Here is a 72,089-nt window from a genome sequence, read left to right on the forward strand (position 1 = left end):
AAATGACTTTGTTTTTCTAAACTTATTTGCCTTACATGTTCACTGGATTTATGTCCTCACGGACCTTTGTGGTGAGAATCACATTGCATAATACCTGTAAAACACCTGTTTGAGAGCCTGATATGGACTAAGCCTCCATAACACAGTTCTTGGTAGCACCCCTTAGCTGTTTGTGCTGGTCAGGCTGATTACATTTGAAAAGCAGGAATGTCCTTAAGGATCTAGCCAGGTATCACCTTCCAGTCTGCCTCTTCCTTCTGGCTGATTCTGTCTTGGCTGTAAGGGGGTCATGCTGTCCCCGGGTGGCCTGTCTCATCATCCTGCTCTAATTTAGGTAGAGAACAAGGTGGGGGGACTCTCTTCTTTAAATCAGGGAAGGAAATCATTCTCAAAAAGCCTGTGCAAGATTCCTCTGTAGGGGGACACCCAACTAGCTCAGTCGGTTAATCATCTGCCTTCAGCTCAGGTCACAATCTCAGGGTCCTGGGATCAAGGCCTGCGTTGGGCTCCCCACTGAATGGTGAATCTGTGTCTCCCTCTCCCTCAGACTCTCCCCCTGCTTGCTCACTCTCTGTCTCTCTCAAGTAAATAAATAAAATCTTAAAAAAAATAAAAATTCCCTTGTAGGTCCCGTTAGCTAAAAACTAGGGTCACATGCCTATAGGTTAGAATTACAGAAGAGGAAACAGAGGCATACAGACACCTGACACAGTGGAAGATAGCAGTTAATCGAATATGGTAACCCCGGATGGTCTCTTTGGCCTTTGAGCAACTATCATACTCATGTTTGTACTTTGCAATCTGCAATTGATCCTGCTCCGTTTCATGATGTCTCTTTTATTGCTGTCTTCAGCTGAAATACAGATCTTGTGTTCTTCTGCTTTCCCTTTTATTTTCCTTCCTAGCCCCGTAACTTTTACCATCCTTTGCAATCTGCAGTATTTCTCTGTGTTAATCCTTCCCCGTGACCCAAGCAAATTTTGCAAAACCTAATCAGGTCCCTCTCCAGCCCCCTGCCCACACTAGGCTCTAGTATTTCAGTGCAGGACCCTTAAACACAAGGAGAGACGTGGGGCCAGCCATGTGGCTTCGTGGCAACATCGTAATCTCTCTAAACTTCACGTATTCTTCGTGACTTTTAATTATGCATTTTATACACTTATCTTTTTAATGCTTAATCTGTTTCAGTAGATTACATTGTAGGAGGCTGGAGATGTAGTTTAGAGCCCCCAAACCGGCATCAACCCCGAATCAATGCCTGGCCTCCAAGAAGTAATTAAGGCCCCGATACCCTCTGTTTCAGAGTGGTGGGGATGAAATGTGGTGATTCGTACAGAGCGTTTAATGTGCATAGTGTGTGACCAAGGGTGAGCTTTCCATTTGCCATTTTTTTTTTTTTTAATAAAAGTAATGAAAATTCACATGCCGTAGTACGGCATTCAGGTTCCCATCTTCCAAGCCTCACCCCTGCTGCTATCTGTTTGATGCAACACCTCACATTCAGACCACAGCACTACCAGCCAGTGTTCCCCCAGATAAGCCAGGAATGTGGACTTTTCCGCCCTGAGCAGGAGGTGTTGTTCCCTTCTGCCTTCCTCCCCAGATTCAGACTCTCATTCTTTCAGGCTTGTCTTGGATGCTTTCCCCACCCAGGGCCCCCACTGCCTGATGAATAGCTTGTGTTTGTGGTTGCCCCGTGGACAGATGGGAGGGTTGCACTTTTTCCGTCTGGAGGTCAGTGTGGCCGTGTGACTTGCTGTGCACAGGGAAAGTGAGGGCAAGTGATGAGCGTCGCATCTGGCTCCATTTTCTCTTCCCTCTGGCTTGGTGATGGGCGCTATTTGAGACAGCAGGTGTTCTATCTTTCCAGGTCTCAGAGAGACGTCAATAAGCAGAGGCCTGCCACCAGCCCCTGTGGGACAGGCAGCCAGGGGAGGAGGCACTGCTTGGGGAGGGGGTGTTTATCTGTCTTAGCCTTACGTGGCCCAAGTAAAGCCCCGCCTTATTGTTGTCACAGAGTGTGCCTTCCCACACAGGTGACATTGGTGTAATGATGTGCCAGGTCAGGAAATGGCTTCCCCGGAGAGCAGGACAGAAGATGGCTTCTGAAGCAGAGAAAATATCCACTGTCCTCTGTAGAATGCTCACCATGGCTGTGTGCCCCATAGCCTCCCCTAGCCTCCCCGAACCCCCCATTCCAAGGACATCTTTACACCTTCAGTCTTGAAGGTTGGGCCTACCTTGCTGGCTTGTGATCCCTGGCTACCTTTCCTTCGCCTGCCCAGATTCCAGCAGAAGCAGCAGAAGGGCTGTGGGTTGGCATGGAGCCTCCTGTTAGGATCCTGGTTACAAAGGCCGCAGGCCGTGTTGATTTCAGCTAGCCCATGTGTTCACAAGTGCCTTCACCTGCTACCTTTTCTCACTTGAATCGTGCTTTATAGCCCTCTGCTAAAGATGGCACAAAGGCTAATTATCTCATAATAGTTGTCCTTTAAAAACATTTCACGAAGAGCCACTTTGTGCTTTGAATCCTGGCTTTTTCTTAGCATCTGCATCTCTCTGTATAGCTATCCGCACGGCAGAATTTTCTGCTTTCACCGAAGAACTCTTTTTTCCTGATGTGCCAGTTGGGGGAATGCTGCAGTTCTTTCTTAGGACAACTATTTAAGCATCCTAGTTGTTCTAAGACCTAAATCGTTGCTGTTTGTGCCCTTCCGTTCTTCTCTCCAAGCTAATGTCATCTGACTACTGTTGGTTGAGCAAATACTATTGAGGTCTAGGCATTAAGGATCAACCTGTCCTGTGTCAGGTAGGCTAGATTTTTTGTTTGCTTGTTTGTTTTTCCTGTGATTTTTAATTCTTATAGCCACTCAAGGTGGTAGGAAAACCATTCCCTTTCTTTTGTTGGGGAAACTGAGGCCCAGAGAGGAAAGTAACTTTTCCATGGGCAAATGACTAAGGCAGGGGCTAAATCCCAGTAGATCTGAACTCCCTTGACTTGATCTTCCCTCATGATTCATTCATTTCCCTCTGTCCCTGTTCCTATGCTTTATACTGGACTTCGGTTAAAAGCACTGAACTTGGTTTTTGCCTCACCTCAGAATGCTTCTCAGGGGTCTTTTCCATGAAGCATGTCCCAAACTACCCTCTTCTTGGCTGATTTTTAAGTTGCTAAAATAGCATCTGTCCCATAGCCGTCCATGTCTCAGGGGGCTGGAAGTATTTGTCTCCTTGCATTTCCCCCTACACAGTGGGTCCCTTTGGGGGGTTAGAAGGGACCTGTCTTCTTCCTCTGTCCCTGGACAATGCCAGGGAGAGGGCTAGCACACAGGAGGCCTGGTATCTGTGTCCTGAGCGGGTGACCTACACTCCTGGGTAGCATCTGAGGGAAGAAGGAGGTTAGCAGCGGTAAAAGGAAATCCTCTTGGAATCCAGTTTGATGACTTACATAATTCAATATCTTTGTCTCTAGGACTCTAAGCATTTGAAGACAAATTACAGAAATCCAAAACCAGAAATCTCAGCATGATCTTCAAAGCCTTATTTAACTGGAACCATTGTTCCTTGTCAAATGTACTCCTTTTCCATGGCATGTCAGACACTAGTTTAGGTTTGGTACCAGCGTGGAGTAAAAAGACCCGCTGCGTGTTCAGACCAGTGGGTGTGGGAGGTGATGGTGGTTGTCAAAGTCAAAGGACAGTGTGGTTTCAGTCAGTTTTGTTCTTTTGACACCTCTGGAAACTCATGGCCATAGAAGCGTCCCATGGGTTGACAGATTGCGGGGCCTCGAGGAGTGTTTTGGCTTCATTAATGCAGTTAATGGCCTTGAAGGGGTGTTAGAGTAGCAGGGAGCCTCAAAACCGTTCATTATCGGAGCTCTCACACAGGTGCCTACACACACGTGTACAAACATGAACACACAAGCACTTGCAGACACTCATACAGATTTGGGGCAATGGATTCCTTTTGGGAGGAATTGCATGGGGTGCCACATGAGTGAACCCTGTTTGGGTCCCTGCAAATCCAGCTGACATAGCTCCATGCACTCCTCCCCCACCAACGCCTTTGCTTTTTCTTTTGGTTCACTAAGAGTTAGAGGGAAAAATACAGTCAATGGGACATGGTCGTGCATTCCCACATCGTTTTTCATTGTTCTTGAAGCACAAACATGAACTATTTCTAAATGTAGTTCTGTTACATTTCTTATCTCATGACACATGAATGTGGCCACATGATTTCATGTATGATGCATGTATGTGCATTATTCTGTTGCCCATGCTTCTTTCGGCCCTGCTAACAAGCAGCCTGGAAGCTCCCTTCCAGCCCTAAGCCCAGTGCCTCCTTCACACTCTTGGTGCCTCCTGCCCCTCGATTTCTGCCCTACCCCTGCACTCTGACATGTACCTGAGGTGTCTGAAGGAAGGGACAGGATGTCAGTTTTGTCTGCCATTCCAGTGCCTGGTACACAACAAGTCTGTTTAGGTCTTGACTCTGAATTGTGGGTATTCTGGGCAGACTGATGCTTTGGTTTTCTCACACCCCACTATTCTTCGAAGGGTACTTCATTTATTTAGAGAGAGGCTGTTTGTTATATGTTAAGAGAGCAAGTTATGTGACCCTGTGGGCCTTGTTTGGTCCCCTGAAATAGAAGGTTGGTAACAGCAAACAGACCCCTGAGGCAGCTCTCGCCTCTCCTCTGCTGTCCTAAGCAATTGTGTTCACCCCCAAACTTCCATACCTCACTTAAGTAAGCAAAAGCCCTAGAGTAAACTGCCTCCATCCAGCCTGGAAGGTCATTAAGCTGACCTTTGGGGGCAGGTAAAGAGAAACCTTAGCTCACTACATGCAACCCCTCTGTACCCACCCCAGGCTGAAGGGCTTCTTCTGATTGTATATTTTATCATCCCTAAGAAACTTTTCATATAATATTCGTTTCCTCATCTGGTTTTGTTCCAGTGATGCCTAAGCATACCTTATAGATCGTCCCCAAATCTAGCTGATCCACCTTTTAGTCAGACCTTAGGCTCAATTAATATTCATCGAAGGGACACTGAACATGATCTGAGCAGGAGCAACGGCAGCAGGTCCCGTTAGGGAGATCTGACCCACGGGAACAGTCTCTTCCTGCTGGAAGCTCTCTTAGTTCCCATTATCCAAAAGACCTCAGCAGTGTAGAAACTTAATATATGTCACCACCTTTAGCCTAACTAACATTTCTAACATGAAGTGACGCATGGCACAAAGATGGCACAAGTGACAAAATTATATGGTTTACTTTCCATAGTAATCGTTTTGTTTGGAATTTCGTATAATAGTATCTTGCCGTGACAAACAATTGTGTTTCTCGATTTCTCTAAAGCCTCCCCAGGTCAGATAGATACAAGAGGGCAGAGGATCGTTGGATTTATGACCCTGTTATTCCCCGATGTAAGTATTTCTGCATCCTCACCAAGGTCACTCAGAAGTCAGGGCAGAACGTGGGGCTAGACCTCAGCTCCCAAAGCCCCAGCTCAGCATCCTGTTCACATGCGTGTATCATTGGCCCTTTTGAGCAAAGAAGACTTTATGGAGATGCATTTTATGTGCCAGGAACAGTTTCTGTTAGCGGTATTGACTACCTGAGTAGGACCTTTCTCAGCTAGAACAATGGAGGCTAGAGATCAGTGAGAATAATGGCATTTGGTAGGGGTTTTCTTCTTAGCACATCATGTGCTAAATTTTCTTGAATCCCCATGACAATCTACAAAGTTGTTGCTGTTGTCAACTTTATATTTCAGGGGACCAAACGAGGCCCACAGGGTCACATAACTTGCTCTCGGTCACCCAGAGGGAATAAGGGATGAGCTAGAATTCAAACCCACCCTCTTAACCACCAGCCTCCCCCATCTGAGCTCTTGTAATTTATTGTGATGATTCCTGAATGTCTTCGCCTAATGCCACGTTGTTTTATATGCTTTAAGTCATAAGAAATGAATAATATTTTAAAAGCATAAGCTATAAATCATTTTGCATCAACTTTCCGAAAGAATAAATGATCAGGCTGGTGATGACTTAACCCTAGTATGATATTGAATCTGAAAATACTGGAACAAGATAACAAAAGATCACAGAGAAGGTTGTGCCCAGTGTGAGGTCTTGGTGCTCTTCTGGGTAGATTGCTTGGCCCCTTAGGAGCAAGATAATTAGACTGGTCCTACTTGTTTAAGTAAACTCCTTGTAGAGAAAGTAAAGCGACAGAGTCAGAGGAGATACAGACTCATTTTGTAGAGCCCAGAGCTTCAGAATAAAGGAATATTCAGCTTGATTGGTGTTTAATTTAAAGTTTATCAAGTGCGGGATAGAAAGAAATCATAGTCGTGTGTGTATGTGTGTGCAGTAGAGGAAAAAAACCATGTGTTTTCACTTTATCCCATGCCATCACATGAAGAGCAATGATTTAATTCAGGACGGGAGGAAACATGGGAGAAATAAAATCAAAACCAGGCAAGGCAGCCTGCTCTAATTGTCCCCATTGCCCGTTTCCCCCTCAGCGCCTCCCAGACAAGGCCAGCTTGCTCACTGATCAGCTGGTGCATTTCCCGGTCCCTGTCAACACTAAGTGCTCACTTAAATGTCTGTTTTTATTTTTTTTATTTTTTTTTTTTAGATTTTTTTTTTTTTTTTTTTAATTTGTCAGGGAGAGAGAGCGAGCGAGCACAGGCAGACAGAATGGCAGGCAGAGGCAGAGGGAGAAGCAGGCTCCCCGCCGAGCAAGGAGCCCGATGTGGGACTCGATCCCAGGACGCTAGGATCATGACCTGAGCCGAAGGCAGCTGCTTAACCAACTGAGCCACCCAGGCGTCCCAAATGTCTGTTTTTAAATGATCCCGTTAAACCAAGAACAGACATATTCAAAAGGAAAGACAAAATCCTGGGCCAAACATGAATAGTACTTTCCAAGATTTTCCATTAACTCGCCCCAGCTTGGAGCATGTAAGATGTTGCTGGGATTCAGGCTTAGGTCTTGATGCCTCCTTCCATCTCTACTGCTCTTTCCCCTCCCTGTCTTTCTAAATCCCTGAGCCCGAAGCCTCCCAGACACCACACCTGCTGGCTGGTGTAGTCCTACCTCTGCCACTGTGTCCTGCAGAGGGCACCTCCAAACCAGACCCAGCACAAGAGCAGACCTCCAGTCTCCTCCCAGATGGGTGCCCAGACATCGGGGGCCTTTCCCAGGGGGACCGTACGGGGAGTTCCCTTCTCTTCCTCCAGCTCAGTGTCACCCCTGGGCTGTCTCAGAGCTGTGCCCGGATCTATGCTCACATTGAACATGGTGACCACTCTCCTTCCAAATGTGTCTTCTTTACAGGGTGCTTTGAGGACAGTGGCTGGATTCTTGTTCTATCCCCCATAACTCAGAACAGTTATAGACACACTGTGGGTGCCTTGCAGAAGCGATCACCTCTGGGCAGAGTCTGGACCTCAGGCATCACCAGTGTCTGCAGGCTTACCCATCAGTCTTCCCCACCCCCCCACCTTCACCTTACTTGGCAACTAATACCTGTCTGAGACCTTCATAAAAATCAGGAGTTATCACGTAAATATCCAGTGGTGAACCTTAACAACTTCAAAGATCGGACCACCCTGGTCCTTCATCTCCACATCTGGGGAGTGACAGCAGCTGCATCCTTAAGATAAATCCGTACATGGCTGCTTGCTGTGGTCCTCTCCCCGCAACCAGCCAGCTCTGTCCCTAGATGTCACCTGTTATCCCAGGAAATACACAGTAGTCCCAAGAAAACCCCTTGTCTTTGCTTTTACCTGTGAGGGCTGTGTATTCGTTAGCCTGGGCAACTGTAATGAATAGCACAGACCACGTGGCTGAATCAATAACACATTTTTTCCCACAGTTGTGGTGGTGTCTGGGAAGTGGAAGATCAAGGAGCCCCCAGGTTCAGCTCCTGTCGAGAGCTCTATTCCTGGCTTCCAGGCTGTGTCCTCACATGGCAGAGAGAGCCCTGGTCTCTTCTTCTTATCACTAATCCTGTCCTGGGTCCTTCCCTTATGACCTCATCTAACCCCAATTATCTCCCAGTATCCCTACCTCCAAATACCACCCCATTGTGGATTAAAGCTTTATCATACGAATTTTGAAGGAACACTGATATTCAGTGCATAGAAGCAGGCTCAAGAAATGAGATAAACCCTCCCTCCACTTTGCTTGTCTAGGGGAAGAATTTCTGGTTTGTTCATATTTACTTCCAGCAGCAAATTATCCTAATGTTCTCTATCCTCACACTAGAGAAACACAGATTTCCATGTGCCTCGAGTCCAGTGGGGGTGGGAATCAGGTGACCTGGATTTCCAATTCACTTTAGCCCCTGTGTGCTTGACCTTGGGGTTCCCATGCTCCTGCTATCTCACACCTTCCTCCTGCAGGGATAAGGACCGGACAAGATTATGGCACGTGGCTCTTGAGCTTCTGATAGCCTGTGTTTTTTGTTAGCTAATTCTGGAGAAATGCTAGGGATTCGTGGCTGCTGGCCACCTGCAGGGTAATGATGACTGTCTGCCCAACCGTGGAAGTACCCACAGTCACGTGGCCCGCGAGGGGAGGTTGGGTCACACCCAAAGCAGGGACCGAAGCTGTACACCCCCAGGTACCCCAAGGCGGCGGGTCTCTGGTCGTCTTTCAGCCAACACAGTCTGCTTTCCAGCCAGCTGCACCAAGTAATAAGAGAGGCCCGTCCGCCCTCCTGTCACAGAGCTCCGCTGTGCCCAGTGTGTCTGCTTCTAATGAAGGATTTATTTAGGTCACCGCTGCCTTCTGTGCACACCATGCAGATTAAATATGTCAAGGAGCTCCTCCTCCTCCTCTTCCTCCCTCACTGGGCCTTGCCGGGGCTGCACACCTGGCCACTGCTCATTCATGCAGGGGGCACTTGTGGGGGACACACCGTGTGGCCCTCCACAGAGAGCCTGCATCCTTTCTCCAAGTCACTGTCCTTTCTTCCTCGAGCCTGTCTGGTTGAGTCACTGCAGTACTCTGGATCATGAACAAATGTGTTTGACTAATTATCATCCCCAGATCCCATTTATACCACACAGCCTGCTTTTTTTTTTTTTTTTTCTTCTAGGGACAAAAATAGCTACCAGGATTTGAGGGCTTACCATGGGCCAGGCAATATGGCAATATCCTCAGCTTCCACACAGACCGTTTTAGTTTTCCTTGCAATTAGTATATAGAGCCAGTGCACTCTGTCTCAGGCTCCAAGTTTCAATGCCGTCGTGTGGATGTGAAATTATAGAGCTGAGATTTGAGCCGGCGTTTTTGGCTCTAAATCCTCTGTTCATTCCAGTATGTCCCCTCCACCCCCCCTCTGCAGCTAATTCCACCTCTGTGGCCAGGCCGATCCCTCTCTATTTTGTCTACCACAATGGTTACCAATCCTGGAACTAAAAACAAACTGCCCCAACAATAGGAAGGAACAAAAACCAAAGAACACTGGCTTCCCTCGGCCGCAGGCCAAGGGGATCAGAGTCTGTACCCGAATGGGGCCAGGGATTTGGAACCCTTGCCCTTCTAAGGGCTGAGGGTGGGCAGGCCAGTTCCCCAGGGAGCTTGTTAGAAACGCAGATGCGTGGGCCTCTCTCCAGACCTCCTGGATTAGAATCTGCGTTTTGAACTAGATCTCCTGGGGATTGGTTTGGAAAGCACCGTGCTAGGCGATGGCAATGTGGCATCCAGATCTCCTAGGAAGGGCGCTGACCTCACCCACAACCTGCAGCTTCTCATCCAGATCCTTTGGCCCTAACCTCTCATCTCGTCTGGAGAAGAATGCTGTATGGGTTGGCTTCAGACGTCCTATGGGACAGGTTACATTTAAAAACCTCATGGGATCATGGAGTTCTCAGAGGCTCAGAAATCTTCTGGCCCGAAGCCCCTGCCATGCCACGCTGCCCTCTCTGGCGTGCCCAAGTACCTCCTTCCTTCAGTCCTACGGTGTTCTCTCCATTACCCAGGTGGACTTTTGTAAATATGGAAACGCCCTTCACTGGTGTGGAATGCTAGGCAGTGCAGAAAGGCTAGAGGAGTCAGTGTTGGAAAAGTCCTCTTCTTTCTCAAGGGGAAAACGGGGCCAATTACGCTTCCTTTCCCCCAGGGAAACTTATTTACATGATGTGGGCTGACCTTGGGTCTTTTCTGCCCTGCTCCCTTTCCACCCCATGTGAGGTAGGCCTCACAGCAATTACCATAAGTCAATCCAAACAAAAGCGGGCATCAACATTTGTTGACGAGTGTCATGTGCGGGCAGTTTCAAGAAAATAAATATTTATGGAAGTCTTGCGATATCACTGTCCTTTCATAGACTGACAGGCACAAGCTGAATCTGTTTCCTCTTTCTTGGTTTCCAAGATGACCTGCCAAGGATGGAAATTTGACACCACTGCAATGTGCCCTTAAGTAGTTGCTTAAAGGTGAAAGTGAAGATGTTTTTGACTCCTGGAGATGAACAAAAACAACAGAAGAAACCATACACTGTTGATTGCTCAGAAATTTGGTTGGATATGGAAATGACAGTTCTGTTGTGCTTACTGAGGTTTCAGTACATTCCAGAAAATTAAATCACTCAGCACCCTTGGATGCTTGTTTCTGTCTGGCAATATAATAGCTCTCATCTTTCTCCTCTTCTCATCTTCCTGGGTAGGCTCTGTCCTGTGCCTGGAGTACACTCCCCACTGCCCACAGGGAGGCATCGCCATTCAAAGGAAAAGAAGCACAGATGGCCCATGGGATGCTCCTTCTCTCATTTCTTAGGTCTGTGACCTTGAGAAGGTCATTGGACATGATACCATGTTTGCATATCTGTCATGGGAGGAAAGGCACACCATTCCGAACATTTGTTGAATGTCTGCTTTTGGCAAGTCCTATGCTATATATTTGGCAAGGGTAGTATTACTTAATATTGATGGCATCCATGTGAAAGTAGGTTTTGCCCATTTTGCAGGATGACATGTTGAGTCTCAGACAAGGAAGATACTTATCTGAGTTCAGAGAGCTAGGAGATACTAGCCGGCATCTGCTCAATTGCAAAAGCGCCTTAGCTTTGCCACTACTACAGGTTACCTTTTCATTGCTTCAAAAAAGGAAGATAAAATGAGAATAACCACCACTTAGTTTTGTTGTGGGTATTAGAAGAGATAATTTACGCACTCGTGCTCACCACCTGGGTGCATTGGGTGCCCAGTTGGTAATCTCCTTTCCACCCCTTTTGTTAAATCCCTTAAATGACTTGTGGCTGAGTGTTTTGAGCATCCCTGTTATCCTAGAGGATCTTCCAGTCTGTGCCAGCTGTGCCACTAGTTTTTGTTGAGGGGCTGGAAGGGTGTCCTGCAGACAGAGGGATTATAGGCAGTGCTATTTCTGATGCATTAAATTTACCGCTCGTGGAATATTCTAGTTATTTCACTTTATGCACGAATATGTTGCAGTGGTGGGACTGAGGGAATATATTGTAGTTAATTACATTTGAAATCTAGGTCATGATGTGAATTATGTAATAAGAAGATTTAAGGAGAAAATTAAAATATTTTGAAGTCTTATTTCATGGTTTCCCCTCCTTTTTAAATTAAAATATTTTCCAGACTCTCAGGTGATCTTGTCCAGTCACCACTAGAAATCTTGACATCTGGTTTCTGCCGGATTCTCTCAGGATGAAGAACTCACTACCGTTTGATATAGTCTTTTTCGTAGACAAACTGTTGAGGATGTCTTTCTATTGAATTAAAAGCCTTCCTTGGTACCTTGGGCCATTTGCTTAACCTTCCACCAAATTCGGCATGTTCATTCAGCAAGTAGGATCTCTAGCCCCTGCTATGCACAGAAATCATGCCAGACCCTGGGGGATGCAGCAGAGAGAGAGTCAGAACACTGTCTGGAGGCTCTGAAATTGGCGTTGTCGGGCGGAGGGGCAGACCACAAACAAGTGTATATAGTTTTGGATAGTACATGAGGAATATATAATGGGATGATGGGAAAGCATGTGGTTAAAAGAGAGTGCGTCGGCCCATGTTGTGGGGAAAGCCAGTATTTGAAATAAAATCTGAATGACAGGAAAGAGCCAGCCCCCAAAAGCCTCAGACCCAGCATCCTGGAAAGAGGGAGCAGGAAAGGCCAGGGCCCAGAGCTGGCATGAGCTCAAGGTGTTCAAAGAAACAGAAAGGTCAGTGAGGTGGGAGCTTGGCTTGTAAGAGCAGATTGAGGCCAGAGGGATAAGCAGTTCTCATCCTGGGGGATCCCTGGGTCTGGAAAGGAATTTGGATTTAATTTTAGGTGCAAGGGAACCTCCATCTAAAAAATGCTGTGCGTGTCTCTGGGTCACCCAGGCCTGGCATGCAGTCAGCACCTTCAGCGGGGCCCGAGGAAGCCTGGTGTTGCTAATGGGGAAGTCTCTTGCCTTTTGAGTTTTTGCAACTCAGGGCTTGGTTTAGCACTGCAGGATCAAGAAAACAGCATCTTTGATAAAGGGAAGTGAACTGAGAGGGAGCTAGATCTCTCTTTGGGAAGTCTTAACCCATCTACAAAGGAAAGGGGAGTTTGTTTTGCTTATCCTTCCAAGAAATCCTGTCCCTCTTTGAAGGATGTTTACCAGGTATGAATGTCTAACAGGACCAGAGAAGCTCCTGTGAGTCCCAGGAACTACTTGTACCCTAAGTCCAGGCATTGTCAAGGGGCGAAGTGGCAGTGACATCCCTGGCTTTGCCTGCTCAGACTGAGTTTGGATACTAGTTCAGTCTCTACCTTTCTGGACAAACTGCTGAATTTCCCTGAGCCTCACTTTCCTGTAGTGAGATCACTTCTCTTGAGGGCTTGCAGTGAGCATCCCAGGGGCCCCCTATGCAAAGTTGCCAGCCCGGCGCCTGCTCAGTTACACATGGTGCGGATGGGAGCTGCCACCACTGCTTCTGGTGTGGCAGGTGGCCAGGATTCCAGGTGCTATTGATCCTTCTCGCCCAACCCATGCGAGCTCAGGGCTCCAAGCTTCCAGAAGGTTCCAGTTGGGGTCCTGGCTCACAGGTTCACCTGAGCTTGAGGGTCATCTCTTTTCTGAGAGTCTTACCAAAAGGTCCAGAAATTCTGGCTGTGCCACTGAGGTCAAATTAGCCAACTACCACAGGAGGAATTTGGCCACAGTGGCCACTCTGTGTGTGTGATATGTATTATATGTATATAGCATATATATATATGCTATATATATATATATATATAGCTCATACATATCCCTACTTCTCTCTATATGTGTAGTATGTGTGTATGAGACTTTAGCTTAGTTTTTTTTTTTTCCTATATACTTCAAGTATTTTTGAAATGTAGAAGGCTTTAGACATTTAATACATTTTTAGGGAGTATTAAAGTAGAGATGAGGAGACTTTAAATTACTAATGGCCCCCTTTTTGTTTGTTTCAGTAAAAAGTATGTGTGTGTGTGTGTGTGTGTGTGTGTGTGTATGTATATATATATATATATATAGTTTCTTCTCTGCTCCCTGTTGGTAATTCTCCTTTATAAAAAGAAAAAAGAAAAAGAAAGAAAAAGAAAAGAAAAAAACTCGAATGTGCACTATACTATTCAGGATGCCTCATAATAGAGTAGAAGTGTAATAGTTAGACCAGATGAATTTCAGATCTGGCCTCCGGTTCTGTCCCTAAGGTGTTGAAGGGTTGGGATCTGTGGCTGTTTTCTGAGTCTGAATATGAAACTGAGATATGGGGTCAGCAACACTCATCACTGAGAGTAGAGTGATCTAGGGATGCATGGGGGACTTAGTCAGTTAAGCACCTGACTCTTACTTCAGCTCAAGTCATGATCTCAGGGTCATGAGATCAAGCCCCACATCTAGTTGGAGCCTGCTTGGTATTCTCTCTCTCCCTCTCCCTCTGCCCCCCTCACCTCAGTCTCTCTCTCCCTACGTTAAAAAAAAAAAAAAAAAAAAGAATAGAGCAGTCTAGTGTGGAGTGGTTACTCTGTCCTGCACGTCATGCGGCTCACCCCCACGATGTGCACACACATACAAGAGCATACACACAGGCGCAGACATACACAGGCATGCATAAGCACATGCATGCATACCCCAAACATGTAAAAGGTAAGCACAGTGGATCCATTTTGTCAATACATACGGGGCAAACCCTCACTGAGAAGGAAATGAAATTTGATTGAAATACGTCAAAGCATTCAATCGAGTAAGGAAAAGTTCATTAAATTGAGCTCATTCCAGTAGAAAACTTGGGACCACATCTTGATCAGTCATACCTCCTTAAACGTTTTTTTCTTTTTCTTTTTTTTTTTTTTCCCTAAATAGTTATGTCAGCTGATCTTGCAGATCCCTTCTCCAGTTCTGTGATTCTCTAAAAATGTCCAGTTTTTAATTGCTTTTCTCAGTTAAGACATTTTAATGTGCATTTTTCAAAGCTGCTAATATAGTTGCTATCTGAGGTAGGCCGTGCAATTGGTTTGATTATAAAAAATGGAAGACCATAAAAATTCCTCATTTATACATTCTAGACAACTTTTAAACTAATAAAGTGAATTTTAAACCTGGCATATAGAAGACGATGGGTTCTCTTAATGGAGAACATTTTTACTGGCTCTCTAAAGCCCATGGTCCCCAAGGCAGGCCTGTCACTCACCCTTTCCTGTGTTTGGACAGAGACAACTTACAAGAACTTTCAATGCTCTCTTCCTGGGAGACAGTCAAACATGTCCTGATGATGATAGTTTATCAGTTCCCTGAAACATGGATGTGGCTCCTCTGTCCTTGGGGACCCCACTGCCATCTGGCCCAGCAGTGGCTGTGTCCTTGTGGGACTCCAATGCCTAAGTGATACGAAGTTCAGATATAGAGCTGAACTTTATAAAGAGGAAAAGGTATAAAGGAAGCAGTTTGTGGAAAGAGCCCTGCATCCAGAGTTCTGAATTTGGGCTCTGAATTTTGAAGTGGATTAAATTCTCGTGTCCTTGGGCAAGACTCCTATCTATACTGTCCCGCTTGCTACCTTGCTCTATTTGGTCACAGTGCCAATGGACTGAGCAGACTGCGAAACCACTTCATGAGCAGTATGGCTTTGCACACGGGAAGGAGTTTTGCTCGTTTTAGCCACCTCCCCTGTTTGTCCCTCTAGGCTGACTTCAGACACTTTCTCTACCATCCCAATTTGTTCCAGGTGAAATGAGTGAATGTGTGTCCTCATATTACCCTGCCTAAACTATAATCAGAACGTATATAGCGCTGATGACTGCAGTCAAGTGATATCAATTAACCTTGGCCACATTTATTCTGCAATACCAACTATCCCAAAATTCAAAGCCACAATGGTGCATTCTCACTAACGAGCCAGTATGGCTGTGATGGACACAGTGGACTTGCATGGTGCTCTGCTGTACATGTCTCTCACCTTTCTCTGGAGCCCAGGGCTGGGCAGGGCCCATTCTGCTCACGGTCATTGCAGAAGCGCAAGACGGCAAGTGCAAACACACAAGGCTCAAGGCCGAGGCTAGGGACTGCCATTTTGCAGGCCATTGGCCAAACCCGAATAAAATCGCTGGGGAGCACACTAGCCCCACCATGAGGCCACAGCAAGAATTGGATGCAGGGAGGAGTAAAGAAGGGTGGGCTAAGCATTCAGTGTTTCATAAGGCTTCACCTGTCCTTTTAGATCAGGAGCCCCTGGTGGGCAATGAGGGACATGAACAAAGTCTGTTTCTATATCCCCAGCCCCTCTGCCTGGGGCTGGCAGGTAGATATTTCAGTGATGTTTGCTGAGGTCCAGAAGACCTTTCCCACCCTTCCCTTAACAGCCGATGTTGGCAAACTGACCACAGGGCCAAATCTGTCCGTTTTTGTGCATAGAGAGCTGAACATATAAATTGTTGAAAAAAATCAAAAGGAAATCGTATTTAATGATGCATGAAAATTTTATGACATTCAAATTTCAGTATCCAGTAAGTAAAGTTTTATTGGAATGCAGTTGCATCCATTCCTCTGTGTACTGTCTGTGGCTACTTGAGCAAACAGCACACTTGGGAGTTGCCATAGGGACTGTGTCCCACAAAGCTGAGAACTTTTCCTATCTGGCCTTGTATGGAAAATGTTTGCCACCCCCTGCGCCACAGGATAAAGAAATGGAGAGAGCCCCAGGGAGATGACTGCGGTGCCCAAGACTAGAGTTGCAAGCTTCCAGTAAGCCCTGTATGCATTTGGAGTTAATATCTCCCCCTTTCTTTGTTTCCTAGTAATTGGCAGCCTGCGACACCCATGTGTCACTGATCAGAAGGCATTCCCCACGGCAGTGCTTCATGACCCAGCGGCGCTGGGCCCAGTGAAGCCACCATGGTGACCAGCACGGCTGCACTGCTCCTGGGCGCGGTGCTGCTGGTGGCCCAACTCCAGCTAGTGCCTTCCCGCCCCGCCACGCCCGGGGCCGAGTCGGGCCAGCTGGAGCTTGCACGCAGAGGGGCCACCCTCCAGGGCGAGGGCCAGGAAGGTGCGGCCCCCAACGGCTCCGCCCAGCAGCTGCCTCAGACCATCATCATCGGTGTGCGCAAGGGCGGCACGCGCGCATTGTTGGAGATGCTCAGCCTGCACCCCGATGTGGCAGCCGCCGAGAACGAGGTCCACTTCTTTGACTGGGAGGAGCACTACAGCCAAGGCCTAGGCTGGTACCTGGGCCAGATGCCCTTCTCGTCCCTGCACCAGCTCACAGTGGAGAAGACCCCCGCGTACTTCACGTCGCCCAAAGTGCCTGAGCGCGTCCACAGCATGAACCCGGGCATCCGGCTGCTGCTCATCCTGCGAGACCCGTCCGAGCGCGTGCTGTCGGACTACACCCAAGTGTTCTACAACCACGTGCAGAAGCGCAAGCCCTACCCGTCCATCGAGGAGTTCCTGGTGCGTGACGGCCGGCTCAACGTGGGCTACAAGGCGCTCAACCGCAGCCTCTACCACGTGCACTTGCAGAACTGGCTGCGCTTCTTCCCGCTGCGCCGCATTCACATCGTCGATGGTGACCGCCTCATCAGGGACCCTTTCCCGGAGATCCAGAAGGTTGAGCGGTTCCTGAAGCTGTCGCCGCAGATCAACGCCTCGAACTTTTACTTTAACAAAACCAAGGGCTTCTACTGCCTGCGGGACGGGGGCCGGGACCGCTGCTTGCACGAGTCCAAAGGCCGGGCACACCCCCAAGTCGACCCCAGACTCCTCAATAAACTGCACGAATATTTTCATGAGCCAAATAAGAAATTCTTCGAGCTTGTGGGCAGGACATTTGACTGGCACTGATTTGCAGTAAGCTAGGCCCGGAACCTTTCCTATTGTAAGTTCTGGTATACGTCTGGGGGAAGAAAAAGAAAGGAATTTTAAAAGGGCATTTAAGCTATAATTTATTTGTAAAATCCATAAATTACTTCTGTACAGTATTAGATTCACAATTGCCATATATACTAGTTATATTTTTCTACTTGGTAAATCGAGGGCATTTTGTATTGTTTTTCATGGTTGTTAACATTGTGTAATATGTCTCTATATGAAGGAACTAAAATATTTCACTTCAAAAAAAAAAAAAAAAGTCCTGGAGACCCTGTCTTTTTTGAATATAATTAACTTGCCCCCAACTCAGAATAGCTGTCTGTGTTGTACTCATTGCAGAATCTATATTCCTTTGTTGCTTTAAAAAGAAATGTTTTTCATGGCTATTATGCTTCTCTCTCGCCCTCTCCTTTCTTCACTGTTCATTTTAATTTTTAATGTCTCTCTGTGGTCATCAGATTTATTTTTTACTTGCATTGTGAGATTTGTCTTCACTCAGATCCCCTATTATTCTGGAGGTGGCAGGTTCACCTACTCCTGACTTCAGCTGGTCCCTGAGCGTGGATTTTAACCCCCTGTTATTAACCCTGAGTGGAAAAAGCAATATTAAGACTGGAGAAGTAGTGAATACTAGCAAGAAGTTCCCTTGTCGCACGTCTTTGCCTCGAAGAGTGCTTGCATACATTTCTGATCTCAGCAATGGGCAAAACCTACAATAAAGGGAATGAAACCATTGGCCTTCAGAATGGTCTTGGGGCTGTGTGCTTTGCCCGAGGTGGCAGTGGGTCTCTGGAAACCTGTTTCTCTTAGAAAAAAGTAGTTGCGAATTGTATGTGTTCCCATCTTGTAGATTTTGTGGAAAGCTGACTCATGGTGTAGACAGACTTTTGCTTAGGTTGCGAGTCTGTTTATCTATTTCCTGAAAGATCAATATGCATTTATAGACACATATTCTGTATGCATTGAGACATAAATATGTGTGTGTTTTAAAATCAACTCTGAATGTGTAGTCCTCAAATGGAAAGGACATTTAAGCTCCCAGGGGTCAAAACTGCAAAGAGAAAAACACAAAGTGGAGGTAGAGCCTAAGGCAGCCCTTTCATCTGCACCTGGGGGCAGAGGCCTGATTGCAGTTTCACTTCTGCTCTAACAGCTGGCTTCTTGGAGTGGTCATGCAAGCCCCTTGCGTCTTGGTTTTCTCAGGCGTTCTCATTCAGTCAGCCTTTTACAGAATTATATTCACTGGATGGGTTTTCTTTTTATGAAAGCAAAACATAATCATTATGTAGGCAAAAAAAAAAAAAAAAAAAAAAAAGAAATACAAAGAAGCAAAATAAACCCATTTCCTGACAGTTTATATTTAAGGCAGAGGAGTGAAATGGACAATATATATAAGAACTCATTGAAAATGCCCCCAAACAACCTCAGGAAGTAGGAATTATTATGGCGAGTTCAAGGAGGAAGAAATAGGCACGGAGGAGATAAGGAACTTGCCAAGGTCACACTGACTCCAAGCCAAGGCTAGGAGTCCACTTAGAGCCGAAGCATAGATTTGCGGTGTTTTGGTTTTATCCTGCCCTACACCTTCTGAACTCAAAAGGAAAGGCCCAGACTCAGAGACCGTTCTTCTGACGTAACCTGTGACAAGATTCCTTCCCTGGTGCCAAATGTCTTCCACCTCAAGAGGTGTGCCGGAGCCAAAGGAGAAGGGCAAGAAAGAGCCGGCGCTTCTCTCAGCGGTGCTATCAGGGAAGTGAGTCACCTTGGTTAGAGGCCGCAACTGCGGCCTGGCCTGACCTTGGCATGGCCCAGGCCCCACCCCTGGCCTTGCAAAGGCAGCAGGAAGAACGCCTCTCACCTCTGAAGATGTTAAGGTTGTCATTACACAACCAACTCCCTAGAGGGTGTGGCCAAAATATTTATAGCATACTTCCCCTGTGGACATGGCGCTTTGCAGTCTGGAGAGAGCGTCCCTCCACAGCACAGGGTTTGAGGTTGGATCTTGCTTCATCACACTCATTAAGAGCTGAAGAGAGGAGAGGCCTGGAGAGGGCCCAGTCAATTGCCAGGATTGCCTAGGAGTTTGGTGTGGAGACTTGAAACTGAGTCTTCTGACTTTTCCAAAGGATTTTTCTTTTCTTTTCTTTTCTTTTTTTTTTTTTTTTTTTTTTTTTTTTTGGTAAAATACCCATGGATGCCTGTGCCCTAAGGGGGATGCCACACTTGAAGCATGCAGTGTTGGCATCAGAGGTGGTGGGCAGGAATGGAGGAAGGAAGGACTGAGCACTGGGGACATGACCTGGTGCCTGGGGCTAACACGGTTCCCCGTAGGAGTGGTCCAGTGTAAAATGACAAGTTGGTGTAAATTCAGTAATTGTTGATTTGGAGTAAGGGGTCTTGATTGAGGATGTGTTCATGGGAGTCTACATGGGCAAAAGGGTCGGGGTCCTAGGGGTTCTCTATTATTCCATTTATGGCAAAAGTCCAGCCAGTCCTTGGGAAATACAAGGAGTACAGTACTCCAGTAGCCCAGGCATTTCAATCTCATCTGAGCACTCCCAGATTCAGAGAAGGCCCTGCAGGGGACCCAGGCCTGCCTTCCCAGGGGCACAAATGCAGGGACTTGGAGCCAGATGGGCACCTGATCCCTCTGCAAACACCATATCAGTTCTATTACAGAGAGATGCCAACTAGAGGGAGTGAAGTTCCTCCCTGACCAGCCCGGGGCCAGCAGCTGCATGGGAGCCTCCAGGTGGGGCGGCCCAGAGAGGTAGCTAGGAACAGTTGAGAGCAGAGCCTCAGCCATTGTGTTCAGAATATTCCCTGCACTTGATGCTTCTGCATCTGGACAGCCCCTGCCCCCTCCCTTCCTCCAGGAATCAGGTAGTGTTGAAATCCTACAGACACTATTTACTTATCAGCTCACAGTTCTAAACTGTGCTAGTTTAGCACCAATGACGATGCATCTCTGAGGACAGGGTGGCTTGCTCTTTCAATCTGGGAGACTGCTATTTAGCTAAAGAGAGATGTAGGGCAGAAGAGCCCCAATGCGCAGGGTGACTGCTACTTAAAGAGGTGGAATCTGAGATCACCACCCACCGAGAGTTCAGGTGTTCACTGTAATTCTATTTTTCCTTTGAGCCCTACTATGTGTTTAGCATGGTGTTAAGCCCTCAGGAGTATAAAAGAAAATATAATAGGAGTTAATAGTCACTAACTCTTCTGAGTTTAAACAAAAAGCATGGAGGGTCCAGGAAGGCAAGGGGATGATGCTTAACTATGTCTGGACTGGCCAGTGCAATATGTTCTATACTTTCTCATGTCATTTCGGAACATCCCTGGGAGGAGTCCACTAGCCCCACGGAGAGAAGGAAACTGAGATGGAAGAAATGGACCTGCCCTCATTGTTCAAGAAGAAAGAGGAATATCACTCAGCCCAGAGTGATAGTTGTCTCCGAAATGGGGAATGTGGTACTGAGGGTCATAAACAGAAGGTGAGAGATGGTAGAGGTGTCTCTCAAAATGCCACTACTCAGAAGTAGGAAGAGAAGAAGGATCTTCCCAAAGGGCATGATCACTTAACTCCTGGGCCATAGGACCATGTTCTTCCCATGGAAAAGTTTCTTGGAGGAATTGCCATGATGCTGGGGAATGGAAGGCAAAGGATGTAACCAAAGGACACCTTGAGGAATCAAGAGAGTGGTGATGGGGAGGGGAAAAGAGGAAGGGGATGTGGGCAACAGACTTTAAAACACATTGAGAGGGGAGCCTGGGTGGCTCAGAGGGTTGGGCCTCTGCCTTCGGCTCAGGTCCTGATCTCAGGGTCCTGGGATCAAGCCCCGAGTTGAGCTCTCTGCTTGGCAGGGAGCCTGCTTCCCCCTCTCTCTTTGCCTGCCTCTCTGCCTACTTGTGATCTCTCTGTCAAATAAATAAATAAAATATTAAAAAAAAAACACACATTGAGAGATCACTATGCAACAGACACTTGTGGCCTCGTCATCTGCTTCCCAAGTGGTGGAAGCTTTCTTAGCAAGCAACCATGTATCTCTGTCTCCTGTGCAGGTGTGTCTGTCACAGAAAAATAACTATCGTTTATTGCACACCCACTATGTGCTTTGTGTTTTAAGTATGTTGCTTCCAGTCCATGTGATAATTCTGAGAAGTAGGAAATGCCATGGTGCTGATTTTGCAGAGGAAGAAACTCAAACTCAGATCATAAAGGGCTTGTCCAGGATGCCAGAGACAGTGATTTGTTACAGTTGGAACTTAGTCTCTGGATGTCCTCGCTCTGCTACTCTGTGGTCCCTGCAATCTTGGAGTGAGGGGAGGGAGAAGTAAAGCATAAGCATCTATTACGCAGAGCACAGCATGGAAGAGAAATGATGGGCAAACATAACAGATATGGTTATACCAGACGGTCTTCAAGTGAAAGAGTGGCTGGGGACTTGACACAACAGAAACATGGTAAAGCAGGCTCCTTCCTGGCAGACCTTCATTTAGGAAGTCTGCACTTGGGCTAGCATGGAGCAACATGGTGGAGCTCTCCAAATAGCAAACAAGGAGTGAGGACCACAGCTACAAACACTCAGCAGAACTTTGAGCTGCTTGGCTGAAATATGTAGATGTAGGAAATGGCCCTGGTTCTTTTTCAGTTCCTTCTCATATCAGCATCTTTACTCCTTTTCTTCCAAACTCCCCTGTTAGGTCACCTGAGAGCAAAAGCATTTAGAGCCAAGAGTCCTGGGTGTGTATCCCAACTTTGCCAATTATTGGGCAAGTGGAATAGGGTTCAAATTCTCAGAACCTCAACATCTATCTCAATATAAGTGGGCTGAGATTTACTTAATTTTGTTTTGGGGGAATTCAATGAGACAAAGTAGATTAAAAAAAAAAAGAAAGTAAAACCTCTGTGAGGATATGGTGTAGTGGTTAAAAGCATTTAGGATTTTAGGAAACAGACAAAAACTGATTTTGAACCTGTCTGCAGGCACCCACAGCCTTGTCCTCCCTATTTACTTCCACTAAGGGACTGTAGCCACTGCTGTTAGCACCACATCCAGATCCCATTACTACAAAGTGTCCCACCTCCACCTACCAAAAGAATTGGCTGCTCGGGGCTCACCCTATATTGCTTTCTGGAGGACTTCCTGAGTTGAAGGAGTTGACTTACCTGAAGGTGCTTGGGGAGTTGAGCTCACTCAGCTTCCTTGCTGTGGGTTGCCTGTGACGAATGATTGGTGGATGTGGAGAGGCAGAGGGTTGAGGGATAGCAGCTCAGCCTGCTGGTCCTGGGGAAGAATGACCTCTGTGGTACAATTCATGCTCCAAAACTCCTTGAATTATCAAGCTGATGCCAGACTTCTGAAACCACACTTTTCTTAGCTTCTTTCCCTACTTTGTCCTGTGTCCTTCATTGCCTTATGCATTTCTTTTGTAATCCCATTCTTAATAGGTGACTTGCCCAAGAATACAGGAATCCCCATCTTAGGTTTTGCTTCTGGGCATCCAATCCAAGATAGTCAACTTGCAGAATTTTTTTAGTCTCTCTGCACTTCATGTAGAAAATATGACCAACACACAGGATTATGATAATTCTTCTAGTTAAATTAAAGATGAGAGGGAATGAGTCTATTTTATTGACTGATACAGAAAAATGGTGAATATAATAGTAGAGGCAATCATTACCAAGTAATGGGTCTCTTTTTTGGCTTATCACACTGTCAAAATAATGTTAATACATCAATACCAAACAAACTCCCCCTTCCTGAAAATTTCCTTGTTTTCACAAATATGAAGGCATCGTTCCAACTTACTTATGTTATAGGACATTGTATCTCTACTATTTGTTGACTATTTCATGTGGAGCTTGTTCATAGATGTCCCTTCCTCTTGATTGCAACACCCTGGGACCTAACACAGTGCCTGGCACCTGGTATGTCCTGGAGGCAATCTGATGTGAAAACCTCCTCTACCATATCCTAGCTTTGTGGTCTGGCTGCCTCCTGGAAACACCTTCTCTAACACTTCTCAATATACTGCCTCATTTAATCCTGATAAATCTCTGAGCAAAGAATCAATCCAAGCTCCGTGCTTTTGCTGACCATAATATTCCCAGCAAATAGGGCAATGCTTGACATAGAAGGTACAAATATTTACCAACTAAATGACTCATGGAGGTGCCCAGGCTCTTTCCACTATGCCATCTATACAACATGTTCTAAATATTGCACTAATGGAGAACCTAGTATGTTCCAAGGCAACCCATCTCATTTCCAAACTGGCTATTAAAATTCACACTTCCTGTGCCTAATCTTCTGTTCCCTAGCTTCCTCCTGTGAATATGAGTTCTACTACAGGTTATCATGAAGGACAAGCTTCATACTACTTTCTCATGTTGGCACACTGGAAAGAAAGAACACTAGACTTGGATTCTAAAGACCTGAATTTGTTGTTTTGGCTTGGCCTTTTCCATAGCTATGTGATGTTGGGTGGTTCTCCTCTCTGAATTTTTGATACTTACCTATTAACAGGATAAATGATACCTTCTTTGAGGAGAGTCTATGAGTATTACATGGCCTGTGGATAATGTGAAAATAAAAGAGATCCTAATTCTATAAACACTCTTTTCATATTGCAAAGTAATTCAGCTCTCATGATAGGTGTCATCCGCTCTAGAGAGTAATAAGATAATAGTTGAGTGTTTACCAAATACTAAGCAGGTATTATCTCATTTAATCTTTGTGTCAGCCTAAGAGACAGGCACTACTATTAACTTTTAATGGCTGGGGAGTCCAAGGCACATAGCTATTAAATGTTGCACAGGTAGTAAATGGTAGAGCCAGGTTTGTTCCCTGGGTAGTCTGTCTTCATGGCTAGTGTACTTCACCTCCAGGCTACTTTCCCTTTCAATGCAAAAGAGACCTTCTTCAACATATCTGACCATGGAAAGGGCTACAGCACAAAGGTGGCAAAAATAGAAATCAGGATCTTAAGACAAATACCAGCAAAACACTATAGTAGGCAGAATTCATGAACAGTTCCCCTATGCTCCCAGCCCTGGCTGAACACAACCTGTCTAGTCCTCACCCCTTGAAAGATCACGGGACTTGCAAATAAGATGGGATATCTACTCTCTTAATTAGGTTACTTAGTATGTCAAAGACAATAGGGTGTGACTGTATATGATATATGAGACTAACAGTGGGCTGGAGAGAGAGTCTCTTGCTGGCTTTGAGGAAGTCACCTACCATGATGTGAGAGTCCTAGGAGGGAGTCAGTGTAGCCAGGGACTGTAGGGGCCAGTAATGCTGAGAGTGGTCCACCCCCTATACTCTGCCATCCTCCCCACCAGCCAATATCCAGCAAGAAAAACAAAGCCTGAAGCCCCACCTTTGCAAAGAACTCCATATTCCAACAGTCTGTTGGAGGAGGGCCCCAAGCTCCAGATGACAAAACAGCCTGGCTGAAACATTAGGAGCTGCCTGGTGAGATGGAAGCAAAGCTAACTAGGGCTTGTTCAAACTCCTGTCCTTTGGAAAGCGAGGTGCTACCTGCATGTTCGTTTACACGGCTATGTTTGCAGACATTTGTTATGTGTAGATAACTAATGCAAAGACAAGTTTACTCTCTTGCCATTCATCTTGGCTTAAGCTCACATTTTTTATGACTTTGCTTGTAAATAAACCCAACCCAGGGTTGTTACCCAAGGAATATGTGTCTATTGTATGACAATCAGATCCTTCAAGTGAGACTATTCAGAGATAATCATTGTCAACATCTTGGTTTGTATGGCTCCAGTTTTTTTCCAGCTCATGAATGTGTGTGTATCTGTGCATGAATATTAAAATCAAGTCACATCTTTTTGATAATTCACCCAAAAACTGAAGGGGAAAAAAAAAAAAAAAAAAGTTACTCTCTGTTGATGCAGTTCAAAGGGCTCTTAGAAGTCATTTAAGCCAATTTTCTTGTTTTATGGATGAAGAATGTGAGGGTGTGGAGAAGTAGTCACTGGTCACACTCACAGAGGTAATAGCAAAAACCAGACGGACACTCAGGACCACTTTCTGGTGCCTGTCCGATCACTTGTCTAACTCCCAACCTGACCGTTTGCACCCCAGGTGGAAAATAGTGCCTCACATGGTCATTTGCATAAAGCAGATATCTAGTTAATAGTGGTCTAGGGAAGTTACATTCCTCATTTAGTCATGTGTTTGGTACAGTGGGAAAAGTAACAAAAGCTAAAGAGACTTGGTGCTCTAGTTATCAACGGCTGTGTAAGAAACTACCCCAAAATGTAGTAGTTTGATGCAACAATCAATAGATAGAGATTTATCTCTCCTAGTCCTGGGGGTGCTTTGGGAACACTTGGGCAAGTCTTGCTTGGGTGTTCCCCTATAGTCAGGCAGTCGCTAGGACAGATGGTGTCTGAAGACTGGCCTGGCTTGTATGTCCAAGAGGCTTCTTTCATTGCACATTTGATGTCTCAGTTTGGATGACTGCAGCACCTGGGGCTGCTTAGGCACCACCGTCTCACTCTCTTCACGTGGGCAGCTTGGACTTCCTTGCAGCATAGCAGACTTAGGGTCATTGGTGGGACTTCTTACAAAGCAGGTGGCTGTCCCAGGAGTGAATGTCCAAAAGACCATAGCCAAAGTTGCAAGGGTTCTGTATCAAATGATTGCCATATCCTATTGTTTCAATAGGGCCAGCCCAGATTCAGTATGGGAAAGGACTACATAAGGAGCTAAATAATAGGGGGTGTGGTTCTAGGGGGGCCCTCTTTAGACACTAGTTGCCATACTTGGCTGTTCCTTGACAATCAGATAGACAGAACACCTACCTAATGGATCTTTGGTCATTCTTAAAAGGGAGATTAATATAGGTATAAGCTTTCATGAACCTCAAAGTCCATTATACTAATGTAAGGTGTCATTATCCTAAGTCCTTGGGCCTGCTATGTAATTTTAACTATTCTGACCTAAGGCATTTGACTATTTTCAGCCCAATCTTTTGATCATATGTGATGGAGATTAAGTGATTTTGCATAAGTCACTCATTCCATGAGTAGGACACAGGCATGCACACTGTGTTGCTTTCGCTGTATTTTGATAGAGCCCAACCAAACCATTTGAGAAAAAAGGATCTTCTCAGAACAAACTGGGGACTGAGGTCAGCATGGAAAACTTTGTCTTATGTGGGTGGAAACCCTGGCAGACCTACACACTTCTTAGATAATTTGTGAAACACAAGAGAATGTTGCTGAGACATTTAACACTGTGTGTTAAAAGCTGTACACAGCATTAAAAAAGAATGCATAACAGACTCCATTTCCACTTTCCTTAATTTGGAACTTCTATCTTTAGTAGCAATTTGCATTTTCCACACAATTAAAGACTGTACCTAGTTCTGATTTGCACTTCAAGTATCCAATTCAGCCGTGATTTACATTTTTTCCCTCTATTTATCTGTTTATCTGCTTCCCAGTAAGAATGCTGGGGTTTCTCAATTTTGCCATAATCATTTAAAATGTGAGTAACTCTGGACAAATTTGATTAACCATCTCAGAGGGTCAGTTTTCTCATATATTAAATGGGAATAAGATTTTATTTAAGGAATTGCTTATTTATTATTTATTTATTTATTTATTTATTTATTTATTCCTTAAATGTCTACTCCAGAAACAGAGTAGACTTTTGATACATGCACATTCACGGTTCTTTAAATTCACCCTTTGCAGACCTGTCCAAAGGATCTGTGAATGAAAACTCACTGTTGATAGTAGAATCATCCATCAACTATCACCTTCCATCATGAACATCAAAACCGACACATCCAAAGTCAGTGAGTTTTTCTGTGCCTTTATACATAAACAATCAGGTAAATCCAAGCCATGATAAATAAACACAATGTTTGAGATGATTACCTGGATAGGTCTGTTCATTTTCTTTAAATGTTCTGATAATGAAGAAGAAAAGTTTGAATGGTCTCTTTGTTTCTTTCTTCTCTATACATGACAGATGCAGATTAGAGGTAATTTAAAAATAACATTTCTTCTACTGAATAGTTTGGAAATTTACCCTTCTGGTGGAGAAGGTTCTTAACTGTTTCCCAAAGACACAAAGTGACTACTTTGCAATGAGTTCCCATATCACTCATTTTTGCCCAAATTGCTCTTTAAAATCAGTTTCTCCACTTTCCTGTTGTACAATGTCCTACCTGATTAATACCCCCCCTGCCTTGGTGGGGGTGGGTATGGCAACTTTGGAAAATAAACCTAAAGAGTTCTGGTGTTCAAGGGGTATCCTAGCTGTGTCCATTTATTTGTTAGATTCCGATCTTATTCACAATCACCAAAAGGCAAAGGCAATTCAAGTGTTCGTCGGTAGATAGCTGGATTAAGGAATGTGATCTGACCATACAATGAAACAGTATTCAGCCATGAGAAGGCAGGGAGGAGTGTCTGGGTGGCTCAGTCAGCTAAGTGTCCAGCTCTTGATTTGGCCCAGGTCATGATCTCAGGGTCATGGGAAGGAGTCAAGCCCTAGGTAAGGCTTAGCATTCTCTCCCTCCCCTCTCTCCACCCCTCCTTCCATTTGTGCTCTCTCTCTCTCTCAAATAAATACATAAATAAATAAAAATCTTTAAATAAAAGTTCTGATCTGTGCTAGGACATGGACAGACCTGGAAAACATGCTAATTGACATGAACCAGACAGAATAGGACACATATTGTATGTTTCTAATTATATGGCAGGTCTAGAATGGGCATGTTCTTAGAAACCAAAAGTAAAGCAAAGGCGCTCAGGAGCTGGCAAGGGAGGAAGCAATGAGAGCCATTGCTTAATAAGTGCACAGTTCCTGATCAGGTTATGACAAAATTTTGGAAATGGCAATAGTGACAGATACACATTTTTGAATGCAATTGATGATCCCGAATTGCACACTTATATATATATATGAAAATACTTATGAATATATATATTATATATATATACATGAAATATTAATATATATTTCAAAAAAGGAGAATGAAAATCAAATCTTAGGCTGTATTTAATTGCAAGCAGCTCAACCCTGTCCTTGATTCATTGGCAGTGTATGGAGAAGGACTTCCGCAAAGTGCTAACTCTACGCACCATCATTGCATGACAATTCCAGTTTCCAACTGTTGCATTATTTGACAGTTTATAGATGGGAAATAAACATAATAATGTGAAGCAGACCTAATTACACCCACTTTTCATGTGCCTAACTTGTGGCTTAGCTTCAAACCAAACAAATCATTTATAGTCGTTGTTTAAGCTACTGTACACAGTTTTCAAGTTCTTGCATCCTGAGAAGGACATTATTGTCTATCTAGATAATATTGTTCCCTATATACCTGGGAAGTGTTCAACATCACAACTGCAAGGTATACACATCATCAATCAAATATTTCCACAGTGAAAATTAACCCATGGCCTTGTCAGTTCTGTTTTTTTTTTTTTTAATTTTTTAATTTATTTTCAGCATAACAGTGTTCATTGTTTTTGCACCACACCCAGTGCTCCATGCAATCCGTGCCCTCTCCAATACCCACCACCTGGTTCCCCCAACCTCCCACCCCTCGCCCCTTCAAACCCCTCAGATTGTTTTTCAAAGTCCATAGTCTCTCATTGTTCACCTCCCCTTCCAATTTCCCTCAACTCCCTTTTCCTCTCTAACTCCCCTTGTCCTCCATGCTATTTGTTATGCTCCACAAATAAGTGAAACCATATGATAATTGACTCTCTCTGCTTGACTTATTTCACTCAGCATCATCTCTTCCAGTCCCGTCCATGTTGCTACAAAAGTTGGGTATTCATCCTTTCTGATGGAGGCATAATACTCCATAGTGTATATGGACCACATCTTCCTTATCCCTTCATCCATTGAAGGGCATCTTGGTTCTTTCCACAGTTTGGCAACTGTGGCCATTGCTGCTATAAACACTGGGGTACAGATGGCCCTTCTTTTCACTACATCTGTATCTTTGGGGGTAAATACCCAGTAGTGCAATTGCAGGGTCATAGGGAAGCTCTATTTTTAATTTCTTGAGGAATCACCACACTGTTCTCCAAAGAGGCTGCACCAACTTGCATTCCCACCAACAGTGTAAGAGGGTTCCCCTTTCTCCACATCCCCTCCAACACATGTTGTTTCCTGTCTTGCTAATTTTTGTCATTCTAACTGGTGTAAGGTGGTATCTCAATGTGGTTTTAATTTGAATCTCCCTGATGGCTAGTGATGATGAACATTTTTTCATGGGTCTGATAGCAATTTGTATGTCTTTATTGGAGAAGTGTCTGTTCATATCTTCTGCCCATTTTTTTATTTGATTGTCTGTTTTGTGTGTGTTGAGTTTGAGGAGTTCTTTATAGATTCTGGATATCAACCTTTTGTCGGTACTGTCATTTGCAAATATCTTCTCCCATTCCGTGGGTTGCCTCTTTGTTTTGTTGACTGTTTCCTTTGCTGTGAGGAAGCTTTTGATTTTGATGAAGTCCCAAAAGTTCATTTTTGCTTTTGTTTCCTTTACCTTTGGAGACATATCTTGAAAGAAGTTGCTGTCGCTGATATCGAAGAGGTTACTGCCTATATTCTCCTCTAGGATTCTGATGGATTCCCGTCTCACGTTGAGGTCTTTTATCCACTTTGAGTTTATCTTTGTGTATGGTGTAAGAGAATGGTCGAATTTCATTCTTCTACATATAGCTGTCCAGTTTTCCCAGCACCATTTATTGAAGAGACTGTCTTTTTTCCACTGTATATTTTTTCCTGTTTTGTCAAAGATTATTTGACCATAGAGTTGAGGGTCTATATCTGGCTCTCTACTCTGTTCCACTGGTCTATGTGTCTGTTTTTATGCCAGTACCATGCTGTCTTGGTGATCACAGCTTTGTAGTAAAGCTTGAAATCAGGTAACGTGATGCCGCCAGTTTTATTTTTGTTTTTCAACATTTCCTTAGCGATTCAGGGTCTCTTCTGATTCCATATAAATTTTTAGATTATTTGCTCCAGCTCTTTGAAAAATACTGGTGGAATTTTGATCAGAATGGCATTAAAAGTATAGATTGCTCTAGGCAGTATAGACATTTTAACAATATTTATTCTTCCGATCCAAGAGCATGGAATGGCCTTCCATCTTTTTGTGTCTTCTTCAATTTCTTTCATGAGTGTTCTGCAGTTCCTCGAGTACAGATCCTTTCTGTTTGACAAAAATTCACCATTGTAGATTGAGCCTAGCTGACCAAACTGTTTGAAATAAATGCTAAAACAATGAGATCCTTAGTAATGAAAGACAGATAATGTGCTTAACCTCTATTAAAAGTAACTGAGGGAAAATGAAGAAAAAAATAAAGTAACTGAAAGAACAAATTAACGGTGGAAGGCACATTAAAATACCAGTTTTTTGTTTGTTTGTTTGTTTGTTTGGTTTCATTTTTATCCATCAGTCATGGGCAAAGTGATTGAAGAGGTATCATTATGTCTCATATACCAAATTCCTAGATATTGAGTGTGAAAAGGTTATAGAACTAGAAATAGGATGCCTCTATATTTAACTTCATAGAGAGCTAATTGTGCAAATATGCATAGTCTTATAGAGAGAGAATTTGACACCTTAGAGTTTATAGTGTGATTTCTACAATAGTTCAGTAATTCAAAAGAAGTCCTGGGCATGGGGGCATTTCTCCTAAGAGGGGTTTCTAGGTGTAAAGGGTTCAAGGGATTTGGGGCTGGTCAAGGGAAAAGATTGTTTGCCAAGTGGCACTTGTACAGGGTAGTGTGGGGGGGACTGCATACAGCATAAGCAAGGGGCTCACCATCCAGATGGGGAGGAGGGCCGGGAAACCTTGGGGGAGAGGGGGTCTGAATGGGGCTTAAAAGTCTAGGGGATGTCACTCAATAGCATGGCCAGGAGTCTCTGAGTCCGAGAACTCTGATGGGCAACATGCCTGGGAACTTGTAACTATAAGGCTGTCTCTTATCAAGGGCTAACAGTTGCTCGGTATATTTTCCGGGGTACACAAAGCAGGCAGTGTCCACATGGCTGAAAATCTGCTTGTTTGGGTTATGTTAAAAATAACTGGATGTGTAAAAATTTGAGTTAGGGGCCCGTGGGCTTTTGAGCTAACAGGTCTCAGCCTGCCATGAAGTAAACAATGTAGGTGCCAGAGCACACAGGCCATCTTTGAGTCATTTTTTTTTTTTTTTATTTTTAATAGTGGTAAGGTTCCAGAGTGTCTGTCTTGTGTAGGAATGGGTTTTTCTCCTACAAGTGGGCTTCTGTGAATCCAGAAGATACAGTAAGGCACCTGTACTAATTTCCTATCAACACAAACAGGTTACCATACACTTGACTAATGGTGTAAGACAACACACATTTATTACCTTATGTTTCTGGAACTTCTAAGTCCAAAGTCAGTCTCAGTGAGCTCAAGTCAAAGTGTGGCAAGGGAGTTGTCCCTTCTGGAAATTCTAGGGGACAACCTTTTCTATTGTCCTTTCTAGCTGCTGGAGGCAGTTCTCATTCCTTGGCCAGTTGGGCTCCCATCACCGCTCTTCTTCAGACCCCTGCTTCCCTCTTACAAGGACACTTGTGATTACACTGGGCTCACTCAGATAACCCAAGATGATCTCCCTACCTCAAAATTCTTACCTTGATCACATCAGCCAAGTCCCTGTGCCATCTAAGGTGCCATATTCACAGGTTCTGGAGGATTAAGGTGTGGACATCTTTGGAGCCATTATTCAGCCTCTCACAGGGCTTTAGACACAACTCTGATGTGCCCCAACATGCAGACTCTAGATCTCTGAGGGGGTCTAAGGTTTAGAACACAAGCTAAAAGGAGGCTGAATGGACTCCTTTCAAGGACACCCCATAGCCACACCCAGGGGCCTCTGGAAGGGAAAGCAGCTGTTTTGCAAATGGAGGTGGTGAGAATAGAATTTATGGTTTTAAGGAGTTCTTCCAGCTTGGGACTTTTTTTCAGATTCTCAGCCCTGGGGCCGTTTGAGAAATGGGAGCTGGAAAAGTCAGGCTAGTGTTCGCTCAGTTTCTTTCCTTCCCAGACCATCCTGCCTTGTCTTCCCCTTTTAGTTTGGGTCTCTCTGTCTGTACCCTGAAATCCTACTGTAGGATCTTATTGAAGGACTTCTGGACATTCTTTCAACACATCTCATGAGGCTTCTGATGTGTGCAAAATGGAAACAAATGGCTGAGACAGTCTGACAAGTGGCAGGAGACAGAGATGGAGGAAGACCACAGTTCAACCTGCAAACCCTGCTGGAGTAGGGGACAGAGGACAGGGTCCAAAGGGAGCATGAAGGTCACCTGGACTGGGGAAGGTAGCACAGGATAGGGGATATTTGACCCAAGATTTAACAGATGGTCCTGGGTTTGCCTCCATCCCACCAAGGGCCACAGCCCCCATTTTTCAGTAGATTCCTAAAGGTTGTCTTAAATTCCTTCTGTTCCTGCATCAGTGTTCTAATGATGGCTTATACATACAAGGCACCAGAGAGCTTTTTAAAAAGTTTAACTATGGAGCCACCTGGGTGGGTTAGTTGGTTAAGCATCTGCCTTGGGCTCACATCATGATCCCAGAGTCCTGGAATCAAGCCCTCCACCTGGCTCCCAGGGGCTCATGGAGAGTCTGCTTCTCTCTCTCCTCCCCACTATGCTTCTTCTCACTACGTCTCTCTCTTTCTCTCAAATAAATAAATAAAATATTTTTTTTAAAAAGTTTAACTAAGGAGATTTTACTTCCAATAGATTCTGAGTCACAGGGATAGGCCTGGGCTTTGGGAATCTGATTTTTTTTTTTTTTTAAGAACCACAGGTTTTTTTCTGAAACATGTCAAAAGATTCAATGTCATTCTGTGATTTGGATCTGAGGAGTGATACTTGAGAGTGCCTTCCTGCTTAATGGAGTTTGAGGCAATGTCCCATGATGGTGGAATCACGGCCTGAGTCAGACTGCTGGGTTCAAATCTCTAGGTTCAAATTCTGTGTTTTCTGTTCATTCTTGAATCCTTGGGCCTACCCCAGTGTCTGGTCTATGCTGTCGCTACTTAATGAATGAATAAATGAATCATCTCTTTCATCTGGCACACAGAAACAGACACCAGAGAGAACAGGAAGGCAAACTCCAAAGATCAGCAAGAGAACTTAAGTGATGAGAAGCATCTCATGTTTCACGCTCATGATACCCTGTGGTGTGTGCTTTGTCCTTGTGGTCAGCTGTGGAAAGTGAGACTCCGAGACAGGGAACGACTTCCCCAAGGACACACAGCCAGACAGAGATAGAGTTGGAATTGTAATCCAGATCTCTGTGACCAACAAGTAGCTCCATGCTTTAGCTACTGCATCTGTTCAGAATGACATAAACTTGGCGTGCCCAAGTGGCTCCATCAATTAAGCATCCAACTTTTGATATCAGCCCAGGTCATGATCTCAGGGTCATGAGATCCAGCTCCAAATCTGACTCTGCCCTGAGCGTGGAGTATGCTTAAGATTTTGTCTCTCACCCTCTTCCTCTGCTCCTTCCAAACCCCACTTAAAAAAAAAAAAAAAAGGAATGGCACAAATGTACTCATTAGTGAGGGGAAGTAATAGTGAAGGATTGACAAAGACACACACAAAATCTCTACAATATGGGCACCACCACACACTCCATGGTAAATTGATAAATGCCGGGATTTCTAAACAGCTAGGGTTTAGATATCTGAAGAGATAAATCACCTCGGGGTTTATGGAAGGAGAAAAAAGATGGGAAGACGGGAGAGAAGTGGTAGAGGACGTGAAAGAGAAAGGACAGGAGGGAAGGAGAAAGAGAAAAGAAAGTAACGAAGTAGTGCATTTAATTGACTTTGTTCACTTCAGTATTTCATCCTCTGCCAGCAGTTACGCACTTGGAGTTGTTTACTATCCTGGAGGATTTCTCAATAGTTCCCTGTGAAGGATTCCTCTGTGCTCCTCAGTAGAGAGCCAAGACTCCTCTCAGTTGGGAGGCTCCCTCCCTTTCCCCTTGGTCCCCTTGAGCCCTTTCCAAGAACCCTGCTTCTCTGGCCCTTGGCCAGGGGCTCTGACAAGCTCTGTTCTCTCGGCACTGTGGCTGCAATCTCTGTTGCAAATCTGGGAAAGATACTCATTGGAGCTGGTGTTTCTCTAGACAACACGGGGCTGTGCAGAGTGAGGCACCAATTTTTAGCTCATCTATTCACTGGCTTTGTGATTTGAGACAAATACCTCCACCTCTCCAAGGTTCAGATATCCTTCCCTGGAAAAGGTCATAGAATTAGATGTCTTGAAGGTCCTGGCAAGTTCTACAATATCGTAACCAACCGTAGGTGAAATAAGGAGGGGAGTTTTGTCTGTTCCTCATCCTGTTTTTCTTTCCCTCCCTTCCTTCTTTCTTGTTTCTCTCTTTTTCATTTTTTTTTCATTTTTCGTCATGTGCCAAGATTTTAAGTAACAGGCTGCCTTAGATTTTTTTTTTTTAAATAATCCTGGATGGGAGCCAGAAAAATGATCTCTCAGAAGCTGTGGCCATTTTGTGATGCTCTTGGATGAGGAAACTGGAGGACTCCTTCCCAGTCGCTCCCTCTGTCCTGAGAGCCATTCACACACCTCGCTCCCTCTGTCCCGAGAGCTATTCACACATCTCATTCTCAGAAAGTCACTCCCACCATCCAGGAGGTTTAAGTGGAGGCTCAGCAATGGTTTGGGAGTGCTTGCTATTTTTCATTTCACTGGGGACTTCTGTCAGTTATTTCACAGTGGGAGTGGCTAAGTCAGCACCGTCTGGGTCTCCAGTGGGGCCTTGGCAAGGACTGGCAAGAGGAAATGCATGTAGGATGTGTGCAAACTGCACTGTATCACTGGGGAAAGGGAGCTATTGCTTAAAAGTCTTTTTTTCTAGAGATTTGTATGCAGGAAAGTGTACATGGAGGACAGCAGCTCAACGAACTGGTTTCATGAGAGATTTTGTGGGATTATGGGAGGATCGGAGTTTCTTCAGGGTCCAGTGGAATAGTAACTCCTGGTGCACTGTCCAGCCCCTATCTTCCCTAGCCGTATATACAGTAGGGACAAGTGGCACGAGGACAATTGTGCTGAAGTCATTGGATGCTCTTTGGATTTCATGTGAGCTAGAAACGAATTTTTGCACACAAAGCCTTTGAGATTCAGGAATGCTGCTATTGTAGAAACCTCAGGTTGTATGATACAGCCTGAGCTTCAGCGGACAGACAACCCACAAGGCAGTGACAGCGGGTGATATGCATGTGATATGCTCCTGCCGGGGGTAGAAGAGAGAGTTGGAAGTCATTGACGAGAGGAACCGAGAACCTGCAATCACACTAGGGTTTCAATGTCACTATTGCTTTGGACCAAATGGAAATGTGAGCTTGCTTGGACACAGAATTGACGTCTTTGGTGTGTTCTGTTTCTGTGAACCTTGACAATGACTGTTTGGAGGAGAAGAAGTTGAAGCTGGGGTTTGAGTCCAGGACCATCTCCTGCTACAACAGATTATCCTTGTCACACAACACTGAATCTGTCCTCAGTTTCTCTCTGTTCTGCTCCTTGTGCCTGCACGTGCATCATTTTCATATATGCATCTAATAGATGCATAATCATAGCGTATTACATATTTTACTACCACTGTACTAGAGACAATGGACCTTTCCTGCCAAAGACCCTGGCATATTCATGGCATCCGAAGTACCAATTAATATTTGGAGTATCTCAAGCTTGGGTTCCCTTCTTTTGGAAAATGCTTGGAGTTTGAAAACCCTGAGCTCTTGTTCCGAAGCCATAGAGCTGGTGGGATTGAGAGGGTTTCAAATGTGGAGAAATTTGTTTTTCCTTGGCAATCTTATCATTCAAACAACCTCCAGTTTTTAAATACCGCACTTCTGTGATGTACTCTAGACTGTCATTAATAAACATGAATGGGTTTTTTTAAAGACTTTTTTTTTTTTTTTTTTGAGAGAGAGAGCACGATGGGGAGGGGCAGAGGGAAAGATTCTTCAAGTCGACTCCCTGATGAGCCTGGAGCCCTACCCAGGGCTGTGTCCCAGAACTCATGAGAATATGACCTGAGCAGATTCCAAGAGCAGGACGCTCCCCCGATTGAGCTAACCAGGGGCCCCCATGAATGGGTTTTTGATATTTAATAAATGGCAGCGAATAAGGGATGGGAGCAGGAATGCAGAAAGCAGGTGGACGTGTCCGGAGTTCCACTTCTGTGGCTGGCTGCCATTTGCATGGCATTCAGCTTATCTACATTGGCTGTGATCTTCACAGGGCAACCACGCCCCTTACCGGCTGATCATTGATGGAAGGGCTGTTTGCTCTTTGTTTTTTGGTTTTTGAAAGTAGCATTGAAGGCATTTTGCAAGCTTGGCCTGACTTTACCTGCCTGTCCCCTTTCTCTACTCCACTATGTACTCAGCCATATTTCAAGTCACGAGAATGTCAGGCACACTAGCCAGGAATCCCAAACAGACCGTAAGTTTTCACATCTCTATGCCTTCTTTGCTCAAAGCATTTTCCTCTTCTTGCTATAGTGGCCCATGAGACTTTCAGAGCCCAGCTGAGACACACCTTTTGGATTTAACTTCATAGGTAGAGGGACAACACCTTCACGATATGTCCAAAGCGGTTTTTAAGTGTGGGCCTGTGGAGTAGACTTAAATTCCATTCTGTGTCATGGTCACTTCTGGCCAGAGTCCCCAGCCAGACAAAGTCCAGCACTCTGCCCATGTCTCTCTTTTACTTCACACAGCACTGGTCTCATAGCAGAGAATCAACAAATATTTACTGAATAGCTAATAGAGAGTGTTGGTGTTCCTCCACTTGCCTACATGTAATAGTTCTTTCTCCACACTAGAAGAGGACTTGCTTCTGAATCTAGTGGTACAATGGCAGGCAGAGGGAGCTGTCTGCCCCAGGTGCTGACATTGAGGAGCACAATGTCTGCAGAGTTTAAAAACAATAGTGAAAGAGCCCAGATGTGTGGATAAAGAAGATGTGGTGCATATGTGTGTACACACATACACACATATGTATGTACACACACACACACACACACACACACACACACACACACACACACACATATGGTGGAATATTATGCAGACATCAAAAAGGATGAAATTTTACCATTTGCAATGATGTGGATTGAACTGGTGGTTATTACGCTAAGTGAAATAAGTTAATTATAGAAAGATAATTATATGATTTCACTCATATGTGGAATTTAAGAAACAAAACAGAAGAGCACAGAGGAAGGGAAGGAATAATAAAACAAGACATAATCAGAGAGGGAGAAAAACCACAAGAGAATCTTAAATCTAGGGAACAACTGAAGGTTGCAGGAAGGGAGACAGGTGGGGGGATGGTGTAACTGAGTGATGGGCATTAAGGATGGCACGTGATATAATGAGCACTGGGTGTTATATGCAACTGATAAATCAATGAACTCTACCTCTGAAACTAATAGTACACTACATGTTAATTAATTGAATTTAAATTAGAAAAATAATGAAAGCAAGTAAAAATGGGTCTGCTTTTTATCACTGGCATACACAGGTAATGCTACCCCTGCCAGCGATAACATATTCCTTCATATAGACCAGTCTTACCCCTCCCCCATTCTATAGGCCACTGTCTGGATTACTCATGAATTTTTCCTCTCGCAGAGTGCTTCAGTCCTGCATCCTGTTTCTGCAGGGCTTTCTCCTTCAGTTCATCCATCAATTCATAATTTATTCACTTGACAAATATTTATACAGTTGCTAATACATGGGAGGTGTTGGCACACAGTGATGAACAGCAAAGAGGCATTCCAGATCTCTTGGGGCTTGTTCTAGTTGGGGGCCCAGAAAAGAAAGTGAGCATGCATGCTCACACATTTGAGGGGTGACCACTGCTTCAAGGACAACATCCTAGGACAATGTCATCACAGTGCAGGAGAGGGGCCTTTACATAGGGTTATCAGTGCCAGTGACAGCATCAGGGGCAGAGTAAGATGTGGGGCTGAGGTCTGAGTGCAAAGAAGGAGCCAGAGACTGGAGTGCAAAGTTCTGAGGTGAGAAAAGGTGCTGTAGGATAAGACCCACAGGAAGCATCTGGAAGAGGCTGTGGACTTGCTCTGTCTGCTAAACCCCACACCCAGGCCCTTCTCTTCAGCTCAGCTGTGCTCTGCACACACTTCTGATCTTTCATCTGGGTGCAGAGCAAAGACTGGCAAAGACTGGCAATGAAATCAACTGTGTTCTGTCCCAGTGCTGTTTCTCCGCAGCTCGTTCTTATAGGTGGTAGAACTGGGAGAACCAGGCATAGGAGCACTTACAGAGGGTTTAATGTCTTCCCTCTCAAGCATCATCACTTGTTCTTCATCATAAGACCCAGATGAACAAAGGATGTGGGTCGAATAGCTCCCCATCACATCTAGAACTCTGGCTCATAGATTTTGACTCCATTCAGATATTGCTTGAATATTTTGCAAACATCAGACCCACCGACATCATATCTGGTCTAGTGGGCTACATTTCAAAACTTGATACCCTGAAACTTTGGGTCAGTAACCATGTGTGTAACTGGTTCAGCATCAGCCAAAACCACAAACCACAGCAGAGAGGGTGAAATGGGTACATTAGAACCAATAACTACCACCCAGTTGCAAGTTGACTATTCTCCTTCTGTGCCTCCCATGCTAATCTATTCTCTTCAATATGAACACTGGGAACCTGAAGGGTGGTGTGGCCAACTGTAGGAGGAAGAGTAGGGATACTTGTCATCAGGGGCTGTAGTTCTAGGAGCAGGAGGGAAAAATGTATGCTTCCCAAAGGTAAAATAATTACTATGCAAATATATATATAATTGTTCAGATGCTCTGGGAATATTTTTAAGTTAATTGTAATAAAAGTGAATGACTATTCCACCTATCTAATTACTAAATATTTAAATTATACAACACATGTAATTGGTATGTGTACGTATTTATATATGCAATTTATATTACTGCAATGTATATTGTATGTATTCAAGGTATATATGTAAATGTATGTGTACATGTATGTATAATTGATAAATAGTAAATGTAATTATTGGATATTTAGATCATATATGATTAACTTATATATACTTTATAAGTAAACATATATGTGTAATTTATATGTATGTAATGTTTAACAATGATACAGATCTCTTGATAGATTAAGATGAGTTCATACAAATTCAAATGGTACAAACATTCCGGAAAGCAACTGAACAATATGTATTAAGGTCCTTAACAATGATCAGAATCTTTTGCTGGCTAATTCTGCAGCAATGAATCTCTCTCTCTTTTTTTTTTAAAGATTTATTGATTTATTTTATTGAGAGAGAGAGAGAGAGAGAGAGCATGCACACGTGCACTCATGCATGCACAGCAGGGAGGGGCAGAGAGTGAGGGAGAGAAAATCCAAGCAGAGTCAGTGGTGACCACAGAGCCCATTGCCTGCCTTGATCCCATGACCTTGAGATTACCACCTAAGCTGAAACCAAGTTAGATGCTCAACTGACTGGACCACCCAGGTTCCCCTCAATGAATCCCTTTTAAAGAAACAATACCCAAAACAAAGACTTATGAACAAAAACATCATTAAAGCAGTGTGGTAATAATGATACTGAAAACAACAGAACTGTCTATTAAAACACATTTTGCTATATTTTTAGTATATAAAATAAAAATGTTATTGATCATAAAATACATAAAATGAGAGATCTCATTTAAAAAATTCATAAACATCAGCCCATCTGGCACAGAGTCTGGCACAAATTCTGGTCTGCAAAATACACTCTCTAAACCATTAACTTTCTCAGCCTTGGGTCAGTAATAGTTTGTATAACTTATTCAACATCATCCAAGGCCACAAACAAGGCCAGAAAGGCTAGAATTGGAACGTTAGCAGGATTTGCATTGATGACAGCATCTCTCTGGCCATGATGTGGATTTTGCAGAAATTCTTATACTTTCCATGGTGCTAGAGATGGATGATTGTTTAAATGTTTTGGTAGCTTAGGTTAATTCAGAAAAAAAGAAAAAAAAACAGAATAGAAAAGCAAAGAAAGAACAACAAAGGGCAACGATGGAACATCTTCCAAAGACATTCAGGGTAGTTTTGTTTCCAATAGTCTGAGCTTAACACGAACAACCTCCATATCAAATGGCAGGGTCTGGTTATGTAGCTTGTGGCAGAGACATCCCATGCTGTATCAGGTCATCTGCATGGAGGATTTTTCAGAAAGCAACATAAAAATATGGGGAGATGCTTATAATGTTAATCGGAAGATGCACATAAAAGTGAGTATATAATTGCAATAAGTAAAAAAAAATACTTTTCTGTACACGAAGAAGACTATAAATCACTCAGAAAACTGGTAACTAGGTGATATGTGAGGGAAGGGTGACTGTAGATTTCTGTCTTTCCTTTTCCCTGTTTTCTCCTTTCCCTGCACTCCCCTCCCTGGCTTTCTTACTAGTCGTTTAAAATGAAAAATTTAATCACATTAAAGATGTATAATTCATCTTCAGAGGAAGCTTGAGCACAGTCAACTGAGGACAAAGTAAAGGCTATTGTGCTTCCTACGACACACTCAGGGAGAATGTGTAGCCTCACAAGGGTACACACACATGAACTGTGTTTTCTCAAAAAGTGGTGAGGACCAAAAACGTAAGTAGGTTGTTAAAAGACATGGATGATTTTTTTGAATGGAAGGCCTACAAAGGATGTTGAGCCCAGCAATGTATTTGGGAAAACACTTAGTTCAAATATGATTTTTCACAAAAATGCCTCTCAAAATATTTGTTGCAAAATCTGCAGTGAGAAAGTGACAGTGTCCAAATTTTTTGGTCTTCATTGAGATCTAGTCTGTGTGGACTTGAAGAGCTACCATTTGGAAAGATATGTGAGACCCTTTCCATCTAACAGCAAAGGATGGAAGAAGTCCATCACCTGGATAAAAAGGAACTTTTTATTAAGTTAGGAACAGTGTATGGCAGTCAGGGTACCAGTAAGTGACAGCAAACTTAAGTTGGGATAACTTGAGATAGGCTTCTCCATGAAACTAACTACCCAGGAATGGGTAGCTTGTGGGGGAAACACAAAGAACAATGTGATAATTTGAACCAATAAGGGCAGGATAAGATAGTTACAAGCACCCACTGTCTTGAGAGGATCAGTGACTTCTATCAGGGACCTGTCTGTCCTATATCACTCTTATGGTAGGACCCAAAGAAGTAAGTAGTCTGACTTCTCTCCTCCTGCCCACCAAAATCCTACTGGATGTTGTCTAAATCTAATGGCTAAATCCAATGAGAAGGAGGAATACATTCCACAGAGATCAGCCTCATGGAGAGAAGCACTGGGTGGAGAAGAACGGGGAGTAGATCTAGAGCTAGACAGAAGATAGACTGAATACAGTCCAAGAAAAGAAAGGCCAACTTTGTGAAACACTTTGTTTTTCATCATTGCTGCTTGTGAAGAGAGGCTGAAGGGCCATTTCTTTGGGAAATCTAAGCATGGTGTTTGACCAGATGGCTTAGAATTTTCCATTTAATTCTCAGACTTGGTAATGCTAAGGTACCTCAACTGAACTGGAAACACATAAATAACCAATACAAGTGCAATTGCATAATATGGTCACTAGCCTCAAGTCAGAAAAATTGAGTTCTTTTTTTTCCCTTTTAGAGAGCAATAGCCTTTTCTAGCATCCATGCTGATTTTTCTTGGAAGATTTTTACAAAGCAATAAAATCAATGGTATATTTAATTGAAGTGTAAAGTGATGCTGATGATCAACAAGCCCAACCTGGGGTGAATATGTAATTAGAGTCAGGGTCACCCAAAGACCACAGTGCATGATAAGTACATTTTAATAAGAGCTAACATTTATTAAGTGCTCACCATGTGCCAGGCACTGAGCCATACACTTTATATTAAATCAGTTAATCCTGGCAAGGGTCTTTTGAGGTATGCACTATTGTTAGTTTCTCCTTCTTCTCTATGCACAGAGCAGCCAGGGAAAGGTACTCCCACTGTAGGATGCACAATTTGCTCATAGTCCCAGTTGCTGCCCCTCTGAATCCACCACTATGTCTGATAAAACCACACTTCCCCTGAACTAGTTCCAACCCTATGACCAAGAATGGCAGAGCATTCCACTTCCATTCCAATGAGATGCAAAACTCCTCCACTGGTGACTGACCCAAGAATACCTATTAGCCCAGCCAAACTTTCCCTGAAACTGTGTTGCAAATATCCATCCTTTTTTCTTCGTCTCTTCTCATCTTTCACAGATACCAGCCCCCTGGACTTCAGCAGGTTCTCCTTATTTCCTCCTACTCCTTCCCTGCTGTGGACTGAACTGGGACCTCCTCCACAATTCATATGTTGAATTGCAATGTGACTGTATCTGGAAATAGACTCTTTAGGAGGTAATTAATATTTAATGAAGTCACAAGGGTGGATCCCTCATCCAATAGGACTGTGTCCCTGTATGAAGAGGAAGAGAGAAGAGGAATAAAAGTGAGGAGGAGGAGGACAAAGAGAAGAAAGGAAAGAGGAAGAGGAAGAAGAAGAGGAAGTAAGAGGAGGACTAGAGAGATCACACTCTCTCTGCCATGTAAATATACAGCAAGAAGGTGGCCATCTGAGAACCAAGAAAGGTGTTCTCCCCAGAAACCTGAATGCCCAGCACATTGATCTTGAATATAGCTATCTCCAGAAATTGTAAGAAAATGGATTTCTGTTGCCTAAGCTAACTACTCTGTGGTAGTTGATCATGGCAACCCCAGCCTGACACTAATACTCTCCCCCGATAAATGTCTTAACACATCTAATATCATATTGACACCAGGTCCTCAGTGGACCCAAACAGACACATGTACCACTAGGAATTTCAGCAGTTTACCTCAGTTCATAGACCCAGGGCTTGGCAAAGCTGGGGGTCAATCCCAGGAAGCTGGACTCAAGGCTCTATCTGCTTGCTCACTGAATTACCCCACCTTGAGTGAGTGACTGGCTTGACTCGCTGCGGGGCATTTTTGGGGGAACAGCTTCTATCCTCTTTTAATTAAAGCATTTCTGCTGTTACCTTTTTTGTCTAACTTGAAGGCCGACACCCATCATATCGTATCTGAGACTTCTTCACTCCAGCAAACACCTCTAGAACTTTCATTCTTTGTAATGACACAGGGCTTGGAGTCTTGCTCAGTCACCCTCCTGCTCTCCAGAGGCAAGTTAGACAGAGTGAGTGTAAATGGGCTCCAGCATTTCCCAGCTGTGAAATCTCAGACACCGGACTATCATGAAGGTTTGCTTAATTATATGAGAAAAATAAGAATATCCATTCCAAACTCATGGGTCTCTTGGAGGATTGAGTTAACATTTAAGGACCTAGAACATCAGCTAATACATAAAGCCATTTATAAATAATAGATCCCACCCTGATTTATAACCATCCTTTGATTTATTTGAACAAGTGGCTCATTAATCTGTTGCCCATAAGTGCATAAAGTATTTTCACTTGAGGTGATGGTCTTTTCTACTCCTCCCTTGTGGTGAGATTTCCAATAGGCAGACTCAGGACATTCCATTCAGCAGCTCTGTCTAGAGTTGACTGTCTAGAGTTTCCCCATATGTTCCTGTGACCCAAAAGGAAACATTTTTTATTTCCTAGCTTGGTTATCTCATTCCCAAAATTTCCCACAAACTTAGTAATCAATTCCTGACTAGTGTCTGAGTTAATGTCACAGCCTACGTCAGAAGTTGCTTGTTCTGGTGGGTGGGGGGTGAGGGAGAGTTTGGGAAGAGTTAAGGAAGTCATTCTTTCTCACTATAGTCTGATCTTCCAAGAAGCGTACTCTGCTTCCACTACCTCTAATGGTTCTTTATCTGAACCTGTGTTGAAGAGTTAAAAAAAAAATGTTTAAGCCACTTTTAAAATTGAAAGTGAGAAGTAGTATGCTGTCCTGAGAAACAAATGACCTTCAGAGTAACATAGGTGAGCATTTGGTTTGCTGCTAAGAAGCTGAGTTACCTTTGGCGATTTCCTTAACTTCTCTGTGGTTGTTTTCTGCAACTAGAGAAGAAGAATGAGCTTCCCCTTCCCGAGTCCTCCTGTGGGGCTGAAATGGGGTCAGGAACCTAAACTACCTCCGTGCCAGCCTGTGTGAATGGCCATTGGTGCTATGCACGTGCGACCGTGGTATTTCATGACTTTGGCACCCACACCACCTCTGCGCCTTTAAGATGTTAGGTGCTCGAAGCTCTTCAGGGTGTTTGAGAGCATCTAGCAGAGAATTTCCACTCTTTTATTTCGAAGAAAATCTAGGGTGGCTTGTTAGAACTTAGAAATTCCACTCATGATTATTACCATCAGTGCACACTGTTACAGGTTTTTGTTCATTTGTTTGCTTGTTTCAAGTAAAACAAATTGTTCATTCTCTCCATTAAATGTAGGCTTTGTTGAGAAATCAAATTTTAGTTCTCACGTAATACTCATTTGGCTGTGTTTATTTCCTTGATTAACTGATCTTTAAACTGAGCCTTTGGAATATATGAGAACACCTGGAAAGTCCCGCTGGATTGATCCCTTGGTTATTACCTGCATTGCAAAATACCTGTGGCCGGTACTGTCTCCTGTCACTCACCATACATTCTGAAAGGGTGACACTATTCTCTGAAGGACAATGCACTTTATCCAGTTCCTTTTTAAAAAAAAAATTTTTTTTAAAGATTTCATTTATTTATTTGACAGACAGAGTTCACAAGTAGGCAGAGAGGCAGGTAGAGTGTGGGGGGAAAGCACGCTCCCTGCTGAGCAGAGAGCCCGATGCGGGACTCGATCCCAGGACTCTGGGATCATGACCTGAGCCGAAGGCAGAGGCTTTAACCCACTGAGCCACCCAGGCACCCCTTTTTAAAAAATTTTTTATCCATTTTTTTTTCTCAAAAGTAATTTTGTTGAATATGTCATCATGTCTAAAAAATATTTTATTTTGTTTTCTCTAGCTCATCTCTTCACATGTCTCTCTGAATGACAAACTCTGATGTTGGCATGCATTTATATTTGTCAAGCTTCCTAAGGTTTTGGCCCCCAATTAGGTGACCACATCATGACCAGATGCACCCATGGGCAGGGTGCAAGGGCTCTGTGACATGTTATGATGGGTGCCTTTCATGAACCATAAACTCATGCTGATGGTTTTTCTACATTCTGTAGTATGACAATTCATACTTCTTTTCCACATTAGTTGTCCACTGAAAAATAGACTAAAAGGTCAATAAAATATTTTATTTTTAAAAGATTTTATTTATTTGACAGACAAAGACATAGCAAGAGAGAGAACACAACCAGGGCGAGTGGGAGAGGGAGAAACAGGCTTCCCACCAAGCAGGGAGTCTGATGTGGGGCTTGATCCTGGGACCTGTGATCATGACCAGGGCCAAAAGCAGATGCTTAACAACTGAACCACAAAGGTGCCCCAACAAAATATTTATTTTAGGGGACGCCTGGGTGGCTCAGTTGGTTAAGCAGCTGCCTTCGGCTCAGGTCATGATCCCAGCGTCCTGGGATCGAGTCCCACATCGGGCTCCTTGTTCTGTGGGGAGCCTGCTTCTCCCTCTGCCTCTGCCTGCCACTCTGTCTGCCTGTGCTCGCTCTCTCTCTCTCTCTGACAAATAAATAAATAAAATCTTAAAAAAAAATATTTATTTTAGGCCCCTAAGAAGAATCCATAAATTTCAACTCCCCCATTTGCTTTTCTGACACCCTGGCTCCTGAGTGGACCTAGGACATCCTTCTAGAACAAGACACATTCCTGTGTCCACACTATTTCTGCTCAAGGCAGGACAGGACAGTCTTAGCCCCTCACTCCAGTGGGAGTCTAGCAGAGTGGTAGTGATCCTGGAATTCTGCTTCTGTCACTTGTTAGCTCTTTAAATTTGGGCAAGTTAATGCATAATCTGTAAGATAAGAACAATACCCATTTAAATGAGGACTTGGAGGCTTTGAGGACTAACTGGGATATTATTATATGTAAAGTTCCTGACACATAATAAGCCCTCAGTAAATGTATCCTACCATCATTACTATTTTTCCTCTTCTTCCAGGTGGCCCTGTTACTGAGGTGAAGTCCATCTACTCTGTCCCCATTCTTGTGCAAGGAATTATGAATGACACATGGGATCAGACTTCATGGGGTCATCCTGAACCTCATCACTTCTTGGTGACTTTGAAAATTTATCTTACTTGCAACTTTGTTTCTCATGTGTAAAAAGGGGGTCATATCACCAATAGTGGTGCTGTAAAGATAACGTGAGCTAATTTATGTTAAGTGTTTAATAAGATTCCCTGGCCAATATTGGTACTCAATAATTTTTTATGAAAATGAGTGCCAAACTGAGCACACACGGGTGAAAGTTTTGAACCAGCGGTATATTGGGTGGGTCTTCTAAGGATGCTCCCCTTGCGGCCACATGCTGGAGATCACTCCTTGCCTGCCTCAGTCAGCTTACTAATTCATTCCCTAGCATTGTGTTTGCTTTTGCTTTTGCTTTTTACAGGACAAGGTTCTGAGAAACAGAGCCCTCAGTTTTTCCTTTGGAGACTGGAAACACAGAGCAGGCATCACCACCTCTGATCTTACTGCTTTCCACAAAACATCACAATTCACACAGGGGCACTAAACGCATTAAAATGTGGAAAAGTGAAACTCCGTTAAATAAATATTCATCAAGCACAATTTGCCAAATGAATATCTGTGCTAAGTGAACATGCATAAAATAAAACCTCACTGAACAGGTACAGAATTTAACCAAGCTATAAAATTCATTAACCAGTGAGTACACTCATCCATTAATAAATTAATCAGCTTTCCCTGCTTTAAAAATGAACTCATAACCGAATAGCTTATTATACTGATCTTTCCTCATTGAAGACTATTGATATAGGATTGAATGTGGAGGGAAGGAAGGTATAGCTAGCATTTTTTTTTTCTTTTCTTTTTAATTGGTATAATGATAAGCTGAGTTTCAGTGAAGAACCTTACATCAATTGTACGGTAAAGAAAGGATACAACATATTTTAGTTTTGTTGGTTCTGTTTGATTTTGACATTTCCTAAATGTCAATGAACATATCTCATTTAAATGTTTTATTTATTTAGAAAGAGAGAGAGGGAAAGTATGAGGAGGGGGGAGGGGCAAAGGGAGAGGAAGAGAGAGGATCTCAAGCAGACTCCAGCTGACCTCAGAGTCTGTCATGGGGCTTGATCTCAAGACCCTGAGATCATGATCTAAGTCAAAACCAAGTTGGGCACTCAACTGACTGAGCCACCCAGGCACCCCTCTTGTTTAATTTTCACCTATGGTGGGGGTAGGAATCATTAACCGTTTTAATTGTCCTAAATAATGTTACATACCACAAGTCCATCTCAGAATAGGGACTCGACCAAGGAGTCCCTTGGAAGGGACTCTGATTGGAAGCCCGAATTCCTTTTTTAACACCCTGCCAAGTAGCCATCTTAATCGGGAATAGCCCTAACTGGTAGATGTTAGACAAATTCCAAGAGCAAATCCCTTCTGCAGGTGTTTGCCTAAGTTCACAGACTTGTTGCCTAAACCTGTGGTCTTAGGATACTGCTCTTGGCAAGTTTTCTGCATTCAACTCAGAGCACTGATTTGAATGTGACTTCCTGACAGTGGACTGTCTTCAGTATTAAATAAAGGGGAATCCAGAGGTACTCTTCCTTAACAGTAGCTAGAAATCAATCAGGTTCATCTTAAAGAGAAACAATGCAAGCATTTAAGGAATGTTAAGGTAATTGTGAGTCATAGGAATTCAGAGCCTGTTATCTATCAAGAGTTCAGTCCTCTCATCTCCTCATAAATGAGGAAATTGAAACCATCTCTTTTCTTGGCCAATTTGAGGAACTTGGAAAAAAAAAGAATACTTCAGGGGTATTTCAAGCTGAAACCCCAACTGTTATAGGATGAAGTGTGACTCCTAGAATTCATGTGTTGCAGTCCTAAAGTCCAAGACCTCAGAATGAGACCTTATTTGGAGACAGGGTTTTTACAGAGATAACCAGGTTAAAGCGAAGTCATTAGGTAACCCTAATCCAATGTCACTGGTGTCCTTATAAAAAGGGAATTTTTTGAATGAGAGATACACATATGCAGAGGGCAGAGGATGTGAAGATACAAAGACAGAAAATGCCAGATGAGCCTGGTCCGGCTGCAATACCAAAGTACCACGGACTGGGGTTGTGGTGCAGCCTTAAAAACCCCAATACAGCAATGTTTACCTGGAAATGTTTGGATTGAGTCTTTGGTCTCCATGTGCAAAGGTATAGAAATTAAGTTGAGTTGTAGAAAAATGAAGTTGCCTATGATTGCCCCCAAATTTTTGGCCTATAAAAAATTTCCCCTGCTTCCTATTGTTTGGTCTCTCTTCAGGTCATTCTACGGGGTTTTGAGTATTTTCCCTGTGTCCTCACAGGGAAATTCTCCACATTAATAGGGGAATTTTTGTAAATTTTGTAAATTCCCCAATTAATGTGGGAGACAATAATGTATATCATTTTGGGGTGGTGAGTATTCCAGACAAAATCAGCTGGGGATTCAAAATTTACAAGAAAAAAAGGATAAAAACAATTTAAAAAGTTAACATTAATGCTTTAAAGCAGAGCATTTTTTCTCCTCCCCTAAATATGCTTCTCATAAGAAAATGCAGCCTGTTCTTCACTCATCCCTTCACTCATCCTGTCAACCATTCACACCTCAGCCTGAGGCACAGTAACATTATCTTGCATGCAGGGCCCACGAGTACCTCTCTGGTAAGTCCGGACCAACGTCTGTATGCCTTAGTATGTGTTATGGGTTGAATTGTGGCCCCTCAAATCCTGATGTTGAAGTCTTCACCCCCAGTTCCTCAGAATGGGACCTTATTTAGAGATAGGATCTTTAAAGAGGATATGAAATTAAAATGAGATCATTGGGGGAGCCTCATTCAGTAAGACTGGTTAATTCCTCATTAAGAGGGAACATTTGGAGTTAGAAAAGCCTGTGGGCAAGACCACATGAGGAGACATAGGTAGGAGATGGCCATCCACAAGCCAGGGAGAAAGGCTGGAACACATCCTTCCCTCAGAGCCTCAGATGGAACCAACACTTTCAAACCTTAATTTTGGAGTCTAGGCTCCAGAACCTGAGACAAATCATCATTATTTTTTAAAGATTTTATTTATTTATTTGACAGACAGAGTTCACAAGTAGGCAGAGAGGCAGGCCAGGGGGCGGGGGGCGGGGGGATGCAGGCTCCCCGCTAAGCAGAAAGCCTGATTCGGGGCTCGATCCCAGGACCCTGGGACCACGACCTAAGCCAAAGGCAGAGGCTTTAACCCACTGAGCCACCCAGGTGACCCTGAGTCATATGATTTCTATTGTTTAAGCCAATCGGATTGTGGTACTTTGTTACAATGGCCCTAGCAAACTGGCACAGTGGAGCTCAAGGATCTTGTCCAGCTCTGTCCTTACCTGCCCTTTTCTAGTCTCCTCTTTTCTACCTCCAAAGCACCATCTCTATCCCCTGTCAAAATTGTCCTCTACCTCTAACCGCCAGCCACTCCCAGCATAGTTTTTGCCCTGGAGCAGGTTTTTAATAAATCCTTACAGAATGGATTTCACTTGCAAGGAGCACAGATTGGAGCAAGGAATCTTAAGAAACTCCAGGGAAGTTATACTGATCCTGCTTAGGTCACACCTCAGAATGAAGTGTGGCACAGAATAAGGTGATTCTGTATCCTAAAAACAGTTTTAAGAAACAGCTCTAGAAAAAGGGATTAACATGGTCTTTGCTGTTTTGGTTTATGTTTGCTGTTGGTTCCTGATAACTCTTCAAATGGGAAATGTCTGTAAAAGATGATTACAGGGATTAGGCTGTATTTCCAAATACCACGATGGACTGAAGTCAATGTCCCCTCTGGCATCTTGGAGAGCTCAGGGCCTGAAATTTCCTAGGAATCGTGTATAAGTCACCATAACTTGCATTCTCTTACCCTGCTCGCCAGATGGATATGCCTGAGTCAGACTGTAGATAGAGAATGTTTGTGCCATGCTCACCTCCTTGAGTCTCAGGAAATTACATTGTTTAGAGTGACTACATTTTTTTGGAATTGGTAAAACTTGGCTCATTTATGCTCTTACATTTAGAATGATAATATTCTTAATGGGTTCTTCTGCAGCAATGAAACACATCTTCCCATGTTTGAAGGTAGGATAATTATTTTCTGAAAAATTATTTTCATACTCGTATCATCATATGTACTGTTATTGCTGCACTGAAATACAGTAGTACCCAATGTGTATACATAAGTAAATAGGACCTTCCCTTTGATTATTCTGGGCTATTATTATGATTTTTTAAAGATTTTTTTTAATTTATTCATTTGACAGGGAGAGAGCACAGAAGCAGGGAGAGCGACAGGCAGAGGAAGAGGGAAAAGCAGCCAACTCGGGGCTCGATCCCAGAACCTTAGGATTAAGACCCAAGCTAAAGGCAGATGCTTAATTGACTGAGCCCCCGAGGCACCCCTGGACTACTATTCTTTGGAAACTCTGGTATCTTCACAGAGGTAGCTCATGTTAACGGAAAGATCATGCATGTTGAAATAAACATTTGGAGTCAGAGGAGTTTTGTTAGATAGGAATGTTCTGTCAGAACCGTAAATCATGGGGCGCCTGGTGGCTCAGTGGATTAAAGCCTCTGCCTTCAGCTCAGGTCATGATCCCAGGGTCCTGGGATCGAGACCCACATCGGGCTCTCTGCTCAGCAGGGAGCGTGCTTCCCCCCCACACACTCTACCTGCCACTCTGCCTACTTGTGAACTCTGTCTGTCAAATAAATAAATAAAATCTTTAAAAAAAAAGAACCATAAATCATAAACACAGGGCTGGCATGTGTCCTTGATTCTTAGCCTGCTTGTAGGTGGGTGCTGACCACAGTGCTTCCAAGATAGATCTGGGATTGAATCCCACTGCTTTGGTTTTCTAGGACTGCCATGACAAAGTACTACAAACCAAGGGGCTTGAACAACAGAAATTTATTGTCTCGCTGCTCTGGGATGCCAGAAGTCCAAGATCAAGTTGTCAGCAGGATTGCTTCCCTCTGACGACTGTGAGAAAGAATCTGTTCCACACCCTATTCCTGCTTTACTGGCAATCTTTGGAGTTCCTCAGTTTATAGAAATATCACCCTGATCTCTGGTTCATCTTAACAGGGTGTTCTCCCTGTTTGCCTACCTGCCTCTAAACTTCCTCGTCTTCTAAGGACACCAGTCATACTGGCTTATAGCCCAGCCTAATGACCTCATTTGAACCTAATTAGCTCTGTAAAGACCTGTCTCCAAATACAGTCACATGTGAGGTACTGGGCGTTAGGACTTAAGCACAGGGATTTTCAAGGGAGGAACACAATTCAGCTTTTAACATCTGGCATTACAGTGACTCGCTCTGTTGCTGAGAAAGTCAATCGAGCTTTCCTGAGTCTTGGTTGCCTCACAGATGAGAGGAAGCAAGTTCTACAACACCTCCCAGGGGGATGTGAGAATTTTGAATGAAAGTAGGGCAAAGTGTTTGGTGAGGGTCTCCGAGCTACTTGTGACTCAGGTGATGCCGCCATGTCTCAGTAGAACAAGCATGTTAGAGCACGGGAGTTGCCAGGGAAGCCATATTTCAAATTCTCCTGAGGGAAGTGAACAACTTTTGATAAGTGCCTACTATGTACCAAGATGGCACTCGTTGAATTTGTGGGGAATTCAGGTTTATCCTGCTCTGGCTAAAAGGGGCTGAGTTGACTGCATTGTAAGCATCTACCTGCTCACACTGGACATACTCCTTTCCTTGACTGAAATAGGAGGAGGAGAAAAATGCACTGGGGTGTCATAGCGACAGTCACCATCCCAGCCTAGGGGACCAACTTAGGAAGGGAAGAAGCTGAAGTAGCAGCTAGAGGAGCCTGTCTCTGGAAGCATGCTGGGGTCCCAAAGTCTGTACCTGCCCCCCGGGGCACCTGAGGGTCGTAGGTTTGAGGTGTGCTGGAAGGTATGTCTCTGGCAGGGCAGGGTTATCTTGGGAGGACAGCAAGGACTGGTGCCATGAGTGTGGTGTGGGTGCTGGGGACAAGGGTTCCCTCGTTCCTGATGACACCAGCTCACTTATAAGCATCTTATGAGGAAGGCTGCTCAGAAAGTTCCCAGAAATCATAGTGAGATGAAGGGTGCCCTCTGAAAGGGACCGAGGTCAGAGGATTCTGCTGGAAAGGGGTCAATAAGGCTAATGGGATTCCATCCGCATCCAAAGCTGAGAAAACTGGAGGGGTTTCTCACCTAATTTTAATATCACAAAATCCCGTGAGGCAACTATTATTTCCCATTTTAAAAATGAGGGGATTGAGGTATCTTCGGACAGGCTATGTGTCTATCCAAGGGTTTCTCGGATGATTGCTGTTATCACCTGCATGGTCTGGGCCACGTATGCCCATCACATATATTTGTTTGTACTCAGAATTTTCTTTCAGCCAGTTTTATTATACTTAGAGTTGTCTTTTTTTTTATTGTGTTCTCTTAGCCACTGTACAGTGCAACACTAGTTTTTGATATAGTGTTCAATGATTCATTAATACTGTATAATGCTCATCACAACAGGTGCCTTCCTTAATACCCTGTTACCCCATCACCCCACCCCCCTGAGGAGGTATCTGACACATGAACAGGGACATGAACCCTGGACCCTCAGATTGAAAGTCTGACGCTCTAGCGACGGACCTACCCAGGCTCTTGCACTTAAGAGTTGTCTTGAGGAAACAATACACATGCAATCAAGGGCCCACTATGATACATGCAGCTTTAAAAAGACCCATCAAAATAAGCATACAATATTAAAGATTAAAATTGTTGCCCATCAATTCCACTCCTAGGTATACACCTAAGAAAATGAAAATAAATATCCACAGGGAAATGTGTGTATGAGTGTTCAGGGCAGCATTATTTATAATAGCCCCAAAATGGAAACAACTCAAATGACCATCAATGCATAAGTGAATCCATCAAAGGTGACATATGTATGAGAGGAAATGTTTATTAATCCACAAAATGAAATCTGCAGGGGCACCTGGGTGGTTCTGTCAGTTAAGTGTCCAACTCTCAGTTTCAGTTCAGGTCATGGTCTCAGGGTTGTGCTCAGCACTGCGTCTGCTTGCGATTCCCCCCCTCTCCCTTTGCCCCTCCTTGCACTTTCTCTCTGTCTCTAAAATAGAATAAATAAATAAATGAAATCGTAAAAAAAAAAGAAAGAAAGAAAGAAAGAAAGAGAAATCAGCAGCATGGCTCTACAATATGGGTGGTCCTTAAAACACTATGCTAAGTAAGAGGCCACATGTTGCATGGTTCCTTTTATATGAATTATCCAGAATAGGCAAATCCATGGAAACAGAAAGCTGAAGAAACTTTACCAGAGGATAAGAAGAACGAGGAGAAGAAGAATGCGTTCAGGGCATTTTAATGAGATTATGAAAAATTTGTGAAACTAGAGAGAGATGGTGGGTGCACAAAATTATGAATATGCTGAATTGTTCACGTAATGTGGTTAACTGGGTGTTGTGTGAATTTTGGCTCAGTTAAAAAATCATAATCAATGTGTCATAAAATTGCCATGTGTATCAAACACGTACTTTGGAAAACACAGGCCACAGGTCCCTTGCCTTCAAAGCAGAGTGACTGATTCAGAGCTTTTAGTTTTGCCTCCAAAGCTCCACCTTACTTTGCCTGATGTTGCAACAAGGTTGGAAATGGAACCCCCAGTTTTTGCTTCTGCAGAACATTCTCAGACAGTGAGCTCTGCAATTGCACAGGAGGGGAGACGGCAGGTGCAAGAGGAGACCAAAGAAAGAATTAGTGCCAAACTGGGGAACCTTGCCCCCAGCCAGAGCCACCAGCACGGCCCCCTCAGTGATTGTCTCTTCTGCTAACCCTATCAGTTTTGGGTGCAGATCCATCATTGTCAGGCAGATTGGAGGCAAGAAGGAAAGCCTGTGGACCTGTCCCACCTGGCTCATCTGGAAGCCATACCCATGCAGTCACTCCTGGCACACACTGACAAACTTTGTAATTCCAAGGACTGTGGGCTGCTGGGGATGGGGTGCAGAACGGCAATTTTAACAAGATCCTGTAACCTCGTGATTCCACCTATTACAAGTCCTTGCTTTTTAGTAAAACTTTTCCAAAGGGTTTCCCAGCCCCTCAGACTCTATTTCTTCCTGTCTCCCCCATTCCTCAGTCTGTAGGTCCCTGGAGTCTACCCCTAGCCCTGCAGATGGTGTCTGCATTTCCCTGTGAGAAGACCCCTACAGCAGTTTCTGACTTTATCCACACACCATCTTGCTTGGAAGGCTCCCTTTCTTCAAGCCTATGATACCTGTCCCCTGGGGCTTGTTCCCTCCTCTGTCCCCTCCATTGGACTCCAAGAAAAGCATGGCAGGGAAGATGCGGGCTTCATTCTGTATCCAAATGCCTGGCAATGCCTGAATCCTTCCCTTGGGGGAAGGGACAAATGAATACCTTGATTCTTCCAGCTGAAAGACCTGGATTCCATTCTCTAAGATGTGAAACACTTTTACACAGAAGCAGTGGACTGTGTCATGCTTTAAACTTCCCTGGATAGCATCCAAGCTCTGAAAATTTTAGTTGGAAATCTTCAAATGTGCTGTGAAAAGCTGGCCCTGACTCTTTGAATCTCCTGTGTAAGAAGGAAAAATAGGTGTCTTCAGTTCTGGAAGCACCATGACGGAGAGCCACACAGGAATCAGATGGAATGGGATTTAATTTCAGCTCTCTCACACACTAGGTTGGTGACCTGGAGTGACCAGACCCCTGGTTCCCACATCTGTAAATCGGTGAAAATAACATCTACATAGTAAATATTGACATTATACCTGCCTGCCATGATTAAACTAAATTAAATGAGATTCTGTGCAGCCACTTTTGCTATAATATGATATGTACTAACATGCCATAAAAAAACCCAGGATCAAGGGAAAAATGGAGTTGTTGGCACAGCACTCAAAAACCTCATCACTGATGCATTTTAACCAAAAAGATAGGGACTTAATAAAAATGATAGCACAGTTTTACACAGAGTAAGTGGATAAGGAATAAAATGCTTCAATAAATATGGCCCTTGACCTTGGAAAAAAAAAAAACTCAGAGTTTGGAGCTCATGAGTGATTGAAAAGTATATAAAACTGGGTGGACAGTTGTAACCTGGGATGTGGATAGGAGAGTGTGACTCGTGGCCCACGTGAGAGACCAGGGGGTGGGGAATGGTAGCTGTCTGAGGTGTTTGATGTGTGCATTTTGTGTATTCCCACATGGCTCTGTTCCTGTGGGTGCAGTTTTCTTTGTTTATTGAGCACTTCTTGTGGACAAGTTTCCGCTAAGCAAACACGAAATGTGTGTTATGCTCAAATTGCTCCCTGATATATCAGTTGTGCTGGAAAATGTGTTATAAAAATAAGCCTCGTCTCAGAACCGGCCATAAGTAAAGTACCAGTAGTGTCCCTGGGTGCAGTAAACATTTATTAAATGATTTCTGTTTTTCCTTTCTATTTCTACTTCAGCCCTGTAAAATTTTATTGTCTTGAGAGCAGGCACTATGTTTGGCCCACATTTGTGCCCCCAGGAACTGGCAACCATTAGCCCACTGATAAGTATTATTAGATGGTAAGAGCAGGACGAGCTGCAGCCTTTGTGGAAAAGGCTGACAGGGGCTCCATCCCGACACGTTAGAACAGCAATCCGGATACCTCAGGGTCCACAAGTTAGTGCAAGACCACACCCAGCAGATACCGTGCTAGACCCTGGGGTTGACCTCACCAGGAGCTGGGTCCACAGGCAGAAGGGCAATTGTGTCTCACCATGGGAAGTGGAGGGCTTCAAAAGTAAGGATTGGCCATGCCGTAGCTCCCGTGGGGGAAACGAGAAGTCTTAGAGAGGTGACAGTGTCCCAGATTTGTTAAGTAACAGAGTCAGGACTTGACTTTAGGAAGAATTGGCTACAAGCCCAAGCTTCTTCCTTCACATCACTGTTTATTTACCAATGCCTGCGATAAAATCAGCCATGTCAACAAGGTCCTACCAGGGTAGAATGAACTTCCTACCTGGTCTTCCACCAGCCATCCCATCTAATCCTCCACACCATCAACACACAGTATGTAAGAGCCTTATCCCCCTTTTACAGATGAGAGAAAAGAACTCAGAGAAGGAAAGTGACTTGCCCAAGGAGACACACGAGGGTATGGAGAGCTGGCTGTGTTCTCCTGCAGAGCACGGCAAGGATAGAGCAGGCCGCCTGTCCTGCAGGGCAGGGGAGGATGGATGAGGGGTGTATAATGAACATCCAGTGCCGTCTGCTCTTGGCGGAGGGCACTAACTGTATCAGCACAGAACATCATTCTGCTCTTGCCCTAACAGAAGCATAAATATGGCCCTTCCCTGCAATGAGCAATTTCCTTGGCTCTGCTGACACAATGGGAAATATCCTCAGTGAGAAAATTAAATATTGGTGTCACAGGACTATTAGAGAAACAAATGGCATCACATTTGTTGTGATGTCCCGCTGCAGCCCCATCTCTCAGGCTGGCATGCAGCCCTGCACAGGGTCTGGTATCCCAGCTACCAAAGCAGAGATTTTTGAGATGTCTGGAACTTGGTTTTGTAAGGTGACTCATTTATTCACCATTTTCATACACTTCTATTTGAATCAGCATGAGGTTTTACCTGGGGTTCACATTCACCTGGGCCAGACTGGGTTTAACCTCTGAGCAGCTGTGAACTTGGACAGGTTACTTACTCTCTCTGAGCTCCAGGCAATAGCTCCTTCACTGGGTTGTTTCATGAATGAACTGTGTTAGCATCCCAAGTCTAGAAAACAGTGTGCATACAGTATGCAGATGCTCAAGAATATGATTTTCTTTTCTTTCCTGGGGGTCCCAGAATCCATGCTCAGCAGTGTGGGACATGCAGACGGTGTCGGGTAGATGACTGTCTTCATGGAGTTCATTGTCTGGCAGGCACATAGACCCACATGCCTGCCTTCCAGCCTGTATCACAGAGAATAATCAACTTCTGGAGCGTAACAAGCCCTTTTAAAAATCTGTTCTGCAACCCCCACGGGAACGTGTTTATAAATTTAGCATTCAAGTACTGGAAAAATACATAGACAAAGGACTGCCATGAATTAAAAACAATTTAAAATACATCTGTATTTTATTCCACAAAACATCATTCACATGCATTTGAAGACAAAATATTACAACTTATGAAGGGCTAGGCATTTTATTTGGGGTCGAGACAGAGCACAGTACATCTGTGGGTTTGAGAGTTCAGAATCATTCTATAAGCCCTATCCCTATGGCCTCCAGACTGAGAATTCTGCCACAAAACCAGTCCCAGAGAGACACTTGCCTCCTTGCCTTTTGAAGAAAAACCACAGTGACTGAAAAATGTTGTGATGAGGAGATGAAACCCAAAGAGAAATGAAGTGTCCAAAGCTGTCTAGTGATACCCAGTGAGGAGAAGACAAATTCAGGACCTTGATAGCATGTCCAGAATGTTCATAGGAAATTTTGGAATGGAGGGCGGAGCTGCCTCCCAAATATATCATTACACATCAATCACACAGATGCAGAAGAATAAATAGAGAAACTGATGCACTTTGATAAGGTTACCAAAAAATTAAGCAGCTATTCTAAAGTGAGTGTGACATATACTTCTCTTTTGGGGGGAGGAGAAGAAACATATTGGCAACACATTTGGTGCTACAATTGTTCATTTTTCTTCCGCTTTGTCTCAAAATGTACATATTTGGCAAAGCCTAACATATAAAGTTCTGTTGAAGTAGAAAGCTGAGGTTCTGAGGGTAGGAGTATAAAATTCATCTGTAAATAACTGTGTAGTTTTCACTCTGGACTGATGCTTACATGCATATACAAGCACAAAAAGAAGTATCTGATATGGTTTCCAGTAAAGATGGTGGTAAAGATTTGACATTCCAAAGTGCAGGCTCGTGCCAGGTATCAAAAGATGCCTTGCAAACATTAGATCCTATACATTGAAGGCATTACTGTCACCCCAAGCTACAGTCTGAGTTAGAATCATTTTCATCTGGATATAAGAAGAGCCTCCTTCATCTTGCTTCCTCTTGCTCCCAGCCTCACTGTTGTCGTCCACCATCTTTGCAACAGCCAGAGGGAGCTCTTTGACTTTCTCACACCCAATTTAATTACTTTCCCAAAGTCATAACACAAGTAGCTGGAATGTGATCAGATCACACACTCCACTGCAGGCCTGGCCACAAAGCCCAACTCCGGGTCCCCACTTCCTCTCTGACTTTGACTTGGACCTCCACTTCCATTGCTCACTGGTTTTCCTTCTGTGCCTCAAACACCCCAAACTTGGGCATCCTTCTCATCATTTGGATTTCAGCTTGAGTCACTTCCGCTCAAAGGTCTGTTGTCTAACCAACCAACCATCTGACCCAGACGCTCATATGGGTCATCTTTTTTTTTGGGGGGGGGTGTCACATCTCTTTATTTCAAGTTCTCCATCTGAACTTATTCTGTTTATTTATTTGCTAATTTATGTATTGTCTGTGGATACCCTGCAGTACTGGGAATGTGAGTGAATGAGTGAAATGGTAGAGTCACAAGGTTTTGGAATGGTCTGGGGAAATCTGAGAAGCCCTTATAAAGAAAAGAAGCTTGAAGGCCAGCAAAAACATCGTTAATGAAGTAAAATGTGTTCCGCTCCTACAGCAGAGTCTTTTAACATTTGCTTCCCACTTGGTCTCTGGCAGCTGCTACAGGAAGTAGGCAGGTCAGGCATAGATAGCATCAGGGTATCCACTCCAGATTGCATTCTTACGATCCTAGGATTATCCCTAAATCAATAACACAAAGGCTGGGAGAAATGTGTTGAGAGAGGGAAATGTTGCTCTTCTTCATAATGGGTTGGCTCCTAGGGGCTCACAAAGTGCTTCTACACCCAACTCAGTCTGCAACAGCTCCAAGAGGTGGTGACTCTCCCCAGCCATCAGGTGGGCATAGAATAGAGGCAGACACAGAGGGTTTGGAACTGGAGCAGGGTGCTTAGGTCACATTCCAGCTACTTGTGTTATGACTTTGGGAAAGTAAATAAATGATTTTGTCTCTCAGCTGCCTCTTATGTAAATGAAAAAGGTACATAATCTCATAGAGTGCAGGTGGAGATTAAGTAAATCAATCCATGTAAGATGGTTACCATGGTCCCTGGCACTTAGTGTACAATTTAAATTTATTACATTATTATGATGATTTTTGTACTAAACCAAGCCTCAGAGATTGATGAGACTTCCTTAAGGTCATACAGCCAACAAGTGGCAGAACCAGGAGTCAAAGTCAGATCTGGATGATTCTAAAGCTGAGTGTTGCCACTGAGCCACATGGCTGCTCTTCTCCTAGATACTCAAGTTACTAGTGGCCAATTCTGTATAGTTTATATAATTGGACCATTCCTTGGCATTTTAATGCATGCATATTCATTTTTTTTTTTTTCAATGAGGCAGTGAGTACCTGGAAGGCAGACGACCTGTGTGTAAAGCAGGACCTCCTGTTGGGTGCTCCAACACATCTTGTCAACTCATAAAATTTGACTTAAACTATGAAACCATCTAATCTTTTTATAGTCTTGATGATTCCAAAAGTGAATTTGCCTCTAAACCAACATCTTTAGTGCCCCAATGTCATACATTGCTTTATTTTAGTCTTTTAGGTTTTTTGTTTCAATCTTAACAATGTCAGTAAATCAAAATAGGTCCCCAGGGTGGTCTCAGCCATTAGGTAAAAGCAGCTCTAACATTTGATGGTCTAGAAAAGTAACTTGTGCAGCAACACATATCAGCCCTTGCCTTGAGAGTGCTTATAATAATGAACCCGAGTTGAGCACATGATTGTATACCAAATATTAAATCCACTTAAGAGACAGGGATGACTCCACCCTCAAAACCTAGAGTCCTTTGAGGAAAAGGGTATCTATGAAATAATCAGAAGATGGTATAGTAAGTCCCACGGTAAAAGGAAGAGTAGGAAAAGCCTGTAGTTAGTAATGCTCAGAACAGGCACCTGGGGTAGATGGAGGAGAGGAAATGAGCCAGGTGTGGTCTCAGGGGTGGGCTTTCTGTAGAAGCTAATGCCTAAATTGAATTTTGTAGCATTCCTAGAATTACTCCATCTAATGAAGGTAGAGAGACTACTCTGCAGCTAGAGGTGGGAGGTATTTTGAACAAAAGCATGGAGGCCTGATGCATGAGAAATGAGTTGGGATCAGACATATCAGTTTTGAATGGCTGGACAATGAAGTGTCAGGATGAGTTTCTGAGCACACTTCTGGTTATGCTAGGGAGCTGGGACAGTTCCCTGCAGGTACAGCAAGATCCCATGAACAATAGTAAGGCACGGCAGAGACAGCAACAGCATTTATTCATACTTTACTATGAGTCAACGCACAAATTTATTACCTTATAGTTTTGGAGGTCAGAAGACAAATAGATTGGCAGAACTGGTTCTTTCTGGAGGTTCTAGGTGAGAGTCCATTTCCCAGCCTTTCTAGTTTCTAGGGGCTGCCTGCGTGCCTTGTCTCAGTATACATCACCCCAGCACCCACTTCCAAGATCACTTCTCCTTTTCTAACTTGGGCCCTTCTGCCCCTGTCTTATAAGGATATGTGTGACATCTTGGGCCCTCCTGGATAATCCCAAAACTCCTCCCATCACAAGATCTTTAAACATTTGTATTGTTTTAAGCCACTAATTTTGTGGTGATTTGTAATAGCAAAAATAGAAAACTAATACATGGAACCAAATATTAAAAACTATTTTACTGATGAAGAAACTGTCTCAGAGGGCTTAATTTGTCCAAGGTCACAATGCTCAAAATAGGTAGAACTAGTGTCACAATTAAACAGTGCAAATCCATTCTCCAGTACTGCTTATTTCTGGGTGAAACCACAATTCTCTTGTCTGAATTGAATGGAGGTTCATTACTGTCAGTTTCTTCTTCTCCTCTTTCTTTATTTTGTTTTTTCTTTCTTTCTTTTAAGATTTTATTTATTTATTTGACAGAGAGTTGGAGAGCACAAGTAGATAGAGCAGCAGGTTGAAGGAGAGGGAGAAGCAGGATCTCCACTGAGCAGGGAGTCCGATATAGGGCTCGATCCCAGGAACCTGGGATCATAACCTGAGCTGAAGGCAAATGCTTAACTGACTGAGCCACCCAGAGGAGCCACCCCTCCTCTTTCTTTATGAAGCACCCTTAATGGGGTACTCATGCCCACCAATATGTCATTCTTTACAAAATAAATGAGAACGGAGAGATCTTTTACTCCTGCCAAAAAACCTTAAAGAGAGGAGGAAAAACACGGGTTATTAACATCTCAATGAGATTAGAGAATCTGAGTTTAAAAATTAGATTGGGTGATAAAAAGCACATTCTTCTTAAATATTTAACTTCAGTCAGCATGACGGTAATTAGAGAGCTGCATGGAGCTCACTCCTGGCAATGGGCTGCCCCCCATCATTGAAAGGGAAGGACTTTTCTGAAGCTTTATCCTCTCTCTTTGAGCAATAAATGACTGGAGTCCAGGAAAATGAAATACTGCATTATTTTATTTGAAATGTCCCCAAAATGATGCTTTTAAAATTGTTGAACTCCCAGCAGATATGCCTTCTATTTCAAGGCTATAATAGACCTGAAAGCTATGTATAGTCATCTCAAACAGTTCTCCCATTTCATTTTTCTATATCCTCTTGCAACGGATTAATTTCAATAATGTTTCCAGTATGTTCAAGCTTCTTGAATATGTATCCCACGGTAATGCCCTTTGACATTGACTCTGACTCCAGGCTTGGCCATTAGCTTCCTTTGGTCAAAAAGTGGCAGCAAACATAAGGGAAGACTTGAAAAATATTTGCACAATAGGGCTTGCCCTCTTTCTGCTCTTAGAATCCTGAATGTGACAAGCTTGGACAAGCCTATTAGATGATAAAAAGCTTATAGTCTGGTTGCCTTGTCAGCCCAGATGGGAGATAGCCAATTGGCACATGTGAAATTTGGCTATCTTACACTATCCAGCCCGAGAAAACCACCAGCTGGCTGCTGACCACTGATAGATAAGTGAGACCAGCTCAGCCTAGCACAATCATTTGGCTGAACCCAGCCTAAATTGCCAATCTGCAGATTTAGAAACTAAAACAAAACATTGTCTTAAGTCACTAACTTTTAGATTAGCTTGTAATGCAGAAAAGCAAAGCTAATGTACTCATCTGCATTCAAGCATATGCTTGTATCTTCACTGTTAAAATAAGCGCAATAAAATAATACAAAGAAAAGTAAACACACAGCTCATTCTTGCAGGGTAGCTACTTTGCCGCAACTAATCTATACCACTGAAGGGGACAACACCATTGGTGGTCACTAGCTGTCTCTATCATCTTCCCTTCTACTCTTTCAATCCAGCTTCACTTTTATAGCACATTTCTTAAGAGTCTGCCTATTTACAGTATTCTACTTCTTTAATTTCCATTCTCAATTCAATCCAGTGAGATTTCAAATGCCAGTACTTCACTGAAACTGTTTTTGCTGAGCTATTTTTTAGGACTCTATCATTTAGTGACAAGCAACAGGAACCCAAATTGAATAAACTAACAAAGTAAAAAGGAAAGTTATAATTAGGATATAAGGTAGCTCATGGAACCCAAGAGTAGAGTCAAACAACACCTCATCTGCCAATGGAACCACACCTTGTATTCCACCTTTGGGTCTCTTCATAGGTTTGCTTTCTTCTTCTCTGTTGCTGAAGGAGGGTCTCTATTTTTGAGCCAGGAAGATAGAAGAAATGGTAGCAGTTAATTGCCTCTGGGTTGCATCGCTGCAGTTCAAGACAAGAGCTAAGCCTGTCATTCTTAAGATGGATTCTACATTCCCTGAGGATGTTTTCAACTGGCTCAACTTGAATGATGCACCAATTGCATCATTGACCAATTGTGGCCAAGGTCTGGTGTCAAGCTATGTAATCACATGGAAGCTCTGGATCTTCCACATAGACAGAATGGCAACCATGTAGATAGAATGGGTGGAGGGAGGGACAGATGTCAGAAAAGGAGAAGATCCAGAAATGTAGATACTAGGCAGACAAAGTTATGAGTGTCCACTGTAATTCATCTCTTGGTTTCTGATCACATATTCTTCCCATACATACAATTTGAAAACTTCCCCACTCAAAATGAACAAAAATCTTCCTACCATGAGTATTGATGGCAATTCTCAGAGTGTCAGTTGTATTCTTTTTTTATATATAACTATAGAATTAATGTCTGTCTGCCCCACTTGCTTATATATGCATGAGGGTGGGTACCAGCTTATTGCTTACCTCAGAGTTTGGCCCATAATAGGAACCCAAAACAATGTTTGTGAATGACTGAATGAACACCGAGTAATTTTTAGTTTTGGCATCTAGAAATAATATTGTGGGTGACTGTGTTCTGATCCACAGTATATATTTGTGTGTGTGTGTGTGTGTGTGTGTGTGTGTGAGTGTGTGTAGAGCAAAGTGAGACATTACCTAAGTTCACATGGTAATATATGATTTTACTTCTATATGTATGGTTTTACTTCTACACATATATTTTTCATTTCAGAATCCACATATCTTAACTGTTTTCTTCTATGAACTTTCCAAACATGTCCTGATATACAACAGTGGAGGAGACACAGGATAATGGCAATAAACTTCACCAGGAAAAACAACAAAGAAAGTTGTAGTTTATGCTAATCATTGATCTGGATCATAAACCACATTCTGTTGGACAAATTCAGTGAGATGATGGCAGAATGAATGGAGCTCATGGAGATGAATTTTATGAATCATTTCTCTGATCAGGGAATGAGATTCAAGGTCAGCTATATGACTGCACCCAAATTCTGTGCACTGGGAGATTTCTTTTGTACATGAACCTTCAGGGTTTGATGTCGGAAGTCTTTATTATCTACTGTAGAACATTGCCCCTGCTTTGAACCACATTCTGAATGATTAGGAAAAAAAGATTTCAAAATTTAAGCCCCAAAATGAGGGGCAGAGCCGAAGTTTTTTGGAGAGAAATGCTGGTTCTGATTGTCTTAAGTCATCTGATGCTTCCCAGATATCCCTAATCCACATTTCTATTATGCACAATTGTCTGAGTCTCAGATCTCTAATTAAGAGTGGAAAATCCTTTCCTTTGTAAAGGTATTTTCTTGTTCTAATATTCAATTTTTTAAAAATTTATAACAGCTTACATTGGAGAATATTCTTCTTATTGTTTCTTACAGAATGCTACCAATAACTACACACAAACATTACGATGATCTGATAAACTACTTTTAAACTTTAGCTTTAAGACATACACCCAAGGCCCCAAATCAACAGATAATAGTTCAAATATTAGTTTAGTACAACACAGCAAATATGACAAGCTTCCTAGTTCAGAATGAATACTTTGTCATCCCTCCCCTTACCCATGACCATACCAGTTCTGAGCACCTGCTACTTCCACTACTACTTGTGGTAAATATATGGTATCGTGGTTTACAGCATGAAATGTGGATCCAAAGTATATGTGTTAAGTCCTGGTTCTGCTACCCACCAGTGCATGACATTAGGCAAGTTATTTGAACACCATGTGCCTCTGTTTCCCTGTCTGTGATATAGAGTTAATAATAGGGTTAGTGTGAACATTTAAAATTAAATAGTATGTAACCCTTCCATAATATATGTTAACTATCATAAATTCATTTATTTGTCAAAATATTCTTATAAATAAAAAAATTGAACTAGCTGAGGCATGCAGAAGGATATATTATGGTATAGGTTTATGGAAATGAAGACGAGAATGAAGCTAGAACATAGGAGATGTGGGACATACAAACTAACACACCATTATACATTTTTCTTGCTGCAGATAGGCTTTCTCTTTCTCATGGTTTGAATGAAGCAGAATGGTCAGTCAACTTTCTTGGTTAATGTCTCAATTCAGGACAGCAGCCAAGCTTGACTTGAATATTGATTTAATTCCCAGTTGCTAGCTACATATTCTTATGAGTATGGTTTGGTTCAGGTACTTATCCTTGAATCAAGCAGCTATGGTCAGGAGTCGAGATGAAATTATAACATTGGCCATCCCCCAGAGTAACAATATAGATTGACTAGGGAAGGAAGGAGACGTTTCACAAAGGAGTAGGAGTATAGAAAACAGTTCCCAACAAAGAGGAAAAGAAAAGTAGTTTTCTAACCCAGAGTTGGATAATATGTGGTGAAATCTAGGAAATAGTTTTCAGTCTTCCTTTTTTTTTTTTATTCTGTTATGTTAGTCACCATAAAATACATCATTAGTTTTTGATGCAGTGTTCCAAGATTCATTGTTTATGTACAACACCCAGTGCTTCACATAACACATGCTCTCCTTAACACCCACCACCAAGCTCACCCATCCTCCCTCCCTCCTTCCCTCTAAAGCCCTCAGTTTGTTTCTCCATGTCCAGTCTCCCATGGTTCATCTCCCCCTTTGATTTCCCCTAATTCTCTTTTCCTTCCCTCCTCTTAATGTCCTCCACATTATTTTTTTATGTTCCACAAGTAAGTGAAACCATATGATAATTGACTTTCTCTGCTTGATTTATTTCACTCAGCATAATATTGATGTTGATGCAAAAATTGGGTATTCCTCCTTTCTGATGGCTGAATAATATTGCATTCTATATATGGACCACATCTTCTTTATCCATTCGCCTGTTGAAGGGCATCTTGGCTCTTTCCATAGTTTGGCTATTGTGGACATTGCTGCTCTGAACACTGGGGTACAGATGGCCCTTCTTTTCACTACATCTGTATCTTTGGGGTAAATAGCCAGTAGTGCAATTGCTGAGTCATACAGTAGCTCTGTTTTTAATTTTTGGGGGAATCTCCACACTGAATCCATCAAAATCCTAGATTTAACATTGGCCACAGCAACTTCTTTCAAGACAAGTCTCCAAAGGCAAAGGAAACAAAAGCAAAAATTAACTTTTGGGACTTCATCAAGATCAAAAGCTTCTGCACAGCAAAGGAAACAGTCAACAAAACAAAGAGGATACCCATGGAATGTGAGAAGATATTTGCACATGACACTCCATTTGCAACTACATGACACAAAGGGCTGATATCCAAGATCTATAAAGAACATCCAAACAACATCAAAATCCAAACAACAACAAAAACAACAAACAAACAAACATAAATGGGCAGAAGACATGAACAGACACTTCTCCAATGAAGACATACAAATGGCTAGCAGATATATGAAAAAATGTTCATCATCATTAGTCATCAGAGAAATTCAAGTCAAAACCACATTGAGATACCATACACCAGTTAGAATGGCAAAGTTTAACAAGGCAGGAAACAACAAATGTTGGAGAGGATGTGGAGATAGGGGAACCCTCTTACACCTTTGGTAGGAATGCAAGTTGGTGCAGCCACTTTGGAAAACAGTGTGGAGATTCCTCAGTCTTCCTTCTAATTGATTTCTCAATAGTGACACAATTAACCAAATTCCCTTGAAATACTGCATTTATTTGAAGGCTGTGATGTACTTTCTTCACTCTCTCTCTTTTTGTTAACTTTTTCATGCATCCTCCTCTATCATCCCACATTTGAATGTTGAAGTTTCTCAAGATTTTTTTTTCCTGTAAGTACTTTTGTCTTTGTTTATTTCCTTCTAGGTGATCTCATTCATCACCACTTTGAGAAGTCATCCATTTGATAATGATTCCAGATTTCTTTCTGGAGTTCCAGACTGTCAACTCAACTTCTGCACTTCAATTTGCTCAAAAACATTGTGGAGCAAACATGTCCAAACAGAACTCCAAGCTTCCCTTTTGAACTTGGCCCTGACCCATTATTCTACCACACGGTATTTTATGAACACTCTCTCCAGAAACAAGCATAACAGAGCATAACTGATTTCACTGGGGCTTCTATTTTATTGAAAGCCCTATTTATAGAAATTCTAGAAAGATAAAGGGAATTCCTGAATGCATAGTAATAATTTAGTGGAAAAGATTCCATCAAATGTCAAAGAGGTAGTTCATTTAAGGTCATTACTGTGGATTTCAGTGTGGTTTCTCCAAAGCTAATATGTTGCTTGATAGCATAGGTAAATACAGGAGATGTGAAGTCTAGTCATTTACAGATTGTCTGTAAGTTTTCATGGAAATTCTTACATAAATGAAGATGGCTCTGTGATATTCAGGGATGCCAGGGAATATAAACTACAGAGTTAAGAAAGTGGTAGAACTAGGATTTGAGGCCCTGTTCATTCAGCTGTAAGGGAGATGTGCCAAGAGGGAAAAAAAAAAAAAAAAGACAGGGTTCCAGGGGCAGGAAATTCACAGAAATGTTTACCCTGTAATTTCTCTAGTCCCTGCACTCAGGTCAGGGTGTGATCCTTAGTAGCCCCTGAGTGCTTGTGTATTGATTGATCAGAGAGCCACTACATCCTGGAAGCCCTGGAATCCATCATGGCAGCACAGGGTTAGCAATGAAGCTGGGAAAGGAAGGTCCTACAGATAGCTTTCTGACTGGCCTTGAGGTGGAAGAGACATAAATTACCATTCTGAGCTATATCTTGTTCTGTGACTGAATTTTTGATTTATAGAAAACATAAAGGAAAACATTTCTGTATAGGAAGCCCCAACACATTTTCTAAAAGTGTATTTTTATTGTAGAGAACAGATATGTGATTACTGGGGCAAAAATGAATTTTTCTTAGGGAAGATGAATTTTAGCATTTAATTGACACCATTTGGATCCTGAGATGACACATTTGGAAAGTAACCTAGAAATAATTCAACTCAACCCTCTCATTTTACATTAGTGAATACAGCCAAGGGACATGAAGCATGGGACAAGTGTGCCTGCAGAGAGAATTGTTGTGCCACCTTAGACCCCAAGAATTAATGTGCAGACTTCCCTTTCTATCAGCTTCTTAGAACAAGTGATATAGTTTTCTTACATTTCCTCAAATGTATAGCAAAAGAATCCATCCCCAAAATAATCATGCCCTTTAATTTTGCTTGTTTTCCCATAAGACAAAGTAATTAATAATTAATTCATGTTCATTACATACAACATAGAAAATGCAAACATACAAGATGATATAAAAGATGATGGTGTGGTGGCAATAATAATTAATAATAATAATACCTGGGGCGCCTGGGTGGCTCAGTGGGTTAAAGCCTCTGCCTTCGGCTCAGGTCATGGTTCCAGGGTCCTGGGATCGAGCCCCACATCAGGCTCTCTGCTCAGCAGGGAGCCTGCTTCCTCCTCTCTCTCTCTGCCTGCCTCTCTGCCTACCTGTGATCTCTATCTGTCAAATAAATAAATAAAATCTTTAAAAAAAATTAAAAAAAAAATAATAATACCTCTGCAGTTTCTTTTTTGTTTGGTAGTTTGTAACTCTCAAATTTCCACTGTATGTGTGTTAATTTACGAAAATAATTCGGGGGAACTTTTAAAAAATAAAATCTCTTCTCTAGTGCTATCTAGTGCTATGACAAAGATAGTCATTATTATTTTGGGGGTGTATATTATTTCTTCTAAAGATGTAAGTCCAAAAGCATAGATTATAAATGTTGGTTTTCCCTTGAGTGAAATCTCAGCTTTGTGCCTAGAAGCTGTTTACTCTGAATGTGAATTCCGATGTCTCTATGGTTGTTTCCTGATTTGTGAGGCCAAGGTACTAACAGGGTCATGAGAATTTGTGAAGCCTCAGTCCATTCCAAAGACAAAGCATGTAGAGTTTTTTAGCTATTGCTATTTTAATATATGCTTTACTCTCTACACTTGAAAATATGGCATATATTAATATCCATTATATATCTTAATATGTACATGCCTAACATATATAGGCGATTGCATGTTCTACTTTAAGTTGTGGATTATGATAACAAATTTTCGTGACATAACATTCACATTCAAATATCATTTTTATGGCTAAAAATAAAATGATATGAGTAATCAACCCTATTTGTTGACATTTAAGGTCTTCCAAAATTTTTCCAATTACGAATAATGCAGTGATGAATATGTTTATATATACTGTCTTTTTAAGGATATATTTCAGAAATAGAACTATCATGTCAAATATTATGGATATTTATAAAGCTTATGATGCATGTTGCTGGATTGCTTTCCCAAGAGGTTATAACATTTACACAAAAATTAGCAATGTATGAGTTTTTTTTCATCTTCTAGTACACTTAAAATCATTCCATATTGACATTAAAAAAAATCTTTGCAAATTTGATATTTAAGCAAGGAGATTTCATTGTGATGATTTCAATTTTGTATGACTTTGATGACTGGTATGTTTGAAAATCTTCGCATTGCTTTTTAAACAAATGAATTTCATATGATTTTCTCATTTATCTATAGACATCCAAGCACTTTTCTTATTGATTTGTTTGAGCTATCTGTTCAATATTGATAATAACCCTCTACTGTGTTTGCTACAAATGTGATTCCTTAGTAATAAATTTACATGATCTCTTTCTATACCCTAGGTTTCTTTGTTTATTACTTTGTTTTAATTTATATTTGCACTGATCTGAACGTTCTGATAAATTTATGTATTAAATTAAAAATTATTAAAATTTAGGAATTACATTCCTGGGATATATATTTTGTTCCTTTCATCTGTTTGTTTAGGCCTAGGTCAAAATCACACCATTTTGATTTTTGCAGCTTTATAGCATTTTAATATCTGATAAGATTAGTTCTCTCACAATGGACTTCTGTTTTAAAACAATTCTCTGCTATTTTTACATACTCTTTTTTTAACAAGATAAATTTAGATTAATCTTTCCCAGTGAAGTGGACAATCTGTTGTGATTTTGATATGTGATAGAAATTACATTTTACTTTAAAGCTATTTGAAAACAAATAATAGTTTAGAGTCTTTAGTCTTCTCATCCAGAAATATGATCTATATGCAGATGACTCAAGTATTATTTTATATTTTTCAAGAATATTTTATGGTTTTGCACAAATAGCCCCACATATTTCTTACTGAAATTATTTCTGAGTATTTAATTCCTCTGGCTATGGTTAATGGGATATTTTCTGATTGTGTATTTTTATATCTAGTTTTTGCCAAATGTATGTCTACTGTTTGTTTAGTTTACTGAGCTCTCATTGACCCCAGCAGTTCTTTGGGTGACTCCATTGGGTAAAAAGTGCTTGTATTAGTTATCTCTTGCTGCACAGCAAATTTTCCCCAAATTGAATGGATTTAGACAACAGCATTTATTTTCTCACATTTTCTATGGGTCAAGCGTCAACAAGCATCTTAGCTTGGGTCCTCTGGTTCAGGATCCCTCAGAGGCTGTAATCCAGACAGGATGGCCTGTGTCATCTTAAGGTCTGACAGTGGGATGAGCCTCTTGGAAGCTGAATTGGTTGGCTTTTGGCAAGATTTAGTTCTTTGTGGGTGGTTGGGCTGAAGGCCCCAGTTAATTTCCTGGTTGTTGACTAGTGGCCACCCTCAGTTTCTTGCAACCTAGTCTTCTCCATAGGCAGCTCACTTCCTAAGAACCAGAAAAGCCTGATAGAGGAGGAGAAAAAGGAGGAGGAAGCCAGCAAGATGAAAGCTACAATTTTTATAGCCTCTTCTGGGAAGTGACATCCCATCACCCTTGTCATATTCTATTGGTTAAAAGTGAATCACTTTGTTGGGTCCCACCTATATTCAAGAGGAGGGGATAACACATTACACATGTAGTGAAAACCAGGAGGGTGGGAACCATTGAGAGTCAATTCAAAAACTGCCTACTGCAGTAGCTTTTGAATGATTTAACAAAGGAATAAACCCAATTGTAATTTTAATTCCAATTATTCTACTACATTTACTGCCAGGTAATCAAAACAAGAGTTCACTTTCTCAGCAAAACTCATAAAGATTGGGCATCTCCATATAGGAAGTCCACAGCTGGTTGTCAAAGTCTTTGGCTGTCTTTGCAGAGCCTTTTGCTGGAGTGACCACAATGTCCCCAGATCACACCAAACCCAGAGGATGGCTAGCTCTCCAGTTGTCACAGTGGGACAGGACTCTATCCTGTAAATAGAGAAAAAGGAGTTTAGGGTACATAACTGAAGAATTGTGCATAAAATTGCAGTGTATATAAGTGGAGATGGTGTTTTTCCCTACCCCCAATCTCTAAACCAGAGCTGGATTGTACCTTATTAATGAAGAATTAAGTTGCTGTCTCTTCCATTTCTTTTGAAATAGAGAATCAAAAGTTCAAGGGGTCTCTCCAGTGTTCAGAAGTTTGCAATCCAGGACTCTATAAGCACTACACGAAATGATACTAATCGCTTAAGGGAGTTCTTTGAAACTGAGTGCTTTATTCCATCTTCAAGGAGAAAGAAATGGAGTCAATGATTCCCTCTTGCAATAATAGATACTTTCTCCTACACCCAGTTGAAAGGAGAAAATGAAAGAAGTGTTAAGTGA

General features: G+C 42.8%; 1 protein-coding gene across 1 annotated transcript; it reads left to right on the plus strand.

Moving 5' to 3' along the window:
• Positions 1-16,342: 16,342 nt before the first annotated feature.
• On the plus strand, positions 16,343-18,039 carry LOC111149259 (heparan sulfate-glucosamine 3-sulfotransferase 1). Its single transcript, XM_022506221.1, has one exon. It carries the CDS (start codon positions 16,371-16,373, stop codon positions 17,316-17,318), a length of 948 nt encoding a protein of 315 aa, XP_022361929.1. The 5' UTR covers positions 16,343-16,370; the 3' UTR covers positions 17,319-18,039.
• The last annotated feature ends 54,050 nt before the right edge of the window (positions 18,040-72,089 follow it).

Source organism: Enhydra lutris, unplaced genomic scaffold, assembly GCF_002288905.1.
Source record: "Enhydra lutris kenyoni isolate GAN:26980312 unplaced genomic scaffold, ASM228890v2 scaffoldscaffold21, whole genome shotgun sequence".
Classification (NCBI taxonomy): domain Eukaryota; kingdom Metazoa; phylum Chordata; class Mammalia; order Carnivora; family Mustelidae; genus Enhydra; species Enhydra lutris.

Bases quoted from the DNA above. Each gene is read 5' to 3' on its own strand.
- LOC111149259 (XM_022506221.1), top strand. From the start codon at position 16,371: ATGGTGACCAGCACGGCTGCACTGCTCCTGGGCGCGGTGCTGCTGGTG.